The sequence below is a fragment of the Lissotriton helveticus genome, chromosome 10 (assembly GCF_964261635.1).
Source record: "Lissotriton helveticus chromosome 10, aLisHel1.1, whole genome shotgun sequence".
NCBI classification, from domain to species: Eukaryota; Metazoa; Chordata; class Amphibia; order Caudata; family Salamandridae; genus Lissotriton; species Lissotriton helveticus.
Window position 1 is genome coordinate 568,691,817 of NC_136071.1, and position 72,089 is coordinate 568,763,905.

The following is a 72,089-nucleotide window of genomic DNA, read 5'->3' on the forward strand; positions in this document are numbered from 1 at the left end:
GGCATGGATGGCATTGGATTGTGGTGATTTTTGTGTGTTTTTCGATTTTTTGGGGTGTTGATGGGGCATGGCCATGTGGGTGGGGGCCATTTTGAGGCCTTGTCCAGGGCCTTGTGGTGGGGGTGAAGGGGCCATCTTGAATCCAGGCAGTGTGCTTTGTGCCATAGGCCTGCATCCAGTTTGCTTTGCTTTCGTCCATTATGCCCAGGGGTACTCAGTGGTGCATGGGCCTAGTCTTTATGTGGGGAGTCTTGAATGTAAAGATCATGGAGGGCATGAACGGCATTGGATTGTGGTGATTTTTGTGTGTTTTTTGATTTTTTGGGGTGTTGATGGGGCATGGCCATGTGGGTGGGGGCCATGTTGAGGCCTGGTCCAGGGCTATGTGGTGGGGGTGAAGGGGCCATTTTGAATCCAGGCAGTGTGCTTTGTCCCATAGGCCTGCATCCAATGTGCCTTGCTTTCATCCATTATGCCCAGGGGTACCCAGTGGTGCATGGGCCTAGTCTTTCTGTGTGGTCTCTTTAATGTAAACATCATGGAGGGCATGGATGGCATTGGATTGTGGTGATTTTTGTGTGTTTTTTGATTTTTTTGGGTGTTGATGGGGCATGGCCATGTTGGTGGGGGCCATTTTGAGGCCTGGTCCAGGGCCATGTGGTGGGGGTGAAGGGGCCATTTTGAATCAAGGCAGTGTGCTTTGTGCCATAGGCCTGCATCCAATGTGCCTTGCTTTCATCCATTATGCCCAGGGGTACCCAGTGGTGCATGGGCCTAGTCTTTCTGTGGGGTCTCTTTAATGTAAACATCATGGAGGGCATGGATGGCATTGGATTGTGGTGATTATTGTGAGTTTTTCGATTTTTTGGGGTGTTGATGGGGCATGGCCATGTGGGTGGAGGCCATTTTGAGGCCTGGTCCAGGGCCATGTGGTGGGGGTGAAGGGGCCATTTTGAATCCAGGCAGTGTGCTTTGTGCCATAGGCCTGCATCCAATGTGCCTTGCTTTCATCCATAATGCCCAGGGGTACCCAGTGGTGCATGGGCCTAGTCTTTCTGTGTGGTCTCTTTAATGTAAACATCATTTAGGGCATGGATGGCATTGGATTGTGGTGATTTCTGAGTGTTTTTCGATTTTTTGGGCTGTTGTTGGGGCCTTTTGCCCAGGGGTACTCACTCAATGGTGCATGGGCCTAGGCTTTCTGTGGGGTGTGTTGAATGTAAACATCATGGTGGGCATGGATTGCATTGGATTGTGGTGATTTTTGTGTGTTTTTCGATTTTTGGGGGTGTTAATGGGGCATGGACATGTGGGTGGGGGCCATTTTGAGGCCTGGTCCAGGCAGGGCCTGGCCATGTGGGTGGGGGTCTAGGGGCAATTTTGAAGCCAGGCAGTGTGCTTTGTTGTGTCATAGGCCTGCCCCCAGTCTGCCATGCTTTCATCCATTATGCCCAGGGGTACTCTGTCAGTGGTGCATTTTATTGGCCTTTCCATTTTGGGGGGTGGGTATAAATAAAATGCTTACTTGCAAACTATTAATTGAAGCGCTACATATGCAACATTTATTTAACTGATGTTCCTCTGGCTTCGTTTGCTTTTAGGCGCAGAAAGACGAATCATCAGCCTCATCAGTGCCAGGAAGAAGTCCTGCTGCGGTGTGTCCAGCACAACGTCACGTGTGGCCACAGACAACTCTGCAACTTGTGCAACTGCGGCCTGCTGTTCTGACATCTGAAGAACATGGCCCCAAAAAAAGTTGCCCATAGCTCCTCTAGCAAGAAAGTTGCCAGTAAGGAGCAGAAGAAGCAAGTGGCGCCACTTACCAAGGAGACTGGTGTGACGACCGCCACATTTTTTGGGGGGGAAAAAAGTACGCCTTCAGCAGCAGCGGGGTCTGCTGGGGACCAAGCTGGGAGCAGCACCTCCGCTCCATTGGGCTCAGTGCCACCACCACCACGCCAACTTAGGTCCAAGCCCTTGAGTGCTGCAGAGGCAGCCAGTATACTTGTTCAATCACCACCGACTAGTGATGTTGGCTCATCGCAAGAAAGTAGCAGCATCCCTCAATCAACACAGGTTGTTGTAACTCATCTGACGAGTGTTCAACAACAACAGCCGCAACAACAACCACATGTGGAAGTAGTACAAGCCCAAGTACATGTGGAAGGAGAGGCGGCGCAAGGAGAGGAGCAAGCAGAGGTGCATGGAGCGGCACAAGTGCCCACAATAGTTGTTCCTCCCGAAGTAGGGGCACATCAGGAAATCGACATTCAAGCCGAGGTATCACATTAGGAAGCCACTCCTCCTGATGATTCATTGTCTTCCAGATTCCCAGCAAGGAAAATATCAAGGATGGTGTCTACTTCTTCTTCAAGCCCCCTTCCTTCTGACGATATGGATGAAACTTGGGAACCACAACGGCCGTCTGAGAGTGAGGCACACCATGATCTGGCAAAGGTAACTAAGCGTAAAAGGAAGGTCCCCGAAAGTCTCAGAGTTATGGAGTGTGATGATGATGCTGAACAAGAAGTGGTGTATACTCCTGCTGATGAAGACTCTCACAACAACGACGCAGTCATCATACACGTCACTCCAGCCTCAGCAGGCATGCAGCAAACAGACATTTTAAGCCTAGCCCGAAATGCTGCTGAGCGTGATGATGATGGCGACGTGGGAATGGGACCACCACAAATGCAGTTAACTCGTACACCACCACCTACAGCTTCCATATTTTCTCGCCAGAAGGGACCTCCATTCACCTCGACCTCCATTTCCTCAATTAGTGGTGCTGTAAGTGCACAACGTACTAAATTTCGGCAACACACATCCTCCAGTTCATCTGGCATTAGCAGCATTCCCAGTATCGCCTCCTCCGACCCCCACGGACATTTGAAGTCCGCAGTTTGGGACTTCTTTAGTGTTAGCCCAACAAGGGAAAACATAGCAATTTGTACCATTTGTAAGGTTCGAGTTAGTCGTGGTAAGCTTGGTACCAACTATGGTACCGGAGGCCAGAGAGGTCATCTTGAGAGACAGCACACTGTCAAATGGCTGGCACACCTAAGGGAGTACAAGAATGCCCGAATTGCAAGTCAACAAATTGTATCCGTTGATGTTTCATCTGCTGATGACGAGGAGGAAGAAGCATCAAACATTTCTTCAGTTACACCCAGTACCCCTGTCAGCAGCACACCCCCTGCAAGATATGTGAGCCACACTAAGAGTGTGGGAGAGAGTGAGACACCAATGCAAAAAAGTTCATCATCACTGAGCGTAACTGGGTCGCAGAAGTCACCATCATCCCGTAAAATGGTCCAGCCCACCATTAGAAGCATGTTGTTTTCAGAAGCGCCATATGAACGCAACTACCCAATGGCGCGTCTGTATAACACTGAGCTGGCTAAAATGCTAGCTCTGGACCTTCTCCCTTTTTCTTTTGTGGAAGGGGTGGGTTTTCTTGAAATGGTGGCAACGCTCTGCCCTAAATGGAAGGTTCCTAGCCGGTTCTATTTTGCTAGAGTTGCGATTCCAGCCCTACATGAAGATGTGCTGGAGGTGATTGGGGCAGCTTTGCAGAAGAGTGCTGTTCACACTATACATCTGACAACAGACATGTGGAGCAGTTGAGCAGTTGCGCAGCCACTGATTACATGTGCATCACTGCACACTGGGTCTCTTTTTCAGGGGTTAAAGGCAAGATAAACGCAGGTGTTGACGAGGACAACGTTTATAAAGCTGCTTGGAAACATGCAACAATAGCCATGTTTGCCATGGAGAAAACTCATACAGCAGAAAACATTTTGCATGAGTTTAACACAAAGGTCTTTCAATGGCTGTCCCCAAGAAAACGCATGATTGGTTATGTTTCCACGGATAATGGCGCCAATGTAGTTAAGGCCATGGATATGGGTAACTATTTCAGAGTGCCGTGTCTGGCGCACTGTATAAACCTGGTTGTTAAAAAATTCTTGAGTGAAGAAAGTCCAGTTTCCGAGTTACTGACCACCTGCCGAAGAATGTGCACACATTTCAACCATTCTTTTAAGGCCCGGAAGCAGCTGAGGTGCCTGGAATATGAACATAAATTGCCAGTGAAAGCACTCATCCAGGAGGTGGCAACACGTTGGAACTCAACCTTCCACATGCTTGAGCGTCTGTATGAGCAGTATGCGGTAGTCGATCAGTATTTCTTTAAACTGGGTACACCTATGATGGACATGAGGATACAGGTGGAGCAATGGCACCTAGTTAAAAGCCTGACACTCATGCTTCGTCCTTTTGAGGTCTTCACACGTGCAGTCAGCAGGGAGGACTGTAATTTGGGAAAAGCTATCCCATTGTTGAGCATGCTAGAGCACCGACTGAAGGCGGTGTCTTCTAAGTTTGAAAAAGATGGAAAGGAAGAAGCATGTGAGTTGGTGGAGAAGTTATTACACCGCCTACTTGGTGATGATCGTCTTGAAATGATCAACACAGAACAGCATTACATTTGTGCTACTATTCTGGATCCACGGTACAAAAAGGCAGGGGCAGGCAGAGTATTCTTTCCTTTTGATGACGCAGATGTTACAAAGTACAAACATTGGCTAGCTGTGTCAGCCACTCGTTTTGAAAGAGAACGGCAGGAAATTGAAGGAAAAGGCAGTACATCAGCATCAGCAGGCTGTCCGCAGTCAAAATAATCCACTTCTGCATTTGTGGCTGTGGCAGAAGTGAGTGATTTTCCCTCTCAGCCGTTAACGACACCAGCAACCGTATCATCTGCACCAGACACAACAGTAATATTGTGTGAAGAAGAGGATTGGCTAACTCAGCTTGGGTTTGCTTCTGAAATGGTCCCAGAAAAAAGTAGGCAAAGTGGAGGAACCCTGGAGAACCTTGAGTCGATGGTGCAGGCCTGTCTGAATGACACAACAGAAGTCCATCTTTCCCATCACCCATTGGCGTATTGGCATGGGAAAACAGTTGTGTGGCCAGAGATCACCAACCTGGCTATAAATTACTTGTCTTGCCCACTCGCAAATTGTCTTCTGAACGTGTTTTCAGTACTGCTGGTGGCATTGTAACTTCCAAAAGGACCCGCCTCTCGCCCAAAAATGTGGAGAGGTTAACAATGATCAAGATGAATCAGCACCTCATACCACCAGATTACAAAATACGAGAATGCACGCAGGAAGAAGACGAGGACGACACCAACTTAGATGAGGGAAGTTCTTCTCTGTTAAGTGACCTACTCCCGTCTGAATTTGCAGAGTTTGAGGACGAGCTCTTCCTCCCTGACACCGAGCCCTGAAAATGAGTCAATGAATCACTAACTTTCTTTTTTGTCCTTATTCACTTTTATTCCTGTGTGTCTGTCTTTCTTTGTTTTGCAAACTCTATATAAAAAAACTTTAATCACCTAATCACAAAAACAAGCCCATCAGCAGAACTGTCTTCACTTATTTGCTTATTGATTTGAAGGTGCCGCAGTCTGCATTCCTCATGTTCACCCGTTCACAAGAACATGCTCCTCTATCCTCCTCCTCCTCCAGACTCTTATTTCCCTCAAAGCAGATGGCTGGATTACGCCCAATGAAGAAAGACTCTGCACTTGTGGGGGTGTTCTACTTCTTTGCGGGTGAGTTGACAGGTCTGGGGCATTGCTGTGAAGGTCTAATACCGGATAAAAGGGGTTTGGAGAAAATCGGAGCAGAAAAATATTTTCCACTTTTGATCACTTGCCTGTCTTTCGGGTGCTGTTTGGCGGGCTTTTAGGTTGTTGTGGGTGGGTTTTGGGGTCTGAGAGCACTGCTGGCACAGTCTAATGTTGATTGCATTTGTTTTTCAGGAAATCCATGGTGGAAAAGGGGAGTTAGGGCCTAGCTGCAGAGCGCATTTGGACAGAATAGAAGGTAGTAGGCTCATTTTTGCCTGTTTGGGGGTGTTATGCTTTTTTACGGGTGGCTGCAGGGATGTGAGGCCATTGCTGGGAAGGTCTAATACCGGATAAAAGTGGTTTGGAGAAAAACGGAGCAGAAAAAGATTTTGCGCTTTTGATCACTTGCCTGTCTTTGGGGTGCTGTTTGGCGGGCTTTTAGGTTGTTGTGGGTGGGTTTTGGGGTCTGGGAGCACTGCTGGCACAGTCTAATGTTGATTGCATTTGTTTTTCAGGAAATCCATGGTGGAAAAGGGGAGTTAGGGCCTAGCTGCAGAGCGCATTTGGACAGAATTGAAGGTAGTAGGCCCATTTTTGCTTTTTGCCTGTTTGGGGGTGTTCTGCTTTTTTGTGGGTTGCTGCAGGGGTCTGGGGCCATTGCAGGGAAGGTCTAATACCGGATAAAAGTGGTTTGGAGAAAATCGGAGCAGAAAAAGATTTTGCGCTTTTGATCACTTGCCTGTCTTTGGGGTGCTGTTTGGCGGGCTTTTAAGTTGTTGTGGGTGGGTTTTGGGGTCTGGGAGCACTGCTGGCACAGTCTAATGTTGATTGCATTTGTTTTTCAGGAAATCCATGGAGGAAAAGGGGAGTTAGGGCCTAGCTGCAGAGCGTATTTGGACAGAATTGAAGGTAGTAGGCCCATTTTTGCTTTTTGCCTGTTTGGGGGTGTTATGCTTTTTTGCGGGTGGCTGCAGGGGTCTGGGGCCATTGCTGGGAAGGTCTAATACCGGATAAAAGTGGTTTGGACAAAATCGGAGGGGAATTTTTTTTTTGCGTTTTTGCTGACTTGCTTGTTTTTGAGGTGCTGTTTGGGGGGTTCCGGATGTTTGTGGGTGTGTTTTGGGGTCTGGGAGCACTGCTGGGTATGGATAGTTTTGATTGCAAGAGGTTTGAAACAAATCCATGGTGGCAAAGGGGAGTTAGGGCCTAGCTGCAGAGCGGGCGTGGAGTGATTTTGGAAATTTGCCTGAAAATTTCTGTCCCCATTTTTGTAGTTTTGCTTTTTGGCTGTTTGGGGGTCTTCTACTTCTTTCCGCCTGGTTTGACGGGTCTGGGGCCATTGCTGGGAAGGTCTAATACCGGATAAAAGTGGTTTGGATAAAATACATGTTGAAAAAGTTTTTCACTTTTTATAGTTTTCACTCTCTTTTGTGTTTTTGGGGGCCTGTTTGGGGGGGTTCCTAGTGTTTGTGGGTGTGTTTTGGGGTCTGGGAGCACTGCTGGGTATGGATAGGTTTGATTGCAAGAGGTTTGAAGCAAATCCATGGTGGCAAAGGGGAGTTAGGGCCTAGCTGCAGAGCGCACGTGGAGTGATTTTGGAAATTTGCCTGAAAATTTCTGTCCCCATTTTTGTAGTTTTGCTTTTTGGCTGTTTGGGGGTCTTCTACTTCTTTCCGCCTGGGTTGACGGGACTGGGGCCATTGCTGGGAAGGTCTAATACCGGATAAAAGTTGTTTTGGAGAAAATCGGAGCAGAAAAATATTTTGCGCTTTTGATCACTTGCCTGTCTTTGGGGTGCTGTTTGGCAGCTTTTAGGTTGTTGTGGGTGGGTTTTGGGGTCTGGGAGCACTGCTGGCACAATCTAATGTTGATTGCATTTGTTTTTCAGGAAATCCATGATGGAAAAGGGGAGTTAGGGCCTAGCTGCAGAGCGGATTTGGACTGAATTCCAGGTAGGCCCAAAGTTTTTCCTTTTGGCTTGTTGGGGGGGGATAAATTTGTTTTCGCCCAGGTTGCCAGTTCTGGGGCCATTGCTAGAAAGGTCTAATACCCGAAAGAAAGTGTTTTGGAGACAATCCCTGGGGAAAAAGTTTTAGCATTTTCTGAGATTTCGGTCACTCTACCATTTTCGGGGGGCTGTTTGTGGGGGTTCCTGGTGTTTGTGGGGGGGTTTGTGAGTCTTGGAGCTATGCTGGGTATGGATACTTTTGCTTGCTTGCAAGTGGTTTGAATACAATCCATGGTGGGTAAGGGGGATTTGGGCCTACTTTACTTTCAAAGTACGTTTTGTCACCATTTTCTACTAGGCCTCGTTTTTGGAGATCTGATTGGGGGTCTTCTACATTTTTGCGACTGGGTTTAGTAAGGGTCTGGGAGCACTGCTGGGAAGGTCTAATTTTGTTCTAAAACACAGTTTATAGTACACCTAGCTTGAGGGGAAAGATCCGCTAAATTAATTCGCCCATACTTATTTATCCTTCAAAAGGAGACTCAGACAGAGTAGGCACTTTCAAAAATATTGTACTGTCTATTAGGAAACTCAAAGTGTGACTTTTTGCACTACACAGCGTACATACCTTATATTTATTTGTCAGTGGTGTTCTAATATCACTTCCTGTTTTTCCATCAATAATTACAGGCCGGGTTTCAGCCTGTGCAATGGGAAAAAAAGGATGAAGTCAGGCTTCACATTAGCGAGCCGCAATTCAGCATCCGCCAGGCAGGCAGTGGACAGGGTGTCTTCTGGTCACCAACATTGACGGACGGAGCGTCAGATGGAATGGAGGAGGAGTCCCGCTAATAAGAGGAATGGTTGGATGCATGCAACTTACCAAATTCAACAGGACAACTAAAAAAACATACAGATACAGTATCCGTTCTTTTCTAATTATCTTTTAAGTAATATTATTGCTGTGAACTTCTGTGAGTGTGACTCTGCATTTCTTTGATCTCTGCTTCTAAATTCATCCCTACAGCCTGTCTATAGGTTTTACTTCTGCTATTTTTTAAACCTAATTTAATGTAACAAGTGTTTCTCTGAGTGCAGAGATAGGCAAGTGAAAACGCTTAATTATTACTGCAGCCCTGTACTGTCGCATTCTTTCATTCACGGTTGTCGAAAGTACTACTTACTTTTCAGTAACCATGCATGCAGTAGTGCATGCACTTCCTTTATGTCACTTAAAAGATTTATGGATAGCTTTGTACCCAAAGATTTGTTTATCTTCAATTATTGTTTGTCCATGCTGTGCTTTTTTTTTCTTCTCTCAACAAAACTTTCCCAAAAACCCCCATTCCCATCCATTTTCCAAACCCTAACCCTCTTCTCCCGTGCAGCCAGCCCTGTGCCTAGCCCTATTTCCAAACACAAATTACAGGTAAGATAAGCGTTTGGGGGGAGGTAGTATAATGGAGTATTAGGAGAGACAATAGACTGAAGGTCCAAGGACTATTGAATTCACTTACTCTGTGACAGGCACTTATGTTTTGAAAACATTTGGGCAATTACTAGTACTTACACAACTTGAATCAAGATGCCACTTAAGTTTCAGGAAAACAAACTTACTGTTAAACCCCCACCCACCAGCCTCAAAAGCAGTAAAAATCACGTATGCTAAGATAAAGTTTAAAGTATATTTATATATCCCTAACATAAATAATCTCCCGCAAGACCCAACCCACCCCCCTCCCAAACCCCAACGAATGTCCGTGAAAACGAAGTCCTAAAAATAGAAAACCCAACTCCCAATTCACACCCCCCAGAAGTCTTTAAAAAAGGGGCAAGGGACAGTCTCCTCCTACTGCTGGCTGCTGCTGTTGACTTTTCAGGCCAGGTCGGCATGCTCCTTGCGGAGGGTCTCGAGCAGGGTTTTGGTGTTGAGGAGCTCCTGCTCGAGGTAGGACACCCTCAGTGAAAGGCGGTGCACGCGTGCCTTGCACCTGCTGTGGGGGGCAGCTGATTTCTTTGCTGCTCGGCGGTGGCGGGTGGCTGCGGTACCCCGGCTAGGTACAGCTGGAGACCTGCTGCGCTGACTGGCTGACCCAGGGAGCGCGGAGGAGGATGCACGTGTCGCCGTGGATGTTGTCGACGTACTCTGCGTGTCCTCCTCCTCCTGGGGCACCAGCCGCCGATATTCGGCGACAGTGGCCTCCAGCCTCCGTTGCCGGGCCCTTTTAGCCAGCTCCTTCCGTGTTGGTTTTGAAGGAGCATCTACATGAAGAAAGAAAGACATAGTCTGTAACCAATGCTCTTTAAGATTAACACAAAATGATTCAGCAGAAAGTTGTGTCACAGTAGAACTAACAACTTACAAGCGCAGTACATAACTATTGTGGCCAGTATCTATCTAACCTCCCACTTCTTCATCCTTGCTCTAACATTAGTGGGAGTTTAAGGAATCAATTCTACGAGCACTATGGACTCACTCCATTAGAGTCGACTATGACAGTACACCAGTCTTATTCTTCTTCTTCTCTCTTGTTTAGCAAAATTGGTACGTTAACTTCTGCAAGCCGGCATAATGCCAGCGCAGTCAACTTGCACCCAAGAAAAACAGACGCCCGCCATGATGAGTGAGACAGACTTGCGTTACTGTACATGCAGGTGGTGATGCTCTTACTTTTCTATTACAAGTGGCACTGAGAATACTCTGTTACAAGGGCTACTGCTTAATTAATTTAACTTTCCCCCTACAGTGCCAATGAATACTAGAAAAGGAAAATGAAGAAGATAAATAATCTGATTATCTATCACTGCACATGGTATGTATTTGCTTACATATGGGATGACTTTAGGTGCTTTGCTTTTTATTAAGTGAACAGTGATACATCCACACATGAATGACCGAGTTCTACTAAACTTATTAACAGAGGCAGTGAGTGGCCATCGTAATAGCCGGATATATGCTGTGCTTGCAATACAAACTACTGCTACTATTCATGGTAGTATTCGGACAAAATTACAACTTCTTTTCCTTGCCTTTCCTACACTGGGACGGACGTGCGGGTGCGGTGTTACATGCTCTTCAAAGTAACACTTAGTTCATCCAGTGACCGTCTACTCTCTCTAGATACACATATGCTATCTAAGAGTCAGATTGTACCATGATCCAGGCATCCATCCATTCAAACTATATGTCAATCATTCTTCTTCATGTCTCTCATCTGGACAAACCTTACGTTTTCTCACGGGAAAACAACCTTTTCATTTTATTTGGGAAACCGCAAGCCATACATCCGTGCTTGACTTGCATTTGAATTTCAACTAAAGCATATATTGCGCACACATAAAGTTTCTGTTTCACCTACCCAGGCTGTTCTCCTTCCACCCATCCTTGCTTCATCCTCCACCCAACCATGCATCATATTCCTTCCCAGCCACCTCGGGCACCAATGAAACACGTATCATTCTTCTTTGTCAGTCATCATTACTTTTAACTTGCTTGTCCTTCCACACTTACTTACACCCTTCTTTCACTTTTCGTTCATCCCATCCATCAAGTTCATCTCAGATCAGATTTGGATTCTCTAAAAAAAATTAAACGCTGAGTTGAAGTAAATTTAGAGGAGGCAACTACCTGGTTGATAAAAAACTTTGTTCTAAATTTGAAAGTCTGCTTAACAGTATAGTAACTTAACTGTAGAACATATATACTACACCCGTGCAGAGAGCACACTATGCAGTCTGCAATCTCAATAAGTAGGGAATATAAGAGCTTACCACTGCCCGCCACTACCGTGGCAACCCGCACAGCAGTTTCGTATGGCACTTGCACCGCCTCCTCACCAGAACTGTCCTCCACCTCCGCGCTGGGCCCAGCACCAGATGTTCCACCTACAAAGTACATTTAAGAATGTTAGATGTCATAGACATACACCACTCACTAGTATTTTGTTAAGGAATGAAGAAATGTGAATACAAAAACCAATCTAATAATTTGTGACTGTCTACTCTAAAGTAAAAATGTCCCTTTTTCCAGGGAAGGGTGTTGTCTTGCTGCACTTTTTGGCACAACTGATGAATGCTTGCTTTTTAACACGCACCATTTTTCTCATAACAGACAGAAGCTTCACTTCTAAGAACAAATCATCATCACTAGGACGGAGTGACCAAAGATTCAGCGCCAAAAAGAAAAAAGAAAGTTCAAACCAGGTGAGGGCTCGGGTCGCCCACAATAAATGTGTGAAATAAATCACTAAGCACTTTCCCATTTTTAATCAACCATTTATGTTTTATGACAAGCTTGATTTTAATAAAAAAATTTACTTTTAATAAAGCTTTAAAACTTAAATAGACTCTGTGGTTTTTGGTCAAGAGTGACTGAGCAAAAGGTTTTGCAATTTCCAAGCATGAGTCGGTGCCTCTGACACTTCTGGACTCTGACTCCGTACTCTTGCCCTGGGTTGGATAATCATCATTGGGGATCAATCATCGATGAATTCGGGAGCTAAATGACTCTGCCACACTATCTAGTCAGTAAGGAGATTGGGGGTTCTTCAAAGTCTGATATCACTGAGGTATGTGGAAAGTCTACCTGCGCCTATTATAATTGATAAACAATGCACTATTTAGTGTCCATAGTTCTGTTTGTGCAGATTTGTCCCTGCAAGAGTAGTAGTATGGATTGTCCTCCTATCCAAACCAAAAGTAAAGAAGTATCTTATTCTTTCTTGGTGGTCATTCACCTTTTTATTGTGGTAATTGTCACAGCATAAACATTTAGAAGACTTGAAAAGACATTATGGACAATCCCAGAGGACTGCACTCAGTGCATAGAGCTATTGCTGACTAGTATGGGAGTTTCGTTTAACACCTTTTGCCAACTGTGCAATCTTAGTTAGCTACACAGACAGACTAATAAGAACAATCTAGTAATACCACAGGGAGTCATAGTAGAGGCAGGATAAGAATTTAGATACAGTCTACAAGAAGATCAAAGATGATTTAGAAAAAATCGAATGAGGAACGCTAGGAAAAAATAGGTACTCTATATTAAAATTAAAACTTACCGGGGACAGCAAAAGAGTCCTCGCCTGACCGATCCTGGCCTTGAACAGCAGCAGCAGCCGATAACGCCTCCTCCTCTGTCCTCTTGCCCCTGGGGGGAGCTGATGTACAACATGAAAGAAAGAAAGACCCGAAAACATGGATGATTGTTGTCAACCAAATCAAACATTTCAAAAGAACAATAACAAAATATTTTGGCGAAACATCAAATAGACAACTATTCCACGGGATATATTGACCTATCTCATGGGGTCTACTACGATATTAGTATTGCTTGATTTGCGGACCGTCGACTTGGAAAGTTATGTAACTCACTAAACAAACTACTAAAAAGGTTCGCCTAGGACTGGCAGGCAGCAGTCCGCAGCACGTGAAGTGACAGACAAACTCCATCGTGATTGCAGATCAGCGACAACACTAAAAAGTTTCCTACTACATTAACCAGTCATTAAAATACTCAAACTATCAATCCACCACCACTATTTCTTCTTATTGCCAGGTGTACAAAGGAAGGACTGGACTTGAGTCTGTAGGGGCAGATTTACAAGCCCCTAGCGGCTCTTTTGCTCCATTGTTGCGTGACTTTTGTGACGCAGCGGTACAAAAGGGGGTGGTGATGGACGGAGCATCTGAATCAATCAAACACTCACACCCAGTCAAAAGATCTGGGTTTAATCCATCACCGTTCTTTAGCCCACTCTGCCACCCCAGTTCAGACATGGCTATATGCAAATCAGTCTGACCCTGTGCCTCATGGGAACAGTCCAGCCCGAACTGCCAAGCCATGTCTTCCCTGGACCGGAAACAAGCTTCCGAGGACCGGTTTCTGTCATTCCAGCCGTCTTCAGCCCGGCTTGCTTGAATCCAGTGGCAAAGTGAGCAAGAGACTCACGTCTGAGCATACCCTGCCACACTTATGGCGGCCAAAAGCGGTACAAAAGGGGGTAGTGATGGACAGTATGCTCAGACATGAGTCCCTTGCTCACTTTGCCACTGGATTCAAGCAAGCCGGGCTGAAGACGGCTGTAATGCCAGAAACCGGTCCTCGGAAGCTTGTTTCCGGTCCAGGGAAGGCATGGCTTGGCAGTTCGGGCTGGACTGTTCCCATGAGGCAGAGTGTCAGACTGATTTGCATATAGCCGGGGTGGCAGAGTGGGCTAAAGAACGGTGATGGATCAAACCCAGATCTTTTGACTGGGTGTGAGTGTTTGATTGGTTCAGATGCTCCGTCCATCAGCACCCCCTTTTGTACCGCTTTTGTGACGCAGCGGCAGAACAAAAGAGGCGCCATGGTGCGGCGTATATTAACAACGTGACGCATATGGGAGATGCATCACGTTTTAAAGCCCTGCGTCATCAGGGGGCGTTCCGGCGAAAGGGAGGGCGTTCCTGCGCAGGAACGCATCCTAAAAGTGGCTGAGGGAAATCTACAAGATTTCAATCAGTCACTTTTAGGACAATGATGCGTGACTCAAACCCTGCGCCTGCTTGAAGCAGACGTACGGCTTCACGCAGCATTGGGGAGATAGGGCTGCTGGAGCTGGGCCATTGTTGCGACGCAACTCCAGCAATGCGCCGCCTTTACGGCATAGATGTGTAACGCTTCGGTGACGTTTTGGGCCCACGGTGCGCCGCATTGTAAATATGGCGCACCATGGGTGGTGGTGGCGTGGCGCACAATTACTGACGCATCCCTGCTACTTTGCAGGGATTCGCCGGTAATTGAAAATCTGACCTTTAGTGTCTAGCATTTCACAGTTATTTACACTACACTCATACATAATTTCTCAGGCCAATGAAATGAACACAAAATCGAAAACAAATAAGCATAGTAGCAACGCTACTGAGAAGGAGAGCAGTGCACCTGAAATGCACAGAAGATTTTGAAATATAATTTACCTACAATGTAATAGGCAGCATTATTGCTCTTGGTAAAAAACAAAAAATTGCAATATAATAACACACAGGGCGGGAGAAAACAGAGTAGTGATGAAATAGCTAGAAATAGCTACTACTACTCACCAAGCTCGGGGATCTCGATGCCGAGCACGTCCAGTAAGTCGCGTTCCCGGTCCAGGAGATCCGTCCAACGGTGGGTGGCCTGGTTGTAGGTGCGCCGGACCCCAGAGTGTTAAAACATGGCCCGGCACACCTTCTCCCACCTCTTCCGGCGCTCCCGGAGCCCGTACCTGCTAGCGATCTTGCCGCCTCCTATGATGGTCCTGGGGAGGCGGCGCTGGACATAAAAGATTAGTGCGGCCACCTCCTCCGCACTAAAAATCTCCCGGGCTATAACTTGCTCCCCCCTCAAACGCCCGCACGGGAGCCGGGCACGGGGTGCGGGACCCTTCCCCTTCTCAGGCTGCTGCCCGGCTCCCTTTACCATGGTCTGGGCAGAAAGGAAGGTGAATATTAAATAAGATTAACCAAAAGTAGCAGAAAACACAAAAATATAGAGCTAGAAAAATAGAGGGATGGATAATAAGTTAAATAGATTAAAACAAACTTCAAACAAGCAAAGGATGGCAGAGATTGACAGAGGATACAGAAGCATGCCCAGAACCATAGCAATAAATGAAAAACAAGATGGTCGCGCGAGATTTCCCCCGCGAACATGTACTAGCGAGCCGCACACTTTGCGAGATTACACATAGCGCACGGAAACGGAATTACGTCACGCAAACAAGATGGCCACGCCCATGTACGACCGCTAGGGTAACTTCGCAAACGTTGCGCTACAAGCGGCTTGCGAAAATGCAAAAAATCACGCGAACTAACACGCCGCAAAAAAAAGAAATTGTATATTTGCACGAATTCGCGGCTTCCGAAATCGATCTCGCCCGAATTCGCGCCCCGCGAATCGAGCGAAATTGCAGAAAAATGATTTTTGCAAAACTGAAAGCACTCAGCAGGTGCAAAAGTTCAATCTTATCATTAGTAACCATTCCCTCTAGTGCTTCCTGAGGGGCCCCTCCAGAGTTCAGTTGCCTACTTGCAACTATTCTATGACCCTGCTCTGACCCTCACAGCAGGCTCAGAGAATAGCTACAAGTATGCCACAAAGGTCCTGCTAAAAAAAATTACACTGCAACAGAAAGCAATTACAGATAAGGAAGCAGGTGCCAGACTGGAAGTTCAAATTCAGTGACACATTAATCAATCAGCCCCTAATTCATTCATGTCAGTTGAGGCAGGCAGGTGTGCTTTTCCCCCCATAATCTACAGTGATGAAACAGAGGGTGGCATGGGTGAGCCAGAGGGTGGCAGTGGTGAAACAGAGGGTGGCAGTGGTGAAAAAGAGGGTGCTGTGATGAACCAGACGTAGAAACAACATGGTCACGACCGTTGCTACCCGACGCCCGCACGGGAGCCGGGCACGGGGTGCGGGACCCTTCCCCTTCTCAGGCTGCTTCCCGGCTCCCTTTACCATGGTCTGGGCAGAAAGGAAGGTAAATAATAAATAAGAAATAGAATAGGGAAGAAGAAAAGAAAGGAGTTTAAAAAAATAGTTTAAAATTAACCAAAAGTAGCAGAAAACACAAAAATATAGAGCTAGAAAAATAGAGGGATAGATAATAAGTAAAATAGATTAAAAAAACTCCAAACAAGCAAAGGATGGCAGAGATTGACAGAGGATACAGAAAGCATGCCCAGAACCATAGCAATGAATGAAAAACAAGATGGCCGCGCCCGTTCACGACCGCGTGGGTAAGTTCGCGCAAGATTTTCCCCGCAAACATGTACTAGCGAGCCGCACACTTTGCGAGATTACACATAGCGCCCAGAAACGGAATTACGTCACGCAAACAAGATGGCCACACCCATGTACGACCGCTAGGGTAACTTCGCAAACGTTGCGCTACAAGCGGCTTGCGAAAATGCAAAAAATCACGCGAACTAACACGCCGCAAAAAAAAGAAATTGTATATTTGCACGAATTCGCGGCTTCCGAAATCGATCTCGCCCGAATTCACGCCCCGCGAATCGAGCGAAATTGCAGAAAAATGATTTTTGCAAAACTGAAAGCACTCAGCAGGTGCAAAAGTTCAATCTTATCATTAGTAACCATTCCCTCTAGTGCTTCCTGAGGGGCCCCTCCAGAGTTCAGTTGCCTACTTGCAACTATTCTATGACCCTGCTCTGACCCTCACAGCAGGCTCAGAGAATAGCTACAAGTATGCCACAAAGGTCCTGCTAAAAAAAATTACACTGCAACAGAAAGCAATTACAGATAAGGAAGCAGGTGCCAGACTGGAAGTTCAAATTCAGTGACACATTAATCAATCAGCCCCTAATTCATTCATGTCAGTTGAGGCAGGCAGGTGTGCTTTTCCCCCCATAATCTACAGTGATGAAACAGAGGGTGGCATGGGTGAGCCAGAGGGTGGCAGTGGTGAAACAGAGGGTGGCAGTGGTGAAAAAGAGGGTGCTGTGATGAACCAGACGTAGAAACAACATGGTCACGACCGTTGCTACCCGACGCCCGCACGGGAGCCGGGCACGGGGTGCGGGACCCTTCCCCTTCTCAGGCTGCTTCCCGGCTCCCTTTACCATGGTCTGGGCAGAAAGGAAGGTAAATAATAAATAAGAAATAGAATAGGGAAGAAGAAAAGAAAGGAGTTTAAAAAAATAGTTTAAAATTAACCAAAAGTAGCAGAAAACACAAAAATATAGAGCTAGAAAAATAGAGGGATAGATAATAAGTAAAATAGATTAAAAAAACTCCAAACAAGCAAAGGATGGCAGAGATTGACAGAGGATACAGAAAGCATGCCCAGAACCATAGCAATGAATGAAAAACAAGATGGCCGCGCCCGTTCACGACCGCGTGGGTAAGTTCGCGCAAGATTTTCCCCGCAAACATGTACTAGCGAGCCGCACACTTTGCGAGATTACACATAGCGCCCAGAAACGGAATTACGTCACGCAAACAAGATGGCCACACCCATGTACGACCGCTAGGGTAACTTCGCAAACGTTGCGCTGCAAGCGGCTTGCGAAAACGCAAAAAATCACGCGAAATAACACGCCGCAAAAAAAAGAAATTGTATATTTGCACGAATTTGCGGCTGCCGAAATCGATCTCGCCCGAATTCACGCCCCGCGAATCGCACGAAATTGCAGAAAAATGATTTTTGCAAAACTGAAAGCACTCAGCAGGTGCAAAAGTTCAATCTTATCATTAGTAACCATTCCCTCTAGTGCTTCCTGAGGGGCCCCTCCAGAGTTCAGTTGCCTACTTGCAACTATTCTATGACCCAGCTCTGACCCTCACAGCAGGCTCAGAGAATAGCTACAAGTATGCCACAAAGGTCCTGCTAAAAAAAATTACACTGCAACAGAAAGCAATTACATATAAGGAAGCAGGTGCCAGACTGGAAGTTCAAATTCAGTGACACATTAATCAATCAGCCCCTAATTCATTCATGTCAGTTGAGGCAGGCAGGTGTGCTTTTCCCCCCATAATCTACAGTGATGAAACAGAGGGTGGCATGGGTGAGCCAGAGGGTGGCAGTGGTGAAACAGAGGGTGGTAGTGGTGAAAAAGAGGGTGCTGTGATGAACCAGACGTAGAAACAACATGGTCGCGACCGTTGCTACCCGACAAGTAAGTTCGCGTTTGCGAACTGGTAAAAAACCCTCGTGAAACGGCAGAAACACTTGCAAAAACAAACAAAAAAACGCAAAATTCGCGAGAGTTCGCGAATTTTGCGGATTGCGAATCCGTGAATACGCAATTTTGCGGATTGCGAATCCGCAAAATTCATCCATGCTTAGTAAAAATATCAGTAAAACAAGGAGCAGATTATCCAAACATTCCTCAGTATAAAATGAAAGCAGAAGTGATTGAAGGTTTACTCCTGTAATAGACAAATTCATAAAACAAAGTGTTCTAAAAGAAATTGAGAGTAGTCCATATAATTCACCAATTATCGGAATTAAAAAGCCAAATGGAACTTTCAGGATTGTTCAAGACCTGAGAAAGGTTAATAAAATTGTTGTTCCATGTTGCCCAATTGTACCAAATCCAGCGGTAATTTTATATCAGATTCCGCATGATGCAGAATGGTATACGGTTATTGATTTGTGTAATGCATTCTTTACTGTTACATTGCATCCAGAAAGCCAACAAATCTTTGCGTTCCGGTTCAAAGAGCGTATTCTAGCATGGTTTTGAATCCCTCAAGGGTACACTGAAAGTCCATCTATTTTTAATCAATTATGTTATGTTATGTTATGTTACATACATTTGTATCGCGCACAGCTGCCCCAGCTAAGGGGCGTCCTGGCGCATGTCAGGTAGTATGCAACACCTACAGAGAAACACAACAGATGAAGAAACAGATAGCTGATTTATTAAAACAAAAAGGTTTTTAAAGCTTTACGAAAAGCTAAAAGGTCATCTAGTAACCGCAACTCTACCAGAAGAGAGTTCCAGAGCTGGGCTGCTCTGACCCGGAAGGATCGGCCACCAACCCGACACAACCTGTATCGAGGGATCACAGTAAGTGCTTGGCCCAAAGATCTCAAGGACCGGGTAGGCACATACCAGGACAAAAGGTCCGCAAGAATTTGAGGACCCCCTCCCCTCAAAATCTTGAACGCCAGACACAGCACTTTGAACTGGATTCTTGCCCTAACAGGCAGCCAATGCAGAGATCTCAATGTGCCGGAGACGGAGCTTGATCGGGGTAAGCCAACTATGTCTCTCGCCGCGGCGTTCTGAACGCGTTGGAGGCGGGTAACCTCAGCCAAATTGGAGCCTACCAGGAGAGAGCTTGCATAGTCCAGGCGGGATAACACAGTAGCCTGGACTATCAGCTGCCTGGTACGATGGTCAAAGAACTTCAAAATGGGACGCAGCGACCGTAAGATGCCAAAGCAACAGGCCGCGGTTTTCTTTGAGTGGACAACGAAAGTAAGAGCAGGGTCCATCCATACTCCCAAGTTCTTTAATTCAGTGACCGGAAGGGGGGCCGGCCCCAGCTCCGCAGGCCACCACCTGTCCCCCCATAGTTCCGCCCTCCTACCGACGATCATGATCTCTGTCTTCTTAGCATTGAGCTGGAGACAGTTGTTCTTCATCCAGCTTGCCACCGCCCTGAGTCCACTCTGAAACCTGGGGGCATCCCGGTCCGGATCCCCGCTGATCGTAACCGCTAGCTGAGTGTCGTCAGCATATGAGACCATGGTCATGTCCCATTGCTTGACGACCTCAGCCAGCGGTCTCACGTATAGATTGAACAACGTGGGACTCAGCGAGGAGCCTTGCGGCACCCCCTGTCTCAGAGGATGGAATTGGGACTGGAACGGTGGCACGGCAACGCTAAAGAAACGATCGTCAAGGAAGGACCGGAACCACTGGAGGGCGGAGCCACCAAGCCCAATCTCCTCCAGGCGATGCAACAGGATGGAATGAGATACAGTATCAAACGCGGCGCTCAGATCTAATAAAACGAGCGCCGCAGTCTGCCCCGCATCCATCACCGTGCGAAGATGTTCAGCCATGGAGAGAAGGGCGGTCTCCGTGCTGTGGCCAGCACGGAACCCGTTCTGGGTGGGATCCAAGATGTTAGCGTGGATGAGGTGGGCCGACAGAGCTTTGTTGACATGGGCCTCCAACACTTTAGTCGGCCAAGGGAGCAGGGAGATAGGCCGATAGTTTTCAGGTTTATCTGGGTCCAAAGAAGGTTTCTTTAAGATGGGAGAGACCACCGCCCGCTTCCAGCTAGCGGGTACAGTGCCGGACTCCAACGAGATGTTAATCAAGGAGTGTATCACGGCCCGACCCACAAACGACTGATCTCTAAAGAGAGTTGAGCTGAGCGGATCAGCGGGGGACCCAGACTTAACCTGCTGCGCCAGGAGGTCAAACCCTGCAGATGTCAACGGGGGCAGCTCGTGCAAAACGGTATCTCCATAGATGTTAATCGGAGACTCAACTGGAGGCCCTATAGAGGGGAACGTCTTATAGATGTTTTCGACCTTTTCCCGAAAAAACAGAGCAAGGGCCTCACAGTGAGTAGTGGAGCCAGTCGTCGGGCACCGGTTCGTTTTGCTAAAAGATCCTTCATCAGTTTGAAGATGGTTTTAGAGGGATTGGAGCTGTTGCAAACTTCAGCAGTATAATAAGCTGCCCGAGCTTGGCAAACAGCCCGATGGTAAATTTTGACGGAAGCGAGATAAATAGCTTTTTTCCCAATATTGTACGCCTTCCGCCAAGCCCTCTCTGCACGCCTGCAGCTACCCTTGAGTGTACGTAAGGCACCATCGTACCACGCTCTTGCGTCCCTCGAGCTGGTTTTGCAAGCGGTAATTGGAATAAGGGCGTCAAGCGCCTTGGAGATCCAAGCGCAGAACCCATCGTATCCTGTATCAACAGTTGCAAAAGGTTCTAATGGCTCCGCGGCGAGGACACGATGTAAGTCTTCCAGCCGTAGTTTACTCCAATGCCGCCTCGCGACCAACTTTGCAGGGGGGTGGTAATCCTACCCGGCAAGGGGATACAGATGGCAACCAAAGAGTGGTCTGTCCAGCCAAGGGGAGAAACGGCGGTAACAGAAGCATCTACCAAATTGGTGAAAAAAGGATCTAGAATGTGGCCACCAGTATGAGTAGGCTGTTGAACCAATTGCACAAGCTGAAGGGCCTCCAAATCCGCAAGGATACCACATACCGAAGGGATGTTAGGTTTATCGAAGTGTAAGTTAAGGTCACCCAAGATAGAAAAATTGGGACAACCTACCACCAAGGAGCTGACCACATCGGGGAAGGCAGCTCTAAACGCCACTTCGCTCCCAGGGGGACGATAAACCACCATCCCCGAGAGTGAAAAATGTGGGGTGACTAGAATCTTAAACACCGCACTTTCACACCCCGCAATGGTCAGGCCCGACCAGCTACAAGTAAAGCTGGATCGGATAGCAAGAGCAATGCCCCCTCCCCTAGTAGATCGATTAAGGGTAAAGACAGTAAAGTCAGAGGGGAATGCCAGATTGATAATAGCCGCATCGTCATCCTTCAGCCACGTCTCTGTGATGGCCACGATGTCCGGGGCCTCATCCTGTAACAGGTCAAACACGGCCTGATGATGTAACACCAGAGACCGGGCATTGAGACTGAAGATGCGGAGGGCATGCTCAGGGCGATTGCTATGAAGAGCAGCCGCAGGGTTTGCATGTCGGATTGAAGTAGGAGGATCCAAAGTCCACCCGCAGCAAGCGCAAAGATAGGGGCCAGCTAAAGGGTGTATAAGGGGAAGACGACAACTTACAGTCAGAGGTCCAATATCCCGCAGGGTATCACTGGAATACACCAACATGGCAGGGCAAGAGAGCCCGCTCTCCAAACCAGCAGGGTCTAGCCTGAGCCCTGCGCGTCCCTAGCGCGGACGGGCGCAGACGGGCAGGACTCTGGCACGACTCCGGCCACACGAGGACACGCCCGCTGCGCGATCCCGCTGCGCTAGGAAGGAGCTTCAAATAGGCGTCCCTCGCCGGCACCTGCGCACTGAGCGCACGTAGGGAGTGGCTCCTGCTGAACCAGTCAACCCGTTCCAAGATGGCGGCGCCACAACTTCCCCCCACAGAGACCCCGGACCCGCCCAAGCGGCGGTGCTCAACGATTAGAGTGCAGGTAGGAGGGCAATTAAGAACAGGGTAAAACAAACCAAATACACAGAGATACAAAACGGGAATAGTTAAAAACAAATGTGGAGCAAAGCGCGAAGCGCTTCCAGCAGCAAAAGTTAAAAAGCAATATAGAGCAAAGCGCGAAGCGCTTCCAGCAGCAATGCGCTACCTGACAATTGCTAAAGAAATCATTGGAAAATCTAGATTTACCTGGAAAATCTACGTTAGTGCAGTATATTGATGACCTTCTTGTGGCTGCAAAAACAAGAGATAATTGTGTAACAAATACCATTACTCTTTTAAATCATCTGGTAGATGAGGGATATAAAGTATCTCCTGCAAAATTACAGTTTTGCAAACAAGAAGTAAAATATCTTGATCACAGAATCGCAAAGGGAGTCAGACAAGTGACAACAGAAAGAATAAAAATGATTCAAGCAATGCAACCTCCAAAGACACAGAGACAGGTTAGAATGTTTCTAGGAATGGTATGGTATTGTTGTCAATGGATTAGTGGATTTTCAGTAATCGCAAAGCCACTGCAGAGACTGACAAAAGCAGACATAAAAGACCCGATTAGCCTAACAAACATTGAATTAGAAGCTTTTGAACAGTTAAAGAATAGTTTGTGTGAAGCTCCAGCATTAGGAATGCCTGAATATGAATAAGAATTTGAGCTGTATTGCAGTGAAAGAGAAGGATGTGCATTATCAGTTCTGATTCAAAGACATGGAAGATTGAGAAAGCCAATAGCATATTTCTCAGCTGTTCTTGACCCTATTGCAAAAGCATTACCAGGTTGCTTAAAAGCAGTAGCTGCAACAAGTGTAAGTTTGGAATAAAGTGAAGGAAAAATAATGGGATTTCCTGTAAAAGTATATGTACCACATTCAGTTGAAATTCTCCTCACTAGAAGCAAAACACAACATTTGACAAATAATAGGCTAACAAAATATGAAAAGGTTATCCTTGGCTCGGACAATGTTTCAATTGCGAGATGTGTGAATTTAAATCCTTCCACATTATTACCTGACACTAGTGAAACAGAAATCAGGGATGAGATTGAACATGAATGCCTGGATGTATTAGAATATTGCGCTAAACCAAGGCAAGATATAAAAGATGTCCCATTAGCTGAATCAGATTATGTTTTATTTGTTGATGGTTCATGTTTGAGAACAGATGAAGGTGTTCTGAATGCAGCATATTCGGTATGCACAGTTGCAGATGTAATTGAAGCTTCCTGTCTCAAAGGAATTCGTTCAGCTCAAGTAGCAGAATTAATTGCTTTGATTCGTGCATGTGAATTGGGAAAAGAGTTAAAAATTACCAAAGTGACTGATAGTCAATATGGTTATGGTGTAGTCCATGACTATGGCCAGCTCTGGTCTCAAAGAGGTTATTTAACTTCTGCGGGATCACCAATAAGAAATGCACATTCGATCAAAAGATTGATTGATGGAATTCAGTGACCAGAAAAAATTGCAGTAGTAAAGTGCACAGCACATAAAAAAGGTGAGGATTACATAACAAAAGGAAACTCATATGCTGACTCAATAGCAACATTTTGTGCAAAACATAATGTGTCCATTAATCGGGAAAAAGAAAATGAACATGTTTTGAACTCACTTATGCTAACATCTTTAGTTGAGACTTGGCAGGGAGTAAAACAGTTGCAAGACGAGGCAAATGATGAGGAGAAAAACACATGGTTAAAAGCAGGATGCAGACAGAGAGAAGAAGATGAGGTTTGGGTTTACAAAGATGACAGACCAGTAATGCCAGATAGTATGATTTCTGACATGGCACGCATGTACCATGGTCCAGGACATATTGGTAGAGATTCATTGATTAGATTATTCAGACAAATATGGTACAATCCAAAATTTAGAATAATTGCATGGTCTTTTTGTCAGAGGTGTCTTATCTGTCAACAGATCAACCCAAACAGAAAAACTGTTGTGAGCATGGGAACAATAGGACGGGAGGGTGGTCCATTTACCAGAATACAGCTTGACTTCATTGACATGCCACCTCACAACAAACTCAGATATGTCTTGGTGATAATCTGTCTGTTTTCAAGATGGGTAGAAGCATTCCCAACATGTCATAATGATTCAATTACTGTGGCAAAATTGCTTTTGAGAGAAATTATACCAAGGTATGGATTTCCAGTGACGATCGAGACAGATCGTGGCACACATTTTGAAAACAGATTGCTAAAATTGATTTGTGAAGCACTGGATATTAAGCAAAAATTACATTGTGCTTACAGACCAGAAGCATCAGGTGTTGTTGAGCAAGTGAATGGTACAATAAAAAACAGAATAGCAAAAATGTGCTTAGCAACAGGAATGAAGTGGACAGATGCACTTCTACTTGTTTTGATATCTTTGAGAAGCATTCCAGATAGAAAAACAGGATTGTGTCCTCATGAGATACTAATGGGCAGGGTCATGAGGCAAGCATTTGTTCCAGTCGATAAACTGTTGAGCATTAATGATAGCGTCATTATGGATTACTGCAAAAATCTATCTGATGTGATGACTTCTGTGTTCCATCAGGTGGGAACTGAAGTAATTACAAAAGAGAAAGAACAAGATCATGATCTGTTACCAGGAGACTGGATAAGGACAAAAGTACATCGAAGAAGAAATTGCCTAGTACCAAGGTGGCAGAAGGCAAGACAGGTGATATTAGTCACAGCAAATGCAGTAAAGTGTAGGGGATTGAAGAGATGGATTCATGCTAGCCACACCATACGTGTGCCAGCACCTGAGAATCCTGCCGAAGGTGAAACAACAGCTGATTCAGATTCAGAAGAAGAACCTGAAAGAAATCCAGATCCTGAAGATCGACAAGAAAGTCGACATCTGGAAAATTCAAATGTGAATGAAGCATTGACTGAAGAAAATGAAGAAATTGTGACACAAGATTCTGAAGAAAATGATGAAGATCTGCTAGATCAAGAAGCAGAAAAGGAAACTGAACAAGAAGTGATTCAAGATCAAGTTCAGGAGAGTATTGAAAAGCAGATTGGAAGCTCTGGAAGAAGGAACGAAAATTCTGAAACTGGTGAATTGGAAGTAATTGAAGAAGAAGAAGAAGAAATTCCAGGTGATGATGTTCCTAACAGAGTGAAACTGCAGAGTAAAGAAGTACCCGAATCTAAAGAAGAATCTAATACAATAAAACTGATTATTAATGAATCAGCTGATAACACAGAAAGTGAAACAGATGAAAGTGGAAATGAATCGAAAGTGAAAAGATCAAGGAAAAGAGCTTGGAGAGTGGAGTATAATTTAGCGGAACCGAAAAGGAAAATAACAAGAAAAGTAGATAGTTGACCAAATGAAAACGAAGGCCTAAAATTTAAATTAGTGAATAAAGCAAAAGAGCAGGTGAATGAGATCACAAGTCAAGTCAAGTCAAAACTTTATTCGGAGACATGTAAATCATGCCCATAAAAGTACATACATATAATACATGTTAAAGGAAAATACACTTTACAATCGCAATCCGCAAAAAATACAGTATGATACATATAACAAATCAAATAACGCACTTTAAAAAAGTTTCCAGTGGATAAATTATTTTAAAAATTATTTAAAAATTCATGCTTTTCCTAGAACTAATTGCCTTGAGTAAATAGCTAGCCGTATAAAAACAGATGTCAGGGTGATGCAAATTAAAAAGTAATTTCATTGCCGCTTTGATGGTTCTTGCTCCAAATTTAATAAATAAAGGTTTTAAAAAGAATTTACGATATTCACTATACAGGTTACAAATAAGTAAAAAGTGCTCTGTGCTTTGTTCTGAAATGTTATCGCACCGACATGGACCTGTAGGGCGCATCTTAATCTCAGGGAATGCAACCAATAGGTGGACCGTACCCATCCTCATCCTGGTAAGAACAAACCGATGTTGCCCTTTAGTTACCTGGAAGAGGTAAGGGTGTAGGCCCACAAATTCGTTCAATTGGTTGTAACGTATACAGGTGGAAAGTTTGAGATCATCCGTGGCTCGTCTTTCAGCACAGTGATTTAAGAAGATTGATTTCAGACTGTCTTTAGAAAGATCCGAAGCAGAACAATGATCTAATGTAACGTTTAACCCAAACACATTAGAGAAGGATTCAATTGTGTATTTAATCCATGGGATTTTGAGAAAATAGTCTAGACGTAAACAATCCTCAATGATAACCCTATTAAATGAGGTTTCGTCTTTCATCCAGACCGAACGCCAAAGTGTCAGAGGTCTCAACAGTAGTAGGTCATTTAGATGATTTAGTCCTAGTTCTTTATGGACCAAATTATTCGCAGTGGATGTCGGGAGACACAATAATTTTTTCAGAAATTTATTCTCTTCTACCTGTAAAGGTTCTACCCTGGATACCCCCCATATCCCTGCTCCATAGAGAGCAGCCGAAAGACACCTAGCTTCAAAGATCTTAAGCATTTCTTTGGGCCTTCTACTACCTAATTTGCTTGCAAAAGCAAATATTCCATTGGCGCTCCTAATCATTTTGTCGCGCACCACCTTATGCTCGACATCCCAGCGACCATTTTTAGAGAAGGTAACCCCCAGGTAGCAGAAATTATCCACACACTGCACCACCTGACCATCAATGAGAAACCTATAGGGTTTTTTAGTTTTGACATTTCTAGCTCCACACTCCATCACATATGTCTTGCTCTTGTTAATGACCAACTTTCTTCTTTCAATAAAGGCCACAAAGTTGTCCATCAAAAGCTGTAGACCCCGGGGAGTCCTACAAAGCAACACAGCGTCGTCCGCATAGAGTAACATGGGGATGGTACTTGTGTTTACTCTAGGGGCGTCCGCTGGTGCCTTCTTAAGGATCGAGTCTACTTCATTAATAAACAGAGTGAAAAGCAGGGGTGCCAAAACACACCCTTGTCTGATACCTCTCCTGACCCTGAATTTGTCTGTACATTCGCCCGAGAGCCCGTACCGAACACTCGAGCTAAGCCTCATGTACAAACGGGCCAGAAAATAGATAATTTCCCTAGGTGCTCCCATTTCTAGCAAGGTAGTCCATAGTATGGCATGATCAACCAAGTCAAAAGCGCTGCTCAGATCAGCGAAACAGAGGTAGAGTGAACCATTTTTTGCTCGGGTATATTTCCCTATCAGGAGTTCCAGGTTTAAACATTGTTCAATGCAACCTCTTCCTTTCCTGAACCCATATTGGCAGTCTGTCATTATCTGATTGGACTCTGCCCATTCTTCTAATCGGACGAGGAGTACACGGCTCATAATCTTGACGGACGAATCCAGCAATGAAATTGGCCGGTAGTTTTTAACGTTTCCTCGGTCCCCTTTCTTGTGAATGGGGACTATTATTGATTCAGACCAGGTACACGGGATAGTATAGCGAACAGCAGCATTAAAAACTTTGACTAGTACTGGCCCCCAAGTCTCAGGTGCGGATTTATACACATCAACTGGAACACCATCGGGTCCCTGGGCCTTTCCGCCCTTACTAGCCCTGATACTACTTAGAACCTCCTGTAAGGTGATATCTAGGCTAAGTACTGGCCAAGAGCAACTTGTCGTCAACATTACCATATTGGAATTAAAAATGCCGGAAAAATGCTGTACCCATGACTCCTTACCTACGTTTGAGGTTAACACGGGGAATTTATCATCTTTTAAAAAAGGGCTGTTTACAACTGTCCAAAAAAGAGTACAATTTTTCGAAACAGCCGCTAGATCGAATCTCTCCCAAGCTTCCTCTCGTAGTTCAGCTTTCCTTTGCTTAAGAGCTAAATTATAGTCAGATCTGAGCTTAGCTACAACCGTTTTGTCTCTAGGTTTGGTGGATAATGCCTTTTTTAAGGTCTTCAGGGCCACAGTACATGCATTATTGAACCATCCCCTGGCTTTATTGTTAATATATCCAGCAGCCCTAGTAAACTTACCACTAATAAAAACATTGATTTTAGTAAAGTGAATAATACAGGCCTCCAAGTTTGACTTCTCATCAATGATTGATGTAATGTCATTTGAGCAGCATGAGATAATGCAATTAGAAGTTACTTCAGCTTTATCCCCAGCCCACCTTATTCTAAATCCGTTCGGCCTATGTACATCAATGTTTGTGATAGGGCTGCTATCTGGAATAATACAAACTTTCCAAAACCTAGTTTCAATAACAAGACAGTTATGATCACTAACCATATAGTCTACAACCTTGACATCAGAACTAAAATGAGCTAGTTCGGAAGACATACAAATAAAGTCAATTACAGTGTTCGCCCCCCTCCCCACAAAAGTTGGCAAGCTATCACACTTCCCATCCTGCTCAATCTCTAGAACCTCCATATCATAGGCGAGTAGGAAGGAATTCAAAGTTTCTCCATATGTATTGTGTGGGAAATGTGTAGCTGGCTCTCCAACACGGTTCAAAGTGCCACACAACCTTTTGTTAGAGAGAGGGCATACAGAAATATTAAAATCTCCAACATATATGAACTCAAAAACTGTGTTAGAAGCTTTCATCAATTGTTTGATTGCGATGTCTAATTCTAAAATAACCATGTGTCTGCTAGCATCAAAAACATTATTATACATATTAATCAATAGAATGTTTTTGTCTGCCTCATCAGCTAACCACAGCAGTTGGGAATTATTGCCCACGGTGATATGCTCCTTCACCCTGATTCGCATTTTCACAGAAATCAGAATTAGCAAACCACCTTTGGCCCTCCCTGAGGTAGTTGCCACTGCTGGTAGCTCGTATGCTACAAAACCATCAAGGCCCTTGAAGTTTAGACACCAGGTCTCTTGCAGGCATAAAATATCAAATGTTCTGATCAATTCTAGCCACCCTAATACTTCAAATTTAGAAGCTAGTCCTGCTATGTTCCAACTAGCAATATGGCAAGATGTTGATGCCCCCTCTAAGATATTGCAAGGAGTACCCACAGACTTAAGCAGTATACTACCTATAGTATTTGGGGACTGATGTAGGTCTACTCCTGCGGATGCTTCGGCAATCTCGTGTCTGACCTCTTGTCAATCGCAGTTATTAAGACCAGACAGGGCATCAAACCTGTTTTGTAATAACAGGCTTGGTACTAGGGGAGAAGCCCAACGGTTATGCATATTCAAGTTGTTGTCCCATCCTAATGCTGGCGTTTTTGGTAGGGTTACATTTTGCTGTTCCCCATAAAAGAATTTTAATGTTAGGGGAACCACCGTACCTTTTCTACGCTGAGGTGGAAGAATATGCGTTAGGACATTTGGGAGTACTCCAGGGTGTGCAAAGGTCACCGCCACACAATCCCCTTTAAATCTTTTGGGGCGATTCCCAATCCAGGGAACGCGTTTAACTGCTTTAATATCGTGTGCCAATTGCTGTATCCCTCCAGGTGCTAACCTCATATTACCTGAGAGCCAGTGGAGGGCCTTACTAGTCAGAGAGCTAGATGACTCGGTAGTGCCGGCGTCCAAAAGGGGAACATTAGCTAACACCAGCACAACAGGTGAGGCTTCCTCAATAAACTGCAGTGGGTCTATACCGTGAACTTGTGCTTGTGGTAAATGTACTATCAACGGACGCCCTTCTGCTGTTGTTACGTGTTGATTACCTTTTGGGGCCGGCGTATGGACTTGATTAATCAACACACCAGATGACCCTTCTCCAACTTGGTTAACCCCTTCGGTAGTATTTCTTGTTGTTAATAAGATATTAAGACAGCCTATTTCCTCCTTCAACTTGGTTTGCACACCTCCAAGTCTTTTTACTTCAGCCTGCAATTTATCAATTTTAGAGATCAGAGGTTTTACAATTTCATTAAGTTTACCCTCTAAAACCTCAAGCAGTTTACTAAACATTTCGTCATCCCCTCTGTTTCTTAAAGTCCCTTCCCCTACAGCCTTTTGGGGAGCTCTCGAGGAGCCTGGGGATAATGTTCTTTTCCTTTTCGCTCTTGGCCTTGAACCGCCCTGTTTCCGCTGATTCTTCACACAGGTGCGCACAGGCCAGGGTGTGTGCTCAATCGGTGGTAAATCGTCCTCCACAGGACCGATTACTATTTCTGGGTCTGAATCTATAACATTGTCAAAGTCTACATCCTGAATAACAGGGGATGGTGACGTGCTCAATGGCTGGCTACCAGACCCAATAATAGGTGATGCATTTGTTGAGACCCTGGTTTCCACCAGCACGAAAGGGCTATCGTTAGTCGACAGAGGTAAAGTAGGGCTTAACCTGCGCAGATCTGGTGACTGGCTTAGCCCAAGTGATTCCCTCCTTTGTTCATTTATTTTCTTTACTGTTTGCTCAACATAGTTATCCATGGTGTTTGCGAGCAGAGCAGCAGGTTTCTTTTTGGACATAGTCTGTATATAATGCAGTTAACAAACGTCACAGGGACGACAACAGAATCTTACTTGTAGGAACGTCTCTGAAGGGACAGGGGGTCGGGCCCAGCCCCTGCCTCTTCCTGCCGATGACGGCCGTAGACGGCCCGCCCTTTGCCCGGGCATAGCCCGGCGTCCCGCTCGCGTCCCGCGCAGCGGTACGTTAGGTCAGTTATGTAGAATATGTGACAGCCTGGGGGCGGGGCTCTCAGGGTGCGCAGACCAGCTGACTCGGGTCACGCAGGGACTCCTGGACAAGCGAGTCCCTGCAGCGCACACACCTGAGGCTGATGACTTTCTCCCCTCGCCTGTGCAGGCAATCCAGGCAGCAAACTTTCAGGCAAGGCGCTACGGCGGGTCCGAGTCCACAAAGAAGCAATGCGGGCAGAGCAGCAGAGTCCCAGAGCGTCCCGCAGCAGATTCAGGCAAGGCGTTTCCCACAAGTGCCACGGAGGGAAGGCACTTATCCCGGTTACCAGCCTGGGGGCGGGGCTCTCAGGGTGCGCAGACCAGCAGACTCGGGTCACGCAGGGACTCCTGGACAAGCGAGTCCCTGCAGCGCACACACCTGAGGCTGATGACTTTCTCCCCTCGCCTGTGCAGGCAATCCAGGCAGCAAACTTTCAGGCAAGGCGCTACGGCGGGTCCGAGTCCACAAAGAAGCAATGGGGGCAGAGCAGCAGAGTCCCAGAGCGTCCCACAGCAGATTCAGGCAAGGCGTTTCACAAGTCAAAAAGAAGAAGACTCAGATAAGAAAAAACAAGCAGGAAAGAAAATAGAAATAATAAACAGCAAAGCAAAAAGAGTAATAAAGCCAAATCAGAAGTACAAATCACCTGAGTGGACCTATATTATAATTCCACCAGTAGTAATCAATCAATCAATCAAGGCATTTGTATAGCGCGCTACTCGAAGGGATGAAAGACGTCGCCGAGTGGATGAAGGACAGCCGCCTGAAACTGAACTCGGACAAGATGGAAGTCCTCATCCTGGGATCTTCGCCCTCCGCCTGGGACGACTCCTGGTGGCCCCCAGCCCTGGGCACCGCACCCAAGCCAACCGACCACGCACGCAACCTGGGCTTCATCCTGGACCCCTCCCTCTCGATGACCAGACAAGTCAATGCCGTCTCCTCATCGTGCTTCAACACCCTGCGTATGCTTCGCAAGATCTTCCGCTGGATCCCAACCGAGACCAGGAAGACTGTCACCCAGGCACTCGTCACCAGCTGACTGGACTACGGAAACGCCCTCTACGCCGGAACCACAACCAAGCTACAGAAAAGACTCCAGCGCATCCAGAACGCCTCCGCCCGACTCATCCTGGATGTCCCCCGACGCAGCCACATCTCCAGCCACCTGAGGAACATGCACTGGCTCCCCGTCGACAAGAGGATCACGTTCCGGCTCCTCACCCACGCACACAAATCTCTCCACGACCTGGGCCCCAAGTACCTCAACGACCGCCTGACCTTCTACACGCCCACCCGCCAGCTACGGTCCACCAGCCTCGCCCTCGCAGCCGTACCACGCATCCGAAGAGCCACCGCCGGAGGAAGATCCTTCTCTTACCTGGTTGCCAAGACTTGGAACTCCCTCCCCATCCACCTTCGGCTGACCCAGGACCATCTCGCCTTCAGGAAACAACTCAAGACCTGGCTGTTCGAGCAGCAGCATACCCCTCCCCCAAGTGCCTTGAGACCCTCCCGGGTGAGTAGTGCGCTATACAAATGGCATGATTGATTGATTGATTACTCACCCGGAAGGGTCTCAAGGTGCTGGGGGAGAGGGGTACGTCACTGCTCGAACAGCCAGGTCTTCAGCTGCTTCCTGAATGAGAGATGGTCTTGGGTCAGCCGAAGGTGGATGGGGAGGGAGTTCCAAGTCTTGGCTGCCAGGTAGGAGAAGGATCTTCCTCCGGCGGTGGCTCTGCGGATGCGTGGTACGCCGGCAAGGGCGTGGCTGGTCGATCGTAGCTGGCGGGTGGGCGTGTAGAAGGTCAGGCGGTCGTTGAGGTACTTGGGGCCCAGGTCGTGGAGAGCCTTGTGTGAATGGGTGAGGAGCCTGAACGTGATTCTCTTGCTGATGGGGAGCCAGTGCAGGTCTCTCATGTGGCCGGAGATGTGGCTGTGTCGGGGGATGTCCAGGATGAGTCGTGCGGAGGCGTTCTGGATGCGTTGGAGTCTTTTTTGAAGTTTGGCTGTGGTTCCGGTGTAGAGGGTGTTCCCGTAGTCCAGTCGGCTGGTGACGAGTGCCTGGGTGACAGTCTTCCTGGTTTCGGTGGGGATCCATCGGAAAATCTTGCGGAGCATGCGCAGGGTGTTGAAGCTCGATGAGGAGACGGCGTTGACTTGTCTGGTCATCGAGAGGGAGGAGTCCAGGATGAAGCCCAGGTTGCGTGCGTGGTGCATTGGCTTGGGAGTGGTGCCCAGAGCAGGGGGCCACCAGGAGTCGTCCCAGGCAGAGGGCGATGATCCCAGGATGAGGACTTCCGTCTTGTCTGAGTTCAGTTTCAGGCGGCTGTTCTTCATCCACTCGGCGACGTCTTTCATCCCTTTGTGTAGGCTGGCTCTGGCGGTGGCGGGGTCGTTGGTGAGGGAGAGGATCAGCTGGGTATCGTCGGCGTAGGAGATGATGTTGAGGTTGTGCTGGCGTGCGATGGCTGCGAGGGGGCTCATGTAGACGTTGGAGAGGGTTGGGCTGAGTGATGATCCTTGTGGTACGCCGCAGATGACTTTGGTGGCCTTGGATCTGAACGGGGGGAGGCGGACTCTCTGGGTTCTTCCGGCGAGGAACGAGATGATCCACTCCAGTGCCTTCTCTTGGATTCCGATGTTGATGAGGTGCTGTACTAGGGTGCAGTGGCAGACAGTGTCGAACACTGCAGAGAGGTCCAGGAGGATGAGGGCCGCTGTTTCCCTGTTGTCGAGCAGGGATCTGATGTCATCGGTGGCTGCGATCAGGGCGGTCTCGGTGCTGTGGTTGGCTCGAAAACCAGACTGCGAGGGGTTGAGCGATCAGTTCGTCTCGAGGAAGGCGGGGAGCTGTTTGTTGACGGTCTTCTCGATGACTTTGGCAGGAAAGGGGAGGAGCGAGATGGGGCGGAATTTCTTGAGGTCGGTGGGGTCCGCTGTTGGTTTTTTCAGGAGGGCGCTGAGCTCCGCGTGCTTCCAGCTCTCCGGGAAGGTGGCGGTGTGGAAGGAGGTGTTGATGATGTCCCGGAGATGGGGTACGATGATGGCGTCGGCCTTGTTGAAGACATGGTGGGGGCAGGGGTCGGTTGGGGATCCGGAGTGGATGGTGTTCATCGTGCGGGTGGTGTCTTTGGTGCTGACCGGGGTCCAATTGCAGAGGGTGGTGGTGGCGGGCGTTGGTTCGGTGGTTGGGTGCGTGGTCTGTGCGCCGAAGCTGTTGTGTATGTCGGCGATCTTGCGGTGGAAGAACGAGGCGAGTGAGTCGCAGAGGTCTTGCGAGGGAGTGATGTCGTTGTTTCCGGCACTGGGGTTGGAGAACTCTTTGACGATGCTGAAGAGTTCCTTGCTGTCGTGGGCGTTGTTGTCCAGTCGTTCTTTGAATGCTGTCTTCTTGGTGGCGCGGATCAGCTGGTGGTGCTTGCGGGTGGCGTGCTTGAGGGCGGTCCTGTTGTCTGTGGTCTGGTCATGGCGCCAGGCTTTCTCGAGGGTGCGGCAGTTCTTCTTGGAGTCCTTTAGTTCGTCGGTGAACCAGGGGGTTTTCTTGCTGCCGGGTCTGCTGGGAGGGTTCTTTAGTGGTGCGAGGTCATCGGCGCAGGCGGTCAGCCACTGTGTGAGGTTGCTAGCAGCTTCGTTGGGGTCTGTTGTGCTGGTGTGAGGGTTCCGGCTGAGGGAGGTGGTGAGCTGTTTGGCGGTGATCTTGCTCCAGCTCCGGCGAGGAACCTGTTGCGGGTGGTGGTGGGTCGTGGTTCTTCTGAAGCTGAAGTGGACGCAGCTGTGGTCAGTCCAATGAAGTCCGGTGGAGTGGCTGAAGGAGATGTGCTTGCTGGATGAGAAGACGGGGTCAAGCGTGTGGCCGGCGTAGTGGGTGGGGGTGTTCACCAGTTGCTTGAGTCCGAGGTTGGCGAGGTTGTCCAGCAGGGTGGTGGTAGTAGAAGTAAATAGTAGTCAAGGAAATTTAGATGATGCAAGTGATAATGATTGATTTTGTTCATTAGGTGACACAAGGTTGAAGAAATTGTGTTAGGTGACACAAGGTCGAAGAAATTGTGTTAGCTAGAAAACACATTGATGTATGACATAAGGTCGAAGAAAAGCTGTTAGAAAATAAAGTTATCTGTAAAAAAAAAAAAAAAAGAGGGGAGTATATTTAGTAATTTTTCATTTTTCATTTTTTTTTTAAGGCTCTTGTTTGAAAGTAAAGATGCCTTCTACTAATAATAATTTGAGCTGCTCAATTTTCAAAAGATGTTGCAAATTGTCTTCAATATGTGTAATCTTGATAATTTTAGTTTGGTTAATTTTAGCTGTCATTTTTCCTTTTGGAATAGATAAAGAGATGTATAAAACTAACATGACTAGTAAAGTTGTGGTTAATCATGATAAAGTTGATAAGACTGATAAAATGATTGTACATAAACCAGAGATTCATCAAGACAGATCTGTGGGAGATTTTTCTAGTAATACCTTTTTAAGACTTTTATCTGAATATGTTAAGGTGATGGACGCAAAAGACTGCTACATTTGTGTGAAGTTACCAACTTCTGTGTCTGAAGGTGTTACGTATAATATGCTTCCTCTTACTTATGGCATAACATGTAGTGTAATAGCTAGTTTGTTTTATCAAACTGGACGTTTGGAATATTATTATTCAGATTTTGATGAGATTTTTGCAAACTTAAAAGTTGAAGATAACTTGAATAAAGTGAAATATGCTAAACAGATGAGGGAATTTTTCCTAGTGACTAGTGAACTCACTTATGAGTATGCTTTTAGAAATAATTTAACATGTAAATTGAGAACAGAAGAGAAGACGTTCTTAAATATGGCGGAAGAGAGAAGGGCAATTTACAAGCGAAATGAGATGCTGAAACAAATAAAGTCTAAATTTTGGCAGATGAAAGATGAAAAGCTCAATGCTAGAAATGAAAATGTTGCTATTCACATAGATAAACCTGTTAGTGGAAAATTTTGTATAAGAAGAGATAATACTTTGTTTTATAATTACTTTGTAGGTGCAAGTCAATGTGAAGATACTTATCGTATTATAGGGGGTTGGGGATTTAAAGGAGGCAAAGATCCAAATTTTCCTGGAATTTATATTGTTTGTGGGAATAAAATAAAGCTTATTACAATCTCCCAGACCATTGGTATGGGACATGTTATGTAGGTTTAGTTTTTCCAATTTTTTTTCATGTAGATAGAAATGTAAAAGGTTCATTTGAAATTAGCAATCACCTAAATAGATTTAGAAGGGAAAGCGTTACAGAAAAATAATAAACTAGCCTTGTCTATTGTCTTTGTCAGGATTAAATGCGGCTGTTTAACTAATGGCATGTGCTTATTTTGTGTGCTTATGTTATGTCTTTTCCTGTGATAAAAGCTCAGGGAGTTCGTGCAGTTCCTAAAGGAGAAGTAAATATAATGCTGCCTGATTGTGCTTTATGCTAGGTAACATAATTAACAGGATTAATTAGTAAAGGGGGTGGGTAACAGAATGGGTCTCAATTCTTTAATTAATTGATGTCTTGTGTTTGTTTAATAATAGTTTCCAAAGTGAGGCCTAAAGGTGGTTCAGAAAACATGGCTGACAGAGCTGCAGACGCAAAAGCTTGTCCAGAGTGAAGTCTTCGCACATGCGTAGCTGTGAAGATTTTTACTGCACTGTCATCGTTAATTGAAAAAGCAGTTCTTTGGTTGAGTTGAACATGCTCATGGAGAAAAGGCTCAAGGACAGAAACTTAAAGTGTCTGCCAAGGCTAGGAAGTAAATGTTCAAAACTCGAGGAAAAGTAACTTTCTTGAGGAAGCCAAAGGATGTGGAAGTGAAAGACAATAGGGCTTATGTGAAGCCTGGACTTGGTCAAGAATCGGAGATGACCTAAAACTTTTTATCATGGACTGACACAGGACAGCCAACGAAAAGCTCAGATTTGCTTAAAAGAATGTAAAATGTAGAAAGTTTAGCTAGAAAGAAAGGTATAAAACCTGTAACTAGGAGCAGGGAAAAAACTCTCTTACTTTCCGATTCCTGAATGACGTGACATGCTGTTGGACCTTTGGCGCATGTAAGGACAGCAGACTTTAAATGATTTTTCCTTTCTAGGAGAAGTGAGAAATAGACAGGGAAATAGATTTAGGGAATGGAAACTGTTATTCTGCTAATAATTCATGTTTCTGAGCTTGCTTTGAAGATGTCAGTTTATTAATTCATTTCCTTATTAAAATGCTGCTTTCTTAATTGCTAATAAAATAAGGATTCTAAAATGTAAATGCTATTTTCTTTATGAAGAATAAAATTAATAAAATTATATTTGAAAAGACAAGCTGGTCTTGTTTATACATGGTCTAGTTTCCATCAGTTGATCCAATCGCCTTAAGTGGTCTGAATAATGATGATAAGTGTTTAAAACCATGGTGAAAATAGATAAACTGCAGTTGTATATAATAATGTAAATAATATATGAGTAGTTTTTATTAATCACACCACCTGATTCAGTTGCTCAAAAATTGTCTCATTGGTGTTATGGGCCTTTATATGTGTTTCATGATTAATCGTGAGTATTGAGGTGATAGGTAGCGTTTATGAGACAGTTTTCCAAACAGAGCGCTAGATCAGCAGCAACAGCTGGAAGGGCTCGAGCACACTCACTCTGCCTTCCACCTGTCCCCTGGCCACCTTAACTGCCTTCTCCCAAATGCCTTCTTTGGCGTCTTTCAGCCTCTTGAGAGGCCGGCATGAGTTGCTCAAGCCCGCCTCTCAGTGCTGAGCAGACACCCCGGTATCTGTGGGCTGCCTCCGCTCCTCTGCTCTGCTCTGCTCTGCTGCCTCTGCTACTACATCTCTTCCGGGGTGCTAGCCGGTAGGTATTGTGTGCCGTGGAGTACGGATCGATGTTGCACAGTGAGTGGGAGGTGTTGAGTGAGGTGCATAGCGTTCTAACACAGTCTTCAAACATGTTGCTGCATACGTCGCTGTGCCTAAGCATGAGGTATTGTGGAGAGTATGAGAATAGATACATTGCATACAATTACTTTCTAACTTGTGTAGTTGGTCAACTACATCATCTGATTAAGTGATAGGAAAATCCAGGTTTTTAGTTCTCTCTAGAATTCAAAGTGATTGTCACTTCCTCCTATTCATGCAGGGATTGAGCTGCAAAATGTGTACATCTGCATGGAGAACGGCTTCCCTCAGTTTGCACTTTTTCAAATGATATGATGATGAAATGTATGGCCACCCGGCAATTTAATGGTCCTATTTTGTAATGGGTGAGTCATGAGTGTAATAGCAGATGGTGGAATGGAGTGGAGTAGAATGTAGTGACATAGAGTGTAGTGAAGTAGAGTGGAGCGGCATACAGTGGATTAGCGTAGAGTGGAGGGGCATAGAGTGGAGTAGCATAGAGCGTAATGTTGTAGAGTGGAGTGGCATAGATTGGAGTGGCATAGAGTGGAGTGTGGTCATTGAAACAGACGTAGCGTGAAAGTGTGTGAACGGATGTAGATGAAATGTGTCAGGAATCAACATTATGAAGTGTAAATGGTAATGGCTAGTACGTGTGAATAGTGTAAGTAGTATTAAAGTTATACGTTTTAAAACACATAGTTATATATTGCGCCACAGTATACTGCAGTAAGTTCGCAGTATACTGCAGAACCTGTTAAAGAGAAGTCATTATAGGATTGGCTAATGGCTGTGTTTACCAAAGATAAAAGGCAGCCATGTAGTTTTTATAACAGTTTGGCTCTGTTTAGGGTTCACTGTGTTCTGGTTTATTGTAGTTGTTATTGTTGTTCACTACCTAGTACCACTTTATTGAAGTGGTAGGTAGAGAAATCTATTTATTAATTGCTATATATTTTTTAAACAGTTTAGGGAAAACTGCACATTTAAAAAAAAATTAAGTAGCGCAGTAATTCGTAGGTATTACCATGTAACTCTGTAGACTGTTTTGTGCATATTTAAATATATTAAACTAGAAAATACACTGTAATACCCTATATTTGTAAAATAAAGTGTATTACAGTATATTTTAAACATTTTTACATCTTTTTTTACATTTATTTTAGGTACTGTGGTACTTCCAAGGCAGTACCGTGGTACTATCTATATTTGTTTTTAAATATATAGAAACTTAGAAATATTTTTCACTACCTATTGCCACTTTTATAAAATGATAATAGGTAGGGGAAAAATATCAAAGCTAACACTTACTTATATCAGAAGTATTAACACAGAGCCCAGCCAGAGTGTACCTGAAAACAATATGGCTACCTTTACTGTTTGTAAAGGCAGTCATAAGCTAATCGCATGATGACTTGTTATTGCTATGTACTTCTGTGAAATACTGTGAAAATTTGTGAAAATACTGCGGCTGAGTTAAATATTTAATACCTTACTTGCTTACCCTAATTTGGACACAACAGGTTCCCACCATTATGAACTTGAACCGGGGCCCATCCTGAATAGACCTGAGCCCCCAAGTGGTGCTTCTCCAGTCCTGGTCCCTTGGTTTGTAGGTAGCCAAAATCCACAACTTGGTGCTTAGACATTTTTGTGTAAAAACGTGCTCTGAGAACTGAGGGAAGGATGGGACAAACCAGCTCCTCAAACCATTGGGGGTGCATTGGCGGTCAGCCTGACCTTGTGGTAGCTCCTGCTATATTCTCCGCAGATGCAAAAACTGTTCAGTGGTTGTTAGGAATAGGGGTCTCTAGTTGGCAGCGACTTGCACCTTTTACAAGTAGGGGCGCTTCCTTCTAGTCAGGGTAAGAGGATTACACACCTAAAATAATCTCAGAGGGAATGTGTACAGCATTTGTATATAAGCACACAGTAACACAGTGAAAACACTACAAATGGACACAACACTAGTTTAGAAAAATAACCAATTTTTATTTAAGCAAAACTGAAAAAAACTACACAAACCCAACATACATACGCAGAGATACCACTTTTGAAAGGTTTAAATTAGTTCAGTCATAGGAAACTTTTGATGTGTCACTTTTCTCACAAAGTAAGATGTGTCAAAAATCAAAGACGAAAACAGGCCTAGGGGAGGTGAGATGCTGGAAAAGCTGAATGATATGTCAGTCCCTCACTCCCACGGGAGATGATATGTTGGTTCCATAATGTCAGGGAAGGTGATGCGTCAGTTCCTTATTGTGAGGGGAGGTGATGCATCGGTTTTTGGACACTCCGCCTCGGTTCCTTACTCCAGGGCTACTTCAATGAAGAACTTGGTGCACAGGTGTGATGCATCAATAATCCGGACACGCTGGGTCGATGCGGCGGTGGCGAAGTAGGTGCTGCATTTATTTTCCAGACATGTGGCAATCAATCAGTGAATCAATCAATCATTTGTAAAGCGCACTACATACCTGCAAGGCTCTCAAGGTGCTGAGGGGAGCTACTGATGGAACAGCCAGGTCTTGAGTATCCTCCTGAAGGTCAGCAGGTCTTGGGTCTGTCGTAGGCCCAGTGGGCGGGTGTTCCATGTCTTAGCGGCGAAATGGGAGAAGGATCTCCCACCAGTAGTTGTTCTTTGGATGCGCGAGACGGTGGCGAGTGAGAGGTCGGCGGAGCGTAGATGGCGGTTGGGGATGTAGAAGGCGAGCCATCTGTTGAGGTAGGCTGGGCCAGTCTTGTGGAGTGCCTTGTGTGCCTGGGTGAGGAGCTTGAAGGATATCCTCTTGTTGACGGGGAGCCAGTGCAGGTTTCTCAGGTGGGGGATGATGTGGCCGTGGCGTGGTACGTCAAGGATCAGCCATGCCAAGGCTTTTTGGATGTGTTGTAGTCATTTGATGAGTTTGGTCGGGGCTTCCACGTAAAGGGCGTTTCCATAGTCGAGTCTACTGCTGACGAGGGCCTGGGTGACTGTCTTTCTTGTATCTGTCGGGATCCATCTGTAGATCTTGCGGAGCATGCAGAGGGTGTTAAAGCAGGAGGAGGAGACGGCGTTGACTTGCTTGGTCATTGAGAGCGTTGAGTTGAGGATAATTCCCAGGTTGCGTGTGTGGTTGGTGGTTGTCGGGGAGCCCCCAGTGCCATCTGTCAGGATTCAAACGAAACCCCTGTAAGCGCTGACCTGCTTCACTCAGAGGTTCGTGATCTAAAAACTACAATACCCAGCAGGCTTGGGAATTACGTCGTGCGTACGACGCGGTTACGCAGCAACAGGAAACAAAGCTCCTGTCGGAGAAACATCGCGGCCGAATATTCCTGCCATGAAACTTTGAGCGGGTGGTATAAGGAAAGGCGGTAAGCAACCCGATTGATTCTGTGGCCAAATTCTTGCTGTACCTTGTTCCTTGTGGGTACGCGGTACTGTTTGTAGGCTTGTTCTGGATGTAGACGCGAGTGCCGGACCGGCTTGCGTCTGTGTGTGTTATAGCAACTTTGGCGTCAGAGGCTCTCTCGGCTGAGTGAGCTTACCTTTCCCCGTTGGAAGAGACTGGCATTTCCGCCGTCTTGTTGCGGGGAAAGATTATGCTATAGCTTTATTCCCCTGTTTGAAGGAGACATTGATTTCCAGTTTGTAGGGAGGAATTTGTGTTCTCTAACAAAGGGCAAAACTTGGGCTCACATCTGTCTATTGGATGTAACTCGGAGCACTTGGTGTCTAGGCCATCCCTGCGGTTGCTGGGAACATTTCAGACAACAATAACTTTAAAGTGGCGCAGACATCGTTAAGAGGCATTGATCTTGTCTGCTGTTTATGTTTGATTTCTCGTAGTAGGAAGGGTTCGTGTGGGCGCACTACGTATTTATTGGTGATTTGTATTGGTTGTATGGTGCTCCGAGGTATCACTCTCCGATGAAAAGTGTATCAAATAACTCTAAAGGTTGCACCCCCATTGATATGGGGTGTGTCCCCCGGGCTCCAATGAATCCTTCTATTGGAGAAGGGTATTTCAAGGTATTCAATAATATGGACTACAATCTTTTCCTTTTCCCGTTGTCCAGCAGGGTCCTGATGTCATCGGTAGCAGCGATAAGGGTAGTCTCGGTGCTGTGGTTGCTGCAGAACCCTGACTGGGAAGGGTTCAGGATTCTGTTTTCTTCAAGGTATCGGGTTAGCTGTCTGTTGACAGTTTCCTCGATGACCTTGTCCGGGAAGGGGAGCAGACAGATGGGCTGGAAGTTCTTGAGGTCTCTTAGGTCTGCCTTAGGTTTTTAAGTAGGGCGTTGATCTTGGCGTGTTTCCATATCTCTGGGAAGGTCGCGGTCTCGAGGGGGAGATTAACGACGTTGCGCAGGTGGGGTGGGGTGGAGCTGCTTGCTCTGTTGAAGACGTGCGGGAATGGGTCTGACGGAGAGCCGAAGTGGATTGTGTGCAGGGTCTTGATGGTGTCATCGATGATCACACTGGCCCAGGCTAGCAGGGGGTCGTGGTCAATGGTGTGTGGAGGGTCTGTTGTGTTGCTGTCCGTTGGGGCTGTCTGGGTGTTGAAGTTGTCATGGATGCCTGCTATCTTGCGGTGGAAGAAGGTGGCGAGGGAGTCGCACAGGGCTTGCGCCGGCAGGATGTCGTTGGTGTTGGAGCTGGTGTTGGAGAGTTCCTTCATGATGTTGAAGAGCTCCTTGCTATTTTGTGCGTTGTTGTCGAGGCGGTCTTTGAAGGAGGTCCTCTTGGCCGCCCTGATGAGGTGGCGGTGGTTGCGGATGGCGTCCTTGTGTGCTGCGTGGCTGTCTGGAGTTTGTTCACAGTGCCATTTCTTCTCTAGTTTCTGGCAGGCTTGCTTGGAGGCTAGGAGTTCTGGGGTGAACCAGCTGGCCCTCTTGCTGGTGTCTCTGTGGGGGGTTTCTTCAGCGGGGCGAGGGTAACGGCGCGGTCCTCGATCCAGCGTCTGAGGCTGTGGCCAGTGTCGTTGGTGTTGAAGGGTTCAGTGGGTGGGCTGAGAACGAGGTTTGCATGTAGTTGGTCTTCGCTGATTTTGCTCCAGCAGTGGTGGGGGATCTGTTGGGTGCGGTGGTGTGTGGTGGGCTTCTGGAATGCAAAAGTGGATGCAGCGGTAGTCGGTCCAGAGGAGTTTGGTGTTGTGACTGACAGAGAGGTGCGGGCTTGCGGTTGTGACGACTGGCTTCAGTCCGAGGTTGGTGAGGTTATCCATCAGGGTTGTGGAGTTGTTGTCTGTATTGTTCTCAAAGTGAAAGTTCAGGTCTCCGAGGAGGATGTAGTGGGTGGGTGGAGGTCAGGGTGTAAGTGCTTATCAAGTCGGCGATGGAGTAGCTGAACTGGGGTTGGGTCCGGGGGGTCGGTAGACGAGGGTGCCTCTGAGGGTGGAGTTAGGGTCTGTGTGGATCTGGAAATGCATGTGTTCGGCAGTGCTGAGCGCATCATCGGTGCTAGTCAAGACCCTGATGCTGTTCTTGTGAACGATGGCAATTCCTCCTCCGACTCCATTGGTGCGGTCCCTGCGGGTGATCTTGTAGCCGTCTGGGATGGCTATGTCGATGTTGGGTACGGAGGAGTCATTAAACCAGGTCTCTGTCAGGAAGACGACGTCCGAGGATGTTGTGTCTAGCAGGTCCCAGAGCTCAACGGCATGCTTGGGTGTTCAGTAGTATGCATCGGAGGTGGTTGGAGTCTTTCTTGGCGGGTGGTTTGTCGGCTCTGAGGCTGGTGTAGCTGCAGTTCCTGCAGGTGAAGGGGCCGTGTGTGCGTTGCGGGGCGGCCTTGAAACAGGTGTGGCTCCGTCCGGAGTTGAGAGCGTGCAGAGTGCTGGTGTCGTAGTGGTGGCGGTCATCGTGGAGGGTGCGGGGGCCAGGGGTACTGGCTCTGGGCGCGGTCCAGGTGGGATGGGCGCAGACGGGCGTGGATTAGGCGTGCCAATGGCCCGGCCGCACGGCGGCCGGCATATATGGGGAGGTGGGAGGGAGGAGCAGCTGGGAGGCGGGAGGCGGGGGGGCGGGCCGCAGGGGACACAGCAGCGAGGGAGGTGAGGGACAACGAGGGTAACAAAATCGAGAGAAAAACGAGTGGCACAGAAGGGAAAATGGCACAAAAAACAAGTGGAACTGAAGGCAAAAGGGGCACAGAAATGAGGGAAAAACGAGTGGCACAGAGGGGAGAAGGGCACAAAAAATCGAGTTGAACAGAGGGCAGAATGGCACAAAAAACGAGTGGCACAGAGGGCAGAAGGGCACACAAAACGAGTAGAACAGAAGGCAAAAGGGGCACAAAAACAAGGGAAAAAGAAGTGGCACAGAAGGCAGAAGGGCACAAAAAATGAGTGGAACAGAAGGCAAAAAGGGCACAAAAATGAGGGAAAAATTAGTGGCACAGAGGGCAGAAGGGCACAAAAAGACGGGTGGAATAGAGGGCAGAAGGACATAAAAAATGAGTGGAACAGAAGGTAAAAGGGGCACAAAAATGAGGGAAAAAACGAGTGGCACAGAAGGCAGAAGGGCACAAAAAACAAGTGGAACAGAAGGCAAAAGGGGCACAAAAACGAGGGAAAAACGAGTGGCACAGAAGGCAAAAGGGCACAGAAATACCAGAATAAGAAGTGGCACAGAGGCAAAATACAGAACACAGAAATACAGGGGCAGCTAAGAACATAAGGCAGGACAGGCAGAGAGGCACGGGGGCTGTGAGGGGAACAGAAGGGAAAACCGGGCAGAGACACGGGGACAGCGAGGGGAACAGAAGGGACAACCGGGTAGAGACACGGGGGCAGCGAGGGGTAAAGAAGGAAAGACGGGGCAGAGAGAGCACGGGGACTGCGAGGGGAACAGAGGGAAGAAAAAGGGGCACGGACCACGTACAGGCAGCGGGGGAAGACAGACAACAGCAGTCACAGACACAACAATGAAAATACAGGCGTTACAATAAAAGCAATAAAGTTGAGGATGAACAAACCACCTATGGCCTACCACTGGCCACCAGGAATGAGGCGCAGGTGGTGGCCTGTGGGTGGTGGAGGGCCTCGAACTTCCTCAGCAGCGGCAGCTAGGGCAGGGATGCACAGGCGGTGCTGTGCGGAGAGGGACCGACCTACCTGGTGGGGTCAAGGGTCGCAGGTGGCAGGTGAGGTGTTGATTTCTTCAGCAGCAAAACACACAAGATGATGGACGGAATGTTGCACAATGGCAAAACATTCACCCCCAGTCAGAGATCTGGGTTTAATCCATCGTTATTTTGCCATTGTGCAATATTCTGTCCATCATCTTGTGTGTTTTGCTGTTCACCCTCTGTGGGAAGGGTATGCCCAGATGTGGGTCTTGTGCTCACTAAGCCACTGGAGTCAAGCTATCCTGGCTGAAGACGGCTGATAGCCAGAAACCAGACCTAGGATGCTTGATTCCAGTCCAGGGAAGACATAGGTTGGCTGTTCGGGCTGGATTGTTCCCATGAGGCACAGGGTCAAGACTGATTTGCATATGGCCATGTCTGAAATGGGGTGGCTTGGTGAGCAAAATAACGATGGACTAAACCCAGATCTGTGACTGGGGGTGAATGTGTTGCCATTGTGCAACATTCCATCCATCATATCGTGTGTTTTGATTTATTCAGCAGCACAGGAGGGCCTGCATCAAAGTTGGAGCGGGTGCCTTGGACATCGGAGACACAGGCATCAGGACTTGGGCTGTGTCGATCTTCGGGCTGCACAGCAGGCGCTGTCTTGATTCTTCTGCCGCACTGCGACAATACATTGGGGTTTTAACAGCAAGGCAAGACTACGGTGGGAAAACAGGCACTGATGGCTGATGCACGTTCACATCTGGGAAGGAGCATAGGTTCTCCGAACTCCGGTATTTGATGAGTTAACATATCTTGAATACAAATTTCTTCAAAAAAATTCCTCGAATTTTGATGGACTAGTGATGTTTATAAACAATCTCGAGCCCTCATCCCAAATGCAAAAATCGCAATTTGAGAAATTGCACAAATAACGATTACTTAATTGCAATTGCATTTAGGAAATCATAAATTGCGATTCCCTGAATGCAATGCATGATGAGATTGCAAATAGCGATTTCTTAAATAGAGGTCGCAAATTACAATCAATTTGAACTTCATGGTAATTTGCAAAAACTAAAGTGCATTTTTCAAAGCTCCTGGTTACACACTCACATGCCCTTGGGGCATGTGCGTGCGCAACATGTGTTCACAGTACAATTTCAGGGGTGCAAGAGGGTGTCCTTTTGGCACCCTTATACCCTTGAAATTGCATACGCAATTTGAAAGTATCTATTTGGTACTCACAAATTGAGCATGCAATTCCCATTAATTCCTATGGGGCTGTAGATCCATAGGAATGAATGGGAAGCCATTACTTAATTGTGACTCGCAATTTTCGAGTTGCAATTAAGGAATGTTTAGGAATCGCAAATTTTTGGGCGATTCTGCATGCATAGGCTTTTGCGATTCCTTAATTGCGATTCCTTAATAACCGCAATTAAGGAATTGCAAAAGCCTACCTTGAGGCATGTGCCCCCTAGTGCACTGCCACTGAAATGCAGACAGTGTTTGTGGCCAAGGTGTGTGTTTTATTTTTTTTATAAAATAAAATCTCCCTTTTTTCACTTTTCATAAGCCTAACAGCTCCGTAGATACTGATGCTAGGACCTCACCACCACTTTTAGTGCCCCACATCACCCGCGAGCACTGCAAGACGTGTCCTTCTATGAACGGGTTTCAAACCGATTCCAAAACACCCAATAAGGAGTGCACAAACATGTTGATGCACATGCTTGTGCAGCCAACGTGGTTAGTTTTAACTCATTTAAAAACAACCACATGGGCATCCACATGTACACATGTGCATATTTGGTCTGCCATCTTTTAATGATTTCATAAAAAGTTACTTCAGAAACATTAAAAGACAACTAACCACTTGTATGCGTATGTGTGTGCACACATGTTCATGCACATCGACCTTTTTAAATATTTTTGTAAACCATGGTTCACAAAAACATTACAAATCACCAGTCACCAGCAGCTTTTGTCAATGCTTGAGTCAAATGTGTCATGCTACAGCACCTCATTCCAGTGTACCTCTTTGCTAAAATGTAATATTACACTGAGAGGCAACCTCGCATATGTTTCTACCATGAGCAGCTTTCTTAATTGGACAGTGGTGTATCCAAGTTTGCATGTTCCAGCCATTGCTAATAATTAGTAATTGCTGCTGGAAATCTGAGCATGCACTGATGATTGCTGGGTGGTGTTGAAAACCTGTTTTTGTGGCAATAATGGACGAGTGGTGGTGCAATTTGAAACTCTTCTGACCTAGCTAGACTTGCTGACTTTGCCATTGTTTGTTCATTTGTAGTGCAGTTCTTTATGTTTTTTGTAAATGCCAGGTGCTATTTCTTCTCAACTATTTGGTGGATCTGTTGGTCTTCCTTCGAAAAGGAAAAGGCGAATACAATTTGTGATTCAAATTAATGACCAGCAGGATAAACATAGATCAATTAAGCAGGGTTTACAATGAATATAAATAAAAACAAACGTTTATAAAATTTTCACAAGCTCCGGGGAAACAAAGTTATTGGATTTGTCAGTCTGAGTGCTGAATTCGTGCCGTAGATCGTGGGTTGTTCTTATTTTGCAGATGAAAAGGGCAGAGAGAGCAAAAGCGATAAAGGGTGCACTAAGCAGAGGCCAAGTTAACAGTGCTTGCAGCAATTAACAATATCGACTGCTTTGGCCTGGGCATGTCACACTGTGGAGACATCAAGAAAACAATTATTTACCAGAAATGAGTAAAGGGACAAATCAGCATGATGTGAATATCACCCCATTCCATTTTGTTCTGCAATATTGTCAAATTCAGTTTATTGCGAGGTAATTCCCCATAGAACAACACAGTAGAAAACTGTAAATCTTCAGCAGGTCACAGCATATCCAGAAAGATTTGATAACAATAAATAAGTAGCAATCATTTTTAAAATCCCAATATACTCATAAGGAAAATAGAATAAAATGCGTGGGCGTAGCAATATCAAACGGCACCAAGGAAGGGCAATAGGCAGACCCCACATGCTCCACTGCTTGGACGCCTCTCCCTCCTCCCCTCATGTCACGTTGTTTCTTCTTCAACGTCACAGAGAAGCAGTACGAGTGATGCGCACTAGCCCGATGGACATGGTTGCCGGCTTGCAACCGGAAACGCTGCAGCTGTTTGCCACCCCGGCCCTGAGTTGGGATGGTGAGATAGCAGCTACGGAGAGAAAGCTGCCGGCTGAGAAGACAAGCCTTTACAATGCAATTGGTCTCGCCTTTGGGACCTTATATATATTTAGCTATGCAGCACATTAGCCTGGGTGCTGAAACCTCTACAGTTCTTTAACATGGAGGGAAAATAATCACCAAACTACGTGACACGACAGGTATGGGAACACTTGGAGAGAAATATTGCCTTACATCGGGGAAACGGTATAGTACATCAGGGTGTTCGTTAGTCACATCACTGAAAATACAAGATTCGAAAAAAACATTATTGTCTATGGGTGCTCGTGGAAGACAATTTCTATGGGCTGGAATCTAGAGAAAGCTAAAGTGATTCTGGTATTTTACTGACCTCTGCTGGTCGTTTTCTATCAAGAAAGTTAAATAGAGGCTGTTGCCAGACAAAAAGAAAGTCCCTCCTAGGGCTGATCTCCAGAGCCCACAAAGTACATACACATATAAGTATATAATAAGTATATATTAAAGTATATACAAGAGGTCTCGAAAGCTCGACCTAAAAAAGCACAAAAGCACTGAAGCCCCAACAGCCTAAAAAAACATTAAGATCAGGAAGGCGGTAAACTCCAATAAAGAAAGCTTCTGCATGGTGATGTATGGGGACATTGTGGGGCGAGACACAAGGTTTCACGAGAGGGGTAAGTGCTGTGCATTTTTCCTGGTAGTGGGTCGCTGAGCAGGGTCTTCCCCAACTAGATATCGTGGCTCTAGGCTGGAGTAAATATAAACAAAGAAGGCATTTGCATGGCTGTCGGCTGAGATTTAAAAAAAGGCACAAATGTGTTTCAGCCCCAACAGGCTCAAACAGACGACAGCAAGGGGGTAAACCCCAATTAAGAAGGCTTCTGCATGGTAGGGTCTAGTGGCTCACTGAACTAATACGTCTACTGCAGGGGCCTGTGTTCAACCTCATGGTAACAGGCTTAAATCCCAGCGGGTCCACTCAGCCTTTCATCCATCTGAGGTCGATAAAATGAGTACCACTGAGTTGGGTAACAACAAACATCTGTAATTCAGCGCCAAGATACTCGTAGTGGTGAACATGCACTGTACAAATACACGTTATGTTATGGTATTGTGTAGGGCAATTTATGGGGAGAGCCAGCAGGTTTCACACTAAGGGTAAGTGCTTTGCATTCTTTCACCATGTTTCACACCAGGGGTAAATGCTTCCAATCTTTACTGGTAGGGGGTCAATGGGTAGGGCCTCCCTCAACTCAGTATCATGGCTCCTTGCTTGGGGGCTTGAAGCGGTGGTAAACACTCTTGAGCCAGGAAATTAAGGAAAATTAAGGGTTGGCATCTGGGACTGCGTGAAAACAAAAAAGGAAGGAAAACAAGAAGGGTAAAAATGTATACAATAAAAAAGAAGAGAGGGAATCAACATTGGGAAACATTCAAAAGTTGTTAATTTGATGGGGAACTCTGATGTAATTTTAACACTAGCCCTTAAAGCAAAATCACGGGCAGCCCAAGTGAAATCAGCCTCAGCAGCTGCAAGAGCAGATCATAGTTTACAGTCACACCAGGGTCAGGGCTTACAACACGTCTACTGAACTCTGAGTTTGATTTATCAGTAGCCTCCAAAGAAGGAGACCTTAGAGGGTACCCCTCTACAGATGGGGGTAGTTGTTGACGTGCACTGATAGAAGTGGAACTAAAAAAGTAGTATATGGCCAACAGCAGAGTGATTGCCCTGAAGTAAAATGAGGAGATTAAAACAAAATAAAGTTCCGCTGCAGTATGACATAATTGATTTAACCACACCTGCTGCGCAATATAGAACAAAAGAGTATCCGCTGTTCACAAGAGGGAAAGTCTTGCTATCCGGGCGACAGGGTATACTCCAGCCCTCAGAAGTATGAAATGAAATGAAGAATTTGTATAGCGCTGCATAACCCGGAGGTGTTTAGGTGCTTAATGAGCATACAGGCAGAGGTATTACAGTGGAGGTGCCCTAATATAGCCAGGAGGTTTTAAACCCTTCCTGAATTTAAGCAAATTGTATTCTTTTTTTAGAGATATAGGAAGTGAATTCCAGAGTTTGGTGTTGGTGTAGGCAAAGCTTGTTCCTCCCCATTTTACTTTGTGTGCCTTGGGGATGATCAGATTACCACTACCTGACAAACTGAGTGGTCTGGCTGTAGTGTAGGATTTGAAAAATTGCGACAGTTGTCATGGACCAAGGACGTGTCTAGCTTTAAGCGCTATGCATAACGCTTTGAATTTAATATGTTTGCTGATGGCCAACCAGTGAAGCTCTGTGAGAGGCCTGGAGACCAAATCATAGCGAGAGAGACCAAACAAGACTCTTGCTGCAGCGTTTTGAGTCATCTGAAGTTTGTGTATGCTGCCCATGCTCGTACTGGTAAATAGGGCGTTACAGGAGTCCAGCCTGAATGCAATCAACGCTGTGACCATTGCTTACCTTAGCTCAAATGGGATAAACTGAATTTCTTTTTTCAATATTGTGAGAATGAAAAAGCATGCTGCTGTAGTATGATTGATCTGAGTTTTAAAAGACAGCTTAGTGTCAAGGAAAACCCTGAGATTTTTTATTTTTTTAGCCGGTATTGGTAGGGGGCCATTGTGATTGGGCCACCTGCTGTCTGACCAGATAAAAGACATGTTGCCAAAGAGCATAACTTCTGTTTTTGATGAATTGAGTTTTAAACAGTTATCCTGCCTCCATTTTCCTATGTGGCGCATGCAGTCTTTGAAACGGGACACAGTATCAGTGGACAAGCTCTTGATTAACACAATGATCTGCGTGTCATCCACATAGGACACCAGGGAAAAACCATTGTTTCTTATTAGCTTAGCCAGGTGAGTGACATTCAGGCTAAAAAGAGTGGGGCTCAATGATGAACCCTACGGGACTGCACATGGGAGTGAAAGAGCCGGGGAAACAAATGCATTGTGAGCCACCATTTGAGACCTATTAGACAGGAAGGAGCTGCGCAGGAGGAGGGCTTAATCTCTGATTCCCAGTGAAGCGAGGAGCCCCCCCCCCCCACCATCAACAGTTTGCCTAAGCTCATCCATGGATGTTATTAGTGCCAGTTCTGTGCTGTTATGGGCACAGAATCCATATTGCGAAGGGTCCAAGATGTCACCATCTGAAAGAAAAGTGGATATTTCTTTATTTAGAAACTTTTCTATTATCTTTGCTGCTGGGAAAGGCAACCTAGAGATGGATTTATAATTGGAGGGGTCCCTAGGATCCAGATTGGATTTCTTCAAAAGTGGCAGAATGGAAGCTTTCTTCCATTCAGTGGGGAAACACCCTGAGGAGACCATAAGATGGAATGTAGGCCAGAGTGAAGCGGCTATGATCTCAGGGACTGAATGAAGCATTTTTTGTGGGCATGGGTCGAAGAGAGATCCGGATTTTACTAAGAGAATTCGTTTGGTAATCCTGTCAAGAGTGATTGGCGGAAAGGATGAAAAAGTAGGTTTGGAAGAGCAATCCAGCTTTGAGTGAGATCTATAACAATCACCCGGGGCATCGAAGATTGGTTCTATTGGGGAAAAAATGCATTGAAGACTTGTTTAACCTTTTGTTGGAAAGAGTCTGCTAGCTGATTGCAAAATTGTTGGCTTCTTTCCTAATCTTGGGATTCTGGGATCATGGAGTGGAAAATAGTATTTTAGAGCAGCCTTTGGCTGCTTCTATTGTTTCCTTGCAGTACGCTGACTTTGCCTTCAGGATAAGGTTAAGGTTTTTATATGTTTGGATGGCTAGTCTGTAGGCTGTGTTGGTCTGAGCATCGCTGTCTAGCCTCCACTTCCTTTCTAGTCTTCTGCATATTTGTTTTTGTGTTCACAATGACTCATTGAACCATGGTTCTGACGGAGATTGCCTGACTGACAGCTGCTAACCTGCGGAGTCCTCCAAGGAGTGATAACTCATCACTGCCTCATTCAGGTCTGCAGGGGCAGGCTGTAAAGAATAGGTACACACTTTATTTAGCTCTTCTACCTTTACCTTGTTCCAGGGTCAAAAGCTGATAACTTTTTTGGAGCAATTAGGGGGCCTTTTAGGCGGCAGGGTAATTTCAAATATAATTGCCTTGGAATCCAACCAGATTAGTGGCAATGCTCTGGTCCATACTAGGTTGGGATGATCCAAATATATCCCATCTAACCCTGGGCGTAGTGGGCGTAGTGGGGCTCCGCGGAGCTACACGGAGTGGGCGAGAAGCTACGCCCACTCCCGCACTCCGCGTAGCCCCACTACGCACCTCCCTCCCGCTCTCCCCTACATACGTTATTTAAGCAACTAACCTTAATAAAACAATTTTAAAGCACTTACCATGTCCGGGGCTCGTCCGGGGCTCCCTCTTGAAAATAGCGTCGTCCTGGATACCAATGCGCATGCGCGGGCGGCCGCGCATGCGCATTGGTATCCAGGAAGGGACGCTATCTTCAAGAAGGGAGCCCCAGGCGAACACCGGACACGGTAAGTGCTTTAAATTTGTTTTATTAAGGTTAGTTGCTTAAATAATGTATGTAGGGGAGGGCGGGAGGGAGGCGGGTGGCGGCCGACTCGGCTACGCACACGGAGTGGGCATAGTGTTGCCGGCTACGCTGTCTACACAAAATGCGTAGAAGGCAACACTACGCCTACTCCGTGGGCGTAGCCGATTCGGACGCCCAGGGTTAATCCCATCCAAACAATGCCTGGTCGAGTGTGTGGCCCCTTTGACCAACTGACTAAGTCCTGCAATGCCCATATGATCAATAAGGGCTTCAGTATCCCTGTCTGCACTATTTTCCAGGTGGAAGTTGAAATCACCCAAAATAGAGAAGTTGGACTGGTCTGCTCGGTTCTCCAGAAGTTGACCTATTGAATTTAGAAAGCTAGTTTTGGTTTTAGGTGGAAAATAAAGTATGCCATTAAAAGCGTTCTGACTATCAAGCCCGATTTTAAAAATAGCTGCTTCACACTCTGTGTTATCTAAGATTGGTTTAAACCATGTTTTGAAACAATTTATGGCCATAAGTGCACAGCAAGTTTTTCTTTGTCTCTGTTCTGGTGTTCTTTGAGTAAAACTCCGTTGTCTTGCTTGTGATAGCGGAAGGAGGTGAAACACATTGGAGCAGTGAAAGTAGCGTTTTTAACCGGAACTCAGTTGAGGATCAAAGAGAGCACCCAAGCAGGGATCACCTGTGGGTCTAAGTTATAGCAAGGCTTCCTTTAAGTAATGGTGTCTAAATCTACCGGAGTCATCTGGGTTGAAACCGTCATAGTGGCTGGCGCTGTGCGCGGTCCGCGTGCGGATGGGCGCAGATGGAATTTCCTTTGGCAGGCTGGCTGCGCGCATCCGCTGCGCGTCCAGTGCAGCATGCGATTAAAATAGGCAGAGAGCCGCCGAGGCTGGTGTGCCAACTTTCATGACTGGAAGTGTGTGAGGAGGTTAAGTCCCGCCCTCTGCTCAAATGGCACCAATAGCCGCGGTGGAACAGGGCTAGGATCAACGTTGAGGTTTAAGAGGAACCACAGGTAGGCTAGACAAAAGGAGTAAAATCTGTAGTTCTGTGCTACAAAAAGATTAGACAATATAATAGGGCTTAAAAGCAGTTTAAAAACTGTATCCACCGCGATCTCTGCTTGCCTATACTTGCACTCTCCTTCCTCACAGCAGCAAGCGCTGTACAGACCTTACCGCTGCCTGCTCATGTTGCACGTCTGCTGCAGCATGCAAATAAAATAGGCAGAGAGCTGCCGAGGCTGGTCCGCCAACTTCAGTGACCGGAAGTTTGTGAGGAGGCTGAGTCCGGTCCTCTGCTCAAACTGCACCAACAGCCGTGGCAGAACACGGCTAGGATTAACATCTAGGGTCAAGAGGAACCACAGGTAGGATAGACAAAATGAAGCAAAATCTGCAGGTCTGTGCTACAAAAAGATTAGTCAATACAAGAGGGTGTAAAAGCAGTTTGAAAACTGTATCTACTCTGGTCTCTGCTTGCCTATACTTGCACTCTCCTTCGGCACAGCAGCAAGTGCTGTACAGACCTTGCCGCTGCCTGCTTATGCTACACGTCCACTGCAACATGCAATTAAAATAGGCAGAGAGCCGTCGAGGCTGGTCTGCCAACTTCCGTTACCGGAAGTGTGTGAGAATGCTTAGTTCCGCTCTCTGCTCAAATGGCACCAACAGCCACGGCGGAACAGGGCTAGGACTAACGTCGAGGATCAAGAGGAACCACAGGTAGAAGAGACAAAAGAAAGTAAAATCTGTAGTTCTGTGCTGCAAAAAGATTAGACAATACAAGAGGGTTTAAAAGCATTTTAAAAACTGTATCTACTTCGGTCTCTGCTTGGCTATACTTACACTCTCGTTCCGCACAGCAGCAAGGGATTTACGGACCTTGCAGCTGCCTGCTTATGCCTGCCCATAACTTTACAGATCTTTGCTCCAAGTTCAAATACAGGGCTATCACAGCCACAAAATAGTGTTTCTCAGCAACCACTGAAATCTTGTTCTCATCCACGATGGCAGACTCATAGTCCAGCCTCCAGCTCAGAAACAGTCTTGCAAGATAAGACCCAACCCCAGGTAATGGCATTATTTCGATCCCAGTAGATGCTGCAATCAAATGGGGAGTAAGGCAAAAGGGTTACTGCATGGTGGGATATAAAGACCATGTTGAAGGTAATCCTGGATGATATTAGGGAGCTAAAATCTTCTCAAGCATTTGGAATTGCAGCCTTGCACCTACGGCTATCTAAAATCGAAGTAGCATGGGTGAATTTTCCAGAAAGAATGCAGGAAGCCGATTCTAGAACTTCCCATCTTTAAGACCAGGTTAACACAATGCAAGAGCAAGTCAACGAAGCAAAAGTCCTCACAGGAAAATAAAACAGAACACCTGGAAAATCACTTGCAGCACTCTAATTTACGTCTGGTCGGTGTTCCCAAGGACTGTGAAGGTCACCAGGTCTTACAATGGGTAGACTCATTCATCAAGAGAAATGTCTTGCTGGAACATGCAAGGATCTGACAATTGCACTACCACACAAGGTCACAGTGCAACCATTTATGAATTCAAAACTGCCACAATGGTGAACTTTGCTAACTAACACATAAAAGAGCCTATATTAGCCAAAGCTATTGTAAAGACACAGTTTGCAACCATTGAAATGCATCACTGTCAAATTTTTTCTGATATGTCAGCCGCAGCAGCTGCCACCGTAAAGAATTCATTAAAATGTTTTATCTTTTTAAGGCGCAGGGCACTCAAGCAACAATTGCTGAACGTTCAAAGCAAAGAGTATTAGTCAAAGGACAGTTTCACATGTTCACTTATTTTGTTGAAGATCAGGAGTTTCTGCAAAAGATTTCTAACTTAGCGGCAACATTTGAATATGATCTAGTATAAGCAGAATAGATGATTTTTATGTTTCTTCTGACGTGGGGCAGGGTGTGTCCACTAGAGGTGCATCTCCATGGCTCCCTGGGAGGGTGAACAATGCTGCAAAAGTGGTACTGTGGGCTATTCCCCTCTTGCTGGGGTGCAGGGTCGGGAGGGATGGATTATGGGATGGTTAGTTGGGTGGATCGTTGGGTGGTGGGGAGCATGCATTGCAAAATAGAGCAGAATCGTAGTAGTGCATGTATTGTAAGGATTCGATCTACAGGGAGGACAAGAGTCAGAGTGTGTTATCAAGGTAATGGGTCTTAAAGCCAGAATCATCTCTTGTAATGTCAATGGAATATCAAAAATGAGAAGTACAGGTTTTGATTGGATGGCTATCCTCTTTTTTCTCAAAATTTTTATTTCCTCAGGAAACACACCTTAAAATCAACTCCCCAAAGCTTTGTATTCCTAAGCATTACTCTAAGACATATTTTGCTTCAGCAGGGTTGGCGGTCAGAGGGGTAGCCGTGTATCTGGGTAAAGTAGTAAATTGGTTGGTCTCTCTAGTTACCAGTGACCCTGAAGGTAGATGGATCTGGTTCACAGTCAGTGTAAATGGCAGTCCCTTGAATTTGATTAATTATTACACCCCAATTTCGGACGACGCATATCCAATTAATTAAATTAACAATATGGCCATGGGAGCAGCAGATCCAATAATTATGAGGCGGGAGATTTTAATTTCATCCAGGACTTAGTTTGGGATACATCTAATAAATCTAAAAAACAATTAAAGACGAAAACAAAAAAAGGTGATAAATGTGATAAAGATTACCAATTGTTTGATCGATGGCATAGGACCACTCGGGAATCTCGCAATATACTTGCTTTTCACACCATTTGCATACAGCTTTCATATCAATTATTTCCTTATCTCCCACTCCTTAAAATGTATGGGTTCAGATATCTGGGAAAAAACTATTTCGGATCACTCTTTAGTCACCATTGAAGTTGAATTACAGATAAGGAAAAGAGGGAGGTCCAGGTTGCAGATGAACTGTAACCTTCTTCCTAATCAAGAGTGGTTAAAAGGTATAAGCACATTCAGCAGGGAGTTTTTTTCAGTTTAATAATGGGACAGCATCACCTTCTTCAGCCTGGAAATCTTTTAAGGCAACTCTCCGGGTATAGATAATTGTTTTGATGGCTGTACAATCCAAAACTCATATGGAACGTATAGCTGATCTTCAATCCAGTGGATGTTTCTCTACAGAAGATGAATAGCTCTCAGTGGCCACAATCACTAAAAGATACTCAGCCGGGTAAAGCTAAACATGAATAAGGGAATTGTTTATTTTAGAGGAGATCACAAGCTCGAGAACTTTCCAACAGCGGGTGTATGAGGTAAGCCAGATGATCTGCAAGTTTCTCTCCTGGTCAACACGGGTTAAACAGGAAGTGCCATTAGTTACCCAGCTGCTGAAGTCAGGGACAGGTGAAGTGGTGTGTGGTAGAGATGAGGTGTTGAACGTTTTCTTGCAACATTATAAAAATCTGTATGAAAGTAAATACTCGGTCTCTCATAAAAATATATTTCAATACTTTCAGTCCATTAGCTTGCCATGGATGACAAATGCCCAGGTGGAGAGAATGGCTGTGGGTATAGCAACGGCAGAGATTCAGCAGGCTCTTGCCTTAATGCCTTCTGGCAAGGCTTGTCGCAATGATGGTCTTCCAGTAGAGTTTTTCAAAGCATTTGCTGTTGAGCTTACACCCTTCCTGATAGAGCTTTTAAAAAAATATATAAAGGAAGGAGATGAGGTTCCTTCGACTTTTAATAAATCAAGTTAACTTTTTAAAAAAGGGTAAAAATTCAAGAGATGTCAATTCACAACGACCAATTAGTTTACCTAATACAGACTACAAGCTTTTAATGGAATTATGAGAAAATCGTATTACTCCAGTAGAGTAGGCGGCTATACATAATGATCAGCCAAGCCTTGATCTCCCTTTTTTCCTGCCAGAAAACACCATTCACTTCCCTCCCCGATCACCTCAGCCCCCTTCCTCAATCTCCACATCATTTGGCAAATGTATTTATTAAACCTCCTGGAAATCGGAAATCTGTGTAGTTTTCAACTGGAAAAAGAGGTTCCGCATTGCAAAATTGGTTCAAAAGGTACTTACATTTTAATTTCACAGCATTTCCACCCTTTTTTTTTTAATACCCATTAATGATATATACAACTACTTGACTTGTTTCATGGACCTTCAAGGTTCTTTGCTTTATCATTTACCTAATATATTCGCTCTTCATCTTTCTTAGGAAATCCTGTAATCATGGACAACTGAAAGTGAACATGTCTGGCCTATGGTAGATCGCAATCTTTCGCTTTTATACTGGAAGGGTTTGGCCTTTTCACCCTTGTTCCTATGCTTTGCATGCTGCAGTCGATTATGCTGACTACACTGATTGCCCTTCACACCCCGCCCTCCACAGGGGAATGGAGAGAGTTTAAAGGTTGAATCTATGTAACATAGGTATTAGCTGAACTGTAGATCAACTGGAGCACATATTTGTTGAATAATGACATCAGCAACGAAGGGGGAATCTGAATGACAGATACAAGCAAAGGAAGTTCTATGATTTAAAGGGCATGAAGCCATAGACGTACTTCAGGAAAATCAGACCTGAAGAGCTCTTTCTCTATTGTTAAGCGCAATCCCACATAATAACGTGGCTAAGATATCAAAAAAAGGTAATCATGCCAGGGGGTATCCAGGCACTGCGTTGCTGGCATTAGTCATAGAGCACCGTCTTAAATCCCTTTCTGAAGTTGTTCAATGAGGGGGAAGTATGGGGGTGGAGGGGGAGGGACTTCCAGGCTTTGGCAGGGAGGTGGGAGAAGAATCATCCTTCACAGCGGCTGTGATGGATATGTGGTGGTTGAGCAAGGGCGAGGTGTGCAAAGGGAATGTTTCTAGTGGGTAGGTGGAAGGTCAGATGTTAGTTCATTTAGTCTGGTCCTTGGTTGTGAAGGGCTTTGTAGAAGTGGGCCAGGAGCTTGAACTGACATCTCTTTTGAAGGGGAGCCAGTGGAGGTCTTTCAGGTGTTTGGTGATGTGTATCTTCTTTGATGGTTGAGGATCCTTCTGGATTCAGGATTCTGGGTTGCCTGGAGTATTTTCATGAGTTTGGTGGCTGTGCCGACATTCAGTGTGTTACTGTAGTCCAGTTAGCTGGTGACAAGGGCATGAATCAGTCTTCCTTGTACTGATGGGGAGCCAGTTGATGGTTTTGTGGAGTGTGTGGATAGCGTGGAAGCAGGCTGAGGCGATGATGATGGCGTTGACCTGATGTTTCATGGAGAGTTCACTGTCAATTATGATGTAGAGGTTGCAGGCATGGCCTCTTGCCATGAGGGGTAGGTTCGAGCTCTGCTGGCCTCCACAAGTCGTTCTAGAAGTTGTATGTCTGCTGAAGGTCAGAACCTCCGTTTTCTAGGTGTTGAGTTTCAGCCGTTGTCTTTCATCCATCTTTTGATGATCTTCATGCAGGTGTGAAAGTTGGTCTTTGTCAAGATGGAGTTCTCAGAGAGTAAGGAGACGAGAAAAGGTATGCTCTATAACATGATCAGGGCAGAACTGGGCATTTATCTTAACAGGCATTATGATGGGAGCCTGCAGCCATTGGAGACTAGCGGTTGAAGGGTCCAATGGCTCTGCTCCCCGCACTCCCCTCAGCCACCATTTTCACTCTCTTAAATATACTGCGATTCATAAAAGAAGTCACAGAAAGCCTATAAAGAGAGAGAAATAAAGAAGGAAAGAGTGAGTGAAAGTGAGAAAGAGAGAAAGAATGAAAGTGATAGCTAGACAGACAGGGGTGGTTTCAACACTTATTGGCAGAGCTGATTCGGTCTCTAAGTTTGCCTCTGAACACGACGGAGTCAGAACGGCCTATTTTATTGGGTCTAAATTAGCGCTATTAATCTTGCACTTGAGTTGAGAAAGTGACCTATAAGTTTAAGAAGCCCCATCTTTTCAGAGGTGAAAACAAGAAACGTAACCATAAGCATGGCTAGGAACTAGTTTGTCCTTAAAGCAAATATAGCAGAATCCCACACATTTTTAGGCTCAGTTGCATAGTCGAATTTGCTTTTGAAACTGCTATAATCAGAAGCTATGATTGGACTAGAAAAAAGACAGCTACCATGGCCAACCATAGAAAACTGCTTATATTCCGGATTCTATGGCAGGACCGGAGGCTTCTGATTATGCTTTCTCATTTCTTTACTGCAAAACACAGCAGCCAATGAAAGTAAAACTACAATAATAAAAAACAACAATACCCATGAGGATTTGAACCATGCCTCTTATCTTACAGCATACAAAGTAGAGGCACACTAATCTGGCCTCCTCTTTCTAGGCTGCTCCGCAGCCGAGATAAGTGCCTCTCTAATCTGTATACTTGCACTGTGTTGAAATATTGCATTTAATGAGCTGTATTTATATATCATAACTGTATATATTATTAGTGTTTCATTGATTGTTTAAACGCGCTGGTGCGCTTCTTATTTGATCTGTGGGAGCTTTAGGCAGCTTGCGTGCGCTGCCTGCGATGCGCCACGTCTTTAATTGTGAGTCGGAGCGCGGCCTCGCCTGTCCGCTCCATGCCCCTTAGTTCTCCCTTCCAGCACGTGTTGCGCTTAGCAGCTCCCCGTGTGCCCCTAGACGCTGCCAGCAGCCACGGCTGCCTGGGATCGCGCTTCGCGATCGGGAGGGACTTGGCCCCCCTCTGGGAGGGAGACGCACGCCGAGTCCTTCGCGGGCTTTCAGCGTGTGTCTCAGGGGCTCGCGGACGTCTCAGTATGCGCGCAGCCCCGTAATAAGTGCCTCATCAGATGCTTTACCCCTGGCTGAAGTGGGGACGAACACACAGCTGGCCAGGAGCCATTGAGGCTGTTTTTTGATTGGAAAGGCAGCGTTTTTCCCCCAATTCGGCAACAAGTGCAGCAGGCATTAACCCCTGACTGTCCAGAGTCTGGAAAGCCTATATAATTTTTGGAGGCCCCTTTCTGAGACCAGACAGGGGCTTTTCTACCTCAGTTAGTCCTAGAGTGGGACTTTATATATATTATAAGTGATTTTGGTATTGTTTTTCTGGCTCCTGCGCCTGGCACTACTCCCAACCGCCGCCCTATACCTGGGCTGAGAATTGAGCTTCCCTCTGGGGATTTGACTTGTATTTTCAATTCTGTTGTTGATTATGGCAGAGTTTGACTACTAATACACAAAAGAGAGTAGACCAGGTCAACGAATGATGTGTGGCTATACCAGTAAACGTGGCCACATGTAATGCATGTGTAGATGTAGGTTGCTGTCGACATAAAATCATTGAAAACACATTTCAACAAAAATTGTTAAACCAAAAGTTGTCAGACAAAGACTATAGCAATTCCCATCAGACCACCCTTTTTGGTGGATTTTGCGTCATGTGGGGATTGCTGAACATTCCGTCCGACCATGTAGTGTCAGAAATGGAATGAATAACAGTAATGTAGTCATACTAAACATCCTAGTGTGGCGCTAGTGAAAACGTGCAGTGCAAATAGTGAAATTAATAGATAAAAATGACTACATAGACTCTGAACCAGGTTATAACAGAAGTCTATGTGTCACAGGTTAAAAAGTGCGCCCAGTGGTAAAACTGCCCACTGGTACCGTGCAGAGTGGTCAACATGTTTCAGCCTAAGGGGTAATTTCCCCAGCTTTCTTCAGGACCTTTAAACGTAGATGCGCTACTGCACTATCATTAAACAGTACTACAAAACAATACATTGATACGTTCTCTACCAGGAACTTCAATACTTAAGTGTCCACTGGAGGTAGAGCAATATGTCTTCTTCCTGTCAGAAAAACATGAAAGCATATGTTCAGACAACACCAACCTATACACAAACAGCCACATATGTACACAAAGACCGATTGGCCACACGTGCAGGAATAATTTGTATTCTGCATTTTTAGTAAGCATACTAGCTTATTCACCCCGAGGCATTTCCTCGCGGTGATACTCACCCAGCTTTGTGTGGGTGAAGACCTCACCTCACCCGGCGACCGCTCGGGAGTATGAGGCCCCGCTCTGCAGTGTAGAGAAAAGAGGGTTCAGTGAGCATACAACTTCACGATACCCAGTCCAGAAAAACTCTACCTTTCTATCCCAACACACTTGTGAAACCGACCCATCTAACTAACATAGCAACTGAAACCCAGAGGATCCCACATAACACCAGGAAAACATGTATTATGCAGTGTTTTCCATATCGCAAGTCTTAGTATAAGCACTTATGGGTGAATCTAAAGAGCTTGTCCTACAGTAACAAGGAAAGACAGTGTCATAATTTCAGAGTCGTAATTTCAGACCACCATACATTGACAGAAGTGGGGGGTACTGTAAGGCAACAGCGCGTGGCCAAATGTGCCACCCATAGTCAGAGTGTCCCGTCAATAATCAGGAGCATATATATCAGAGAACCACGCTGGAGATATGATATAACAGAGGTTTCAAGGCGTAGAAGTATTCGTTGCTACACCTCTCTTGGCCTCCCAATAAATGGGCTGACCCTATCTCTGCTACACGCCCTAGAAATTTGAGGCAAGTGTCTAAACCCTGTCTCCTTGATACAAATCAACAAGTCAAAGGTAAATAAAGACCAGAGAGAAAAGCGGTATAGAGCGGGGCAGCCAGCAGCTCACCTGTCCGTCGGTACCTCCCGTGTTGCTCCGAGCGGAAGTGGAGGTGAGGGTGACGCCGCCCTGTCCCCTTAAGTAGCCGCCGTTAATTGGATAGTCCTTGTCATTATTAGGAAATTGGATGGAGGGAAGCGCCGTTTTCTCATGTAAGCGCGACGGAGTCACTGCTCCGTCGCGCATGCGCAGTAGAGTCTTAATGCATTAGTTTCTCGTGCATGCGCGATGGAGACACTGCGCCATCGCGCATGCGCAGTCAAGCCATAATATGTGACTGTAGAAACATGACGTTATCATGAACGGAGAAGGAACGCTAGGACTCTGTATCTAGGCAAACCAATCTACAATGATCTGACTCCCAACGTGTTAATTTCTTAGATGATTGTCTCTTAATTAATGTTATACTTGGTCAGTAGTATTTCAAGGACGAGTGTCATAGGAAAACCCCACTGAGCAGGTAATCCATCTTAAACGGTCTATAAATGTCTGATGTACAAATGGGAAGTCTGTCCAAAAAAGCTCCCCCCACAAGTGTTAGATGAGGGAAGAAAAAGGACAGAACCATTTCCAACATTAGTGGTTGGACAAAGTATATACTCTCAAGATTTACACATTAGATTTACACATAGAGGGAGCTGTAATAAGCCACTATACTGACTATTACTACTACTGTTGGTGGGTAAGGTTATCCTAGGGTTTCAGTAGATGTAGTCAGAGGGACAAGATACACAGTTGCGTTAGGAGAGCTATAAGTGCAAACAGAACTGCGTTTGCATCTGTGTCCAAATGACCCGCAACTAAGAAGTTGCTCTAAATATTACAAAATAAAACAGGTGTGTGGAGGGTCTGGGGGAATCTTTACCGACCTGTCTGCTCATACCCCCTGTACCAATATCCAATACACAAAAGAGAGTAGACCAGGTCAACGAATGATGTGTGGCTATACCAGTAAACGTGGCCACATGTAATGCATGTGTAGATGTAGGTTGCTGTCGACATAAAATCATTGAAAACACATTTCAACAAAAATTGTTAAACCAAAAGTTGTCAGACAAAGACTATAGCAATTCCCCCAGACCCTCCACACACCTGTTTTATTTTGTAATATTTAGAGCAACTTCTTAGTTGCGGGTCATTTGGACACAGATGCAAACGCAGTTCTGTTTGCACTTATAGCTCTCCTAACGCAACTGTGTATCTTGTCCCTCTGACTACATCTACTGAAACCCTAGGATAACCTTACCCACCAACAGTAGTAGTAATAGTCAGTATAGTGGCTTATTACAGCTCCCTCTATGTGTAAATCTAATGTGTAAATCTTGAGAGTATATACTTTGTCCAACCACTAATGTTGGAAATGGTTCTGTCCTTTTTCTTCCCTCATCTAACACTTGTGGGGGGAGCTTTTTTGGACAGACTTCCCATTTGTACATCAGACATTTATAGACCGTTTAAGATGGATTACCTGCTCAGTGGGGTTTTCCTATGACACTCGTCCTTGAAATACTACTGACCAAGTATAACATTAATTAAGAGACAATCATCTAAGAAATTAACACGTTGGGAGTCAGATCATTGTAGATTGGTTTGCCTAGATACAGAGTCCTAGCGTTCCTTCTCCGTTCATGATAACGTCATGTTTCTACAGTCACATATTATGGCTTGACTGCGCATGCGCGATGGCGCAGTGTCTCCATCGCGCATGCACGAGAAACTAATGCATTAAGACTCTACTGCGCATGCGCGACGGAGCAGTGACTCCGTCGCGCTTACATGAGAAAACGGCGCTTCCCTCCATCCAATTTCCTAATAATGACAAGGACTATCCAATTAACGGCGGCTACTTAAGGGGACAGGGCGGCGTCACCCTCACCTCCACTTCCGCTCGGAGCAACACGGGAGGTACCGACGGACAGGTGAGCTGCTGGCTGCCCCGCTCTATACCGCTTTTCTCTCTGGTCTTTATTTACCTTTGACTTGTTGATTTGTATCAAGGAGACAGGGTTTAGACACTTGCCTCAAATTTCTAGGGCGTGTAGCAGAGATAGGGTCAGCCCATTTATTGGGAGGCCAAGAGAGGTGTAGCAACGAATACTTCTACGCCTTGAAACCTCTGTTATATCATATCTCCAGCGTGGTTCTCTGATATATATGCTCCTGATTATTGACGGGACACTCTGACTATGGGTGGCACATTTGGCCACGCGCTGTTGCCTTACAGTACCCCCCACTTCTGTCAATGTATGGTGGTCTGAAATTACGACTCTGAAATTATGACACTGTCTTTCCTTGTTACTGTAGGACAAGCTCTTTAGATTCACCCATAAGTGCTTATACTAAGACTTGCGATATGGAAAACACTGCATAATACATGTTTTCCTGGTGTTATGTGGGATCCTCTGGGTTTCAGTTGCTATGTTAGTTAGATGGGTCGGTTTCACAAGTGTGTTGGGATAGAAAGGTAGAGTTTTTCTGGACTGGGTATCGTGAAGTTGTATGCTCACTGAACCCTCTTTTCTCTACACTGCAGAGCGGGGCCTCATACTCCCGAGCGGTCGCCGGGTGAGGTGAGGTCTTCACCCACACAAAGCTGGGTGAGTATCACCGCGAGGAAATGCCTCGGGGTGAATAAGCTAGTATGCTTACTAAAAATGCAGAATACAAATTATTCCTGCACGTGTGGCCAATCGGTCTTTGTGTACATATGTGGCTGTTTGTGTATAGGTTGGTGTTGTCTGAACATATGCTTTCATGTTTTTCTGACAGGAAGAAGACATATTGCTCTACCTCCAGTGGACACTTAAGTATTGAAGTTCCTGGTAGAGAACGTATCAATGTATTGTTTTGTAGTACTGTTTAATGATAGTGCAGTAGCGCATCTACGTTTAAAGGTCCTGAAGAAAGCTGGGGAAATTACCCCTTAGGCTGAAACATGTTGACCACTCTGCACGGTACCAGTGGGCAGTTTTACCACTGGGCGCACTTTTTAACCTGTGACACATAGACTTCTGTTATAACCTGGTTCAGAGTCTATGTAGTCATTTTTATCTATTAATTTCACTATTTGCACTGCACGTTTTCACTAGCGCCACACTAGGATGTTTAGTATGACTACATTACTGTTATTCATTCCATTTCTGACACTACATGGTCGGACGGAATGTTCAGCAATCCCCACATGACGCAAAATCCACCAAAAAGGGTGGTCTGATGGGAATTGCTATAGTCTTTGTCTGACAACTTTTGGTTTAACAATTTTTGTTGAAATGTGTTTTCAATGATTTTATGTCGACAGCAACCTACATCTACACATGCATTACATGTGGCCACGTTTACTGGTATAGCCACACATCATTCGTTGACCTGGTCTACTCTCTTTTGTGTATTGGATATTGGTACAGGGGGTATGAGCAGACAGGTCGGTAAAGATTCCCCCAGACCCTCCACACACCTGTTTTATTTTGTAATATTTAGAGCAACTTCTTAGTTGCGGGTCATTTGGACACAGATGCAAACGCAGTTCTGTTTGCACTTATAGCTCTCCTAACGCAACTGTGTATCTTGTCCCTCTGACTACATCTACTGAAACCCTAGGATAACCTTACCCACCAACAGTAGTAGTAATAGTCAGTATAGTGGCTTATTACAGCTCCCTCTATGTGTAAATCTAATGTGTAAATCTTGAGAGTATATACTTTGTCCAACCACTAATGTTGGAAATGGTTCTGTCCTTTTTCTTCCCTCATCTAACACTTGTGGGGGGAGCTTTTTTGGACAGACTTCCCATTTGTACATCAGACATTTATAGACCGTTTAAGATGGATTACCTGCTCAGTGGGGTTTTCCTATGACACTCGTCCTTGAAATACTACTGACCAAGTATAACATTAATTAAGAGACAATCATCTAAGAAATTAACACGTTGGGAGTCAGATCATTGTAGATTGGTTTGCCTAGATACAGAGTCCTAGCGTTCCTTCTCCGTTCATGATAACGTCATGTTTCTACAGTCACATATTATGGCTTGACTGCGCATGCGCGATGGCGCAGTGTCTCCATCGCGCATGCACGAGAAACTAATGCATTAAGACTCTACTGCGCATGCGCGACGGAGCAGTGACTCCGTCGCGCTTACATGAGAAAACGGCGCTTCCCTCCATCCAATTTCCTAATAATGACAAGGACTATCCAATTAACGGCGGCTACTTAAGGGGACAGGGCGGCGTCACCCTCACCTCCACTTCCGCTCGGAGCAACACGGGAGGTACCGACGGACAGGTGAGCTGCTGGCTGCCCCGCTCTATACCGCTTTTCTCTCTGGTCTTTATTTACCTTTGACTTGTTGATTTGTATCAAGGAGACAGGGTTTAGACACTTGCCTCAAATTTCTAGGGCGTGTAGCAGAGATAGGGTCAGCCCATTTATTGGGAGGCCAAGAGAGGTGTAGCAACGAATACTTCTACGCCTTGAAACCTCTGTTATATCATATCTCCAGCGTGGTTCTCTGATATATATGCTCCTGATTATTGACGGGACACTCTGACTATGGGTGGCACATTTGGCCACGCGCTGTTGCCTTACAGTACCCCCCACTTCTGTCAATGTATGGTGGTCTGAAATTACGACTCTGAAATTATGACACTGTCTTTCCTTGTTACTGTAGGACAAGCTCTTTAGATTCACCCATAAGTGCTTATACTAAGACTTGCGATATGGAAAACACTGCATAATACATGTTTTCCTGGTGTTATGTGGGATCCTCTGGGTTTCAGTTGCTATGTTAGTTAGATGGGTCGGTTTCACAAGTGTGTTGGGATAGAAAGGTAGAGTTTTTCTGGACTGGGTATCGTGAAGTTGTATGCTCACTGAACCCTCTTTTCTCTACACTGCAGAGCGGGGCCTCATACTCCCGAGCGGTCGCCGGGTGAGGTGAGGTCTTCACCCACACAAAGCTGGGTGAGTATCACCGCGAGGAAATGCCTCGGGTGAATAAGCTAGTATGCTTACTAAAAATGCAGAATACAAATTATTCCTGCACGTGTGGCCAATCGGTCTTTGTGTACATATGTGGCTGTTTGTGTATAGGTTGGTGTTGTCTGAACATATGCTTTCATGTTTTTCTGACAGGAAGAAGACATATTGCTCTACCTCCAGTGGACACTTAAGTATTGAAGTTCCTGGTAGAGAACGTATCAATGTATTGTTTTGTAGTACTGTTTAATGATAGTGCAGTAGCGCATCTACGTTTAAAGGTCCTGAAGAAAGCTGGGGAAATTACCCCTTAGGCTGAAACATGTTGACCACTCTGCACGGTACCAGTGGGCAGTTTTACCACTGGGCGCACTTTTTAACCTGTGACACATAGACTTCTGTTATAACCTGGTTCAGAGTCTATGTAGTCATTTTTATCTATTAATTTCACTATTTGCACTGCACGTTTTCACTAGCGCCACACTAGGATGTTTAGTATGACTACATTACTGTTATTCATTCCATTTCTGACACTACATGGTCGGACGGAATGTTCAGCAATCCCCACATGACGCAAAATCCACCAAAAAGGGTGGTCTGATGGGAATTGCTATAGTCTTTGTCTGACAACTTTTGGTTTAACAATTTTTGTTGAAATGTGTTTTCAATGATTTTATGTCGACAGCAACCTACATCTACACATGCATTACATGTGGCCACGTTTACTGGTATAGCCACACATCATTCGTTGACCTGGTCTACTCTCTTTTGTGTATTGGATATTGGCACAGGGGGTATGAGCAGACAGGTCGGTAAAGATTCCCCCAGACCCTCCACACACCTGTTTTATTTTGTAATATTTAGAGCAACTTCTTAGTTGCGGGTCATTTGGACACAGATGCAAACGCAGTTCTGTTTGCACTTATAGCTCTCCTAACGCAACTGTGTATCTTGTCCCTCTGACTACATCTACTGAAACCCTAGGATAACCTTACCCACCAACAGTAGTAGTAATAGTCAGTATAGTGGCTTATTACAGCTCCCTCTATGTGTAAATCTAATGTGTAAATCTTGAGAGTATATACTTTGTCCAACCACTAATGTTGGAAATGGTTCTGTCCTTTTTCTTCCCTCATCTAACACTTGTGGGGGGAGCTTTTTTGGACAGACTTCCCATTTGTACATCAGACATTTATAGACCGTTTAAGATGGATTACCTGCTCAGTGGGGTTTTCCTATGACACTCGTCCTTGAAATACTACTGACCAAGTATAACATTAATTAAGAGACAATCATCTAAGAAATTAACACGTTGGGAGTCAGATCATTGTAGATTGGTTTGCCTAGATACAGAGTCCTAGCGTTCCTTCTCCGTTCATGATAACGTCATGTTTCTACAGTCACATATTATGGCTTGACTGCGCATGCGCGATGGCGCAGTGTCTCCATCGCGCATGCACGAGAAACTAATGCATTAAGACTCTACTGCGCATGCGCGACGGAGCAGTGACTCCGTCGCGCTTACATGAGAAAACGGCGCTTCCCTCCATCCAATTTCCTAATAATGACAAGGACTATCCAATTAACGGCGGCTACTTAAGGGGACAGGGCGGCGTCACCCTCACCTCCACTTCCGCTCGGAGCAACACGGGAGGTACCGACGGACAGGTGAGCTGCTGGCTGCCCCGCTCTATACCGCTTTTCTCTCTGGTCTTTATTTACCTTTGACTTGTTGATTTGTATCAAGGAGACAGGGTTTAGACACTTGCCTCAAATTTCTAGGGCGTGTAGCAGAGATAGGGTCAGCCCATTTATTGGGAGGCCAAGAGAGGTGTAGCAACGAATACTTCTACGCCTTGAAACCTCTGTTATATCATATCTCCAGCGTGGTTCTCTGATATATATGCTCCTGATTATTGACGGGACACTCTGACTATGGGTGGCACATTTGGCCACGCGCTGTTGCCTTACAGTACCCCCCACTTCTGTCAATGTATGGTGGTCTGAAATTACGACTCTGAAATTATGACACTGTCTTTCCTTGTTACTGTAGGACAAGCTCTTTAGATTCACCCATAAGTGCTTATACTAAGACTTGCGATATGGAAAACACTGCATAATACATGTTTTCCTGGTGTTATGTGGGATCCTCTGGGTTTCAGTTGCTATGTTAGTTAGATGGGTCGGTTTCACAAGTGTGTTGGGATAGAAAGGTAGAGTTTTTCTGGACTGGGTATCGTGAAGTTGTATGCTCACTGAACCCTCTTTTCTCTACACTGCAGAGCGGGGCCTCATACTCCCGAGCGGTCGCCGGGTGAGGTGAGGTCTTCACCCACACAAAGCTGGGTGAGTATCACCGCGAGGAAATGCCTCGGGGTGAATAAGCTAGTATGCTTACTAAAAATGCAGAATACAAATTATTCCTGCACGTGTGGCCAATCGGTCTTTGTGTACATATGTGGCTGTTTGTGTATAGGTTGGTGTTGTCTGAACATATGCTTTCATGTTTTTCTGACAGGAAGAAGACATATTGCTCTACCTCCAGTGGACACTTAAGTATTGAAGTTCCTGGTAGAGAACGTATCAATGTATTGTTTTGTAGTACTGTTTAATGATAGTGCAGTAGCGCATCTACGTTTAAAGGTCCTGAAGAAAGCTGGGGAAATTACCCCTTAGGCTGAAACATGTTGACCACTCTGCACGGTACCAGTGGGCAGTTTTACCACTGGGCGCACTTTTTAACCTGTGACACATAGACTTCTGTTATAACCTGGTTCAGAGTCTATGTAGTCATTTTTATCTATTAATTTCACTATTTGCACTGCACGTTTTCACTAGCGCCACACTAGGATGTTTAGTATGACTACATTACTGTTATTCATTCCATTTCTGACACTACATGGTCGGACGGAATGTTCAGCAATCCCCACATGACGCAAAATCCACCAAAAAGGGTGGTCTGATGGGAATTGCTATAGTCTTTGTCTGACAACTTTTGGTTTAACAATTTTTGTTGAAATGTGTTTTCAATGATTTTATGTCGACAGCAACCTACATCTACACATGCATTACATGTGGCCACGTTTACTGGTATAGCCACACATCATTCGTTGACCTGGTCTACTCTCTTTTGTGTATTGGATATTGGTACAGGGGGTATGAGCAGACAGGTCGGTAAAGATTCCCCCAGACCCTCCACACACCTGTTTTATTTTGTAATATTTAGAGCAACTTCTTAGTTGCGGGTCATTTGGACACAGATGCAAACGCAGTTCTGTTTGCACTTATAGCTCTCCTAACGCAACTGTGTATCTTGTCCCTCTGACTACATCTACTGAAACCCTAGGATAACCTTACCCACCAACAGTAGTAGTAATAGTCAGTATAGTGGCTTATTACAGCTCCCTCTATGTGTAAATCTAATGTGTAAATCTTGAGAGTATATACTTTGTCCAACCACTAATGTTGGAAATGGTTCTGTCCTTTTTCTTCCCTCATCTAACACTTGTGGGGGGAGCTTTTTTGGACAGACTTCCCATTTGTACATCAGACATTTATAGACCGTTTAAGATGGATTACCTGCTCAGTGGGGTTTTCCTATGACACTCGTCCTTGAAATACTACTGACCAAGTATAACATTAATTAAGAGACAATCATCTAAGAAATTAACACGTTGGGAGTCAGATCATTGTAGATTGGTTTGCCTAGATACAGAGTCCTAGCGTTCCTTCTCCGTTCATGATAACGTCATGTTTCTACAGTCACATATTATGGCTTGACTGCGCATGCGCGATGGCGCAGTGTCTCCATCGCGCATGCACGAGAAACTAATGCATTAAGACTCTACTGCGCATGCGCGACGGAGCAGTGACTCCGTCGCGCTTACATGAGAAAACGGCGCTTCCCTCCATCCAATTTCCTAATAATGACAAGGACTATCCAATTAACGGCGGCTACTTAAGGGGACAGGGCGGCGTCACCCTCACCTCCACTTCCGCTCGGAGCAACACGGGAGGTACCGACGGACAGGTGAGCTGCTGGCTGCCCCGCTCTATACCGCTTTTCTCTCTGGTCTTTATTTACCTTTGACTTGTTGATTTGTATCAAGGAGACAGGGTTTAGACACTTGCCTCAAATTTCTAGGGCGTGTAGCAGAGATAGGGTCAGCCCATTTATTGGGAGGCCAAGAGAGGTGTAGCAACGAATACTTCTACGCCTTGAAACCTCTGTTATATCATATCTCCAGCGTGGTTCTCTGATATATATGCTCCTGATTATTGACGGGACACTCTGACTATGGGTGGCACATTTGGCCACGCGCTGTTGCCTTACAGTACCCCCCACTTCTGTCAATGTATGGTGGTCTGAAATTACGACTCTGAAATTATGACACTGTCTTTCCTTGTTACTGTAGGACAAGCTCTTTAGATTCACCCATAAGTGCTTATACTAAGACTTGCGATATGGAAAACACTGCATAATACATGTTTTCCTGGTGTTATGTGGGATCCTCTGGGTTTCAGTTGCTATGTTAGTTAGATGGGTCGGTTTCACAAGTGTGTTGGGATAGAAAGGTAGAGTTTTTCTGGACTGGGTATCGTGAAGTTGTATGCTCACTGAACCCTCTTTTCTCTACACTGCAGAGCGGGGCCTCATACTCCCGAGCGGTCGCCGGGTGAGGTGAGGTCTTCACCCACACAAAGCTGGGTGAGTATCACCGCGAGGAAATGCCTCGGGGTGAATAAGCTAGTATGCTTACTAAAAATGCAGAATACAAATTATTCCTGCACGTGTGGCCAATCGGTCTTTGTGTACATATGTGGCTGTTTGTGTATAGGTTGGTGTTGTCTGAACATATGCTTTCATGTTTTTCTGACAGGAAGAAGACATATTGCTCTACCTCCAGTGGACACTTAAGTATTGAAGTTCCTGGTAGAGAACGT